Below are 72,089 nucleotides of genomic sequence, written 5' to 3' on the forward strand. Positions count from 1 at the left end.
CCCTTGGGCGTTGCACCAACAGATTGAATAGTTATGGCCTTAGGAGTCAACGCCCGTAGCATAAAATACAAAATAAATAGAACAGTTTTTCCATCGTATAAAACGAATAATTGCTACCAGTGTGAAAGTTAAGGTCATTTCTACGTTCCGCGCAACCTAGGATACACCCAAGGGCGTTGTTCCACCAGATGGAATAGTTAGGGCCTACGAAGTCAACGCGAGAAGCATAAAATACGATATATATACAACAGCTTTTCCATCGTATAAGACGAATAATTGCAACCAGTGTGAATGTAATTGTCATTTCTACGTTCCGGGCAACCTAGGCTTCTCTCTCGGGCGTTGCTCCACCAAATCGAATAGCTAGGGCCTTAGCAGTCAACGCCAGAAGCATAAAATGCAATAAAGATGCAAAAGTCTTTCCATCGTATAACAGGAATAACTGCAAACAGTGTGAAAGTAATAGTCATTTCTACGTTCCGGGCAACGTAGGTTTCACTCTAGGGCGTTGATCCTCCAGAGGGAATAGTTAGGGCATAAGAAGTCAACGCCAGAAGCATAAAATACAAAATAAATAAAACAGTTTTTCCATCGTATAACACGAATAATTGCTACCAGTGTGAAAGTTATGGTCATTGCTACGTTCCGCGCAACCTAGGCTTCACCCAAGGGCGTTGTTCCACCAGATGGAATAGTTAGGGCCTAAGAAGTCAACGCCAGAAGCATAGAACACTATATAAATACAACAGTTGTTCCATCATATAAAACGAATAATTGCAACCAGGATTAAAGTTATGGTCATTTCTACTTTCCGGGCAACATAGGCTTCGCCCTAGGTCGTTGCTCGAACAGATTGAGTAGTTAGGGCCTTAGAGGTCAATGCCCGAAGCATAAAATACAATATAAATGCAACAGTTTTTCCATCGTGTAAAACGAATAATTGCAACCAGTATGAAAGTTAACGTCATTTCTACTTTCCGGGCAACCTAGGCTTCACCCTAGGGCGTTGCACCAACAGATTGAACAGTTAGGGCCTTAGAAGTCAACGCCCGAAGCATAAAATACAAAATAAACAAAACAGTTTTACCATCGTATAAAACGAATAATTGCTACCGGTGTGAAAGTTATGGTCATTTCTCCGTTCCGGGCAACCTAGACTTCACTCTAGGGCGGTGCTCCACCAGATCAAATAGTTAGGGCCTTAGAAGTCAACGCCGGAAGCATAAAATCCCAAATAAATAAAACAGTTTTACCATCGTATAAAACGAATAATTGCTACCAGTGTGAAAGTTATGGTCATTTCTACGTTCCGCGCAACCTAGGCTTCACCCGACGGCGTTGTTCCACCAGATGGAATAGTTAGGGCCTAAGAGGTCAACGCCAGAAGCATAAAATACGATATAAATACAACAGCTTTTCCATCGTATAAAGCGAATAATTGCAACCAGTGTGGAAGTTATGGTCATTTCTACGTTCCGGGCAACCTAGGCTTCACTCTAGGGCGTTGCTCGACCAGATCGAATAGCTAGGGCCTTAGAAGTCAACGCGTGAAGTATAAAATACAATAAAAATACAACAGTCTTTCCATCCTATAACAGGAATAATTGCAACCCGTGTGAAAGTGATGGTCATTTCTACGTTCCAGGCAACCTAGGCTTCACCCTAGGGCGTTGTTCCACCAGATGGAATAGTTAGGGCCTTAGAAGTCAACGCCCGGAGCATAAAATACAAAATAGATGGAACAGCTTTTCCATCGTATAAAACGAATAATTGCAACCCGTGTGAAAGTAATAGTCATTTCTACGTTCCGGTCAACGTAGGTTTCACTCTAGGGCGTTGATCCGCCAGAGGGAATAGTTAGGGCATAAGAAGTCAACGCCAGAAGCATAAAATACAAAATAAATAAAACAGTTTTTCCATCGTATAAAACGAATAATTGTTACCAGTGTGAAACTTATGGTCATTTCTACGTTCCGCGCAACCTAGGCTTGACCCTAGGACGTTGTTCCACCAGATCGAATAGTTAGGGCCTTAGGATTCAACGTCAGAAGCATAAAATACAAAATAAATAAAACAGTTTTTCCATCGTATAAAACGAATAATTGCTACCAGTGTGAAAGTTATGGTCATTTCTTCGTTCCGCGCAACCTATGCTTCACCCAAGGGCGTTGTTCCACCAGATGGAATAGTTAGGGCCTACGAAGTCTTCGCGAGAAGCATAAAATACGATATAAATACAACAGCTTTTCCATCGTATAAGACGAATAATTGCAACCAGTGTGAATGTAATGGTCATTTCTACGTTCCGGGCAACCTAGGCTTCTCTGTCGGGCGTTGCTCCACCAAATCGAATAGCTAGGGCCTTAGAAGTCAACGCCAGAAGCATAAAATACAATAAACATGCAAAAGTCTTTCCATCGTATAACAGGAATAACTGCAAACAGTGTGAAAGTAATGGCCATTTCCATGTTCCGGGAAACCAAGTCTTCACTCTAGGGCGTTGTTCCACTAGATCGAATTGTTAGGGCCTAAGAAGTCGACTCCAGAGAATAAAATACAATATAAGTACAAAAGCTTTTCCATCGTATAAAATGAATAATTGCAAACATTGTGAAAGTAATGGTCATTTCTACGTCCCGGGCAACCTAGGCGTCACTCTAGGGCGCTGCTCCACCACATCTAATAGCTACGGCCTTAGCAGTCAACCCCAGATGAATAAAATACAATAAAGGTGCAACAGCTTTTCCATCGTATAAATCGAATAATTGCAACCAGTGTGAAAGTTATGGTCATTTCTACTTTCCGGACACCCTAAGCTTCACCCTAGGACGTTGTTCCACCAGATCGAACAGTTAGGGCCTAAGAAGTCAACGCCAGAAGCATAAAATACAAAATAAATAGATCAGTTTTTCCATCGTATAAAGCGAATAATTGCAACCAGTGTGAAGGTAATGGTCTTTTCTACGTTCCGGGCAACCTAGGCTTCACTCTAGGGCGGTGCTCCACCAGATCAAATAGTTAGGGCCTTAGAAGTCAACGCCGGAAGCATAAAATCCCAAATAAATAAAACAGTTTTACCATCGTATAAAACGAATAATTGCTACCAGTGTGAAAGTTATGGTCATTTCTTCGTTCCGCGCAACCTATGCTTCACCCAAGGGCGTTGTTCCACCAGATGGAATAGTTAGGGCCTACGAAGTCTTCGCGAGAAGCATAAAATACGATATAAATACAACAGCTTTTCCATCGTATAAGACGAATAATTGCAACCAGTGTGAATGTAATGGTCATTTCTACGTTCCGGGCAACCTAGGCTTCTCTGTCGGGCGTTGCTCCACCAAATCGAATAGCTAGGGCCTTAGAAGTCAACGCCAGAAGCATAAAATACAATAAACATGCAAAAGTCTTTCCATCGTATAACAGGAATAACTGCAAACAGTGTGAAAGTAATGGCCATTTCCATGTTCCGGGAAACCAAGTCTTCACTCTAGGGCGTTGTTCCACTAGATCGAATAGTTAGGGCCTAAGAAGTCGACTCCAGAGAATAAAATACAATATAAGTACAAAAGCTTTTCCATCGTATAAAATGAATAATTGCAAACATTGTGAAAGTAATGGTCATTTCTACGTCCCGGGCAACCTAGGCGTCACTCTAGGGCTCTGTTCCACCACATCTAATAGCTACGGCCTTAGCAGTCAACCCCAGATGAATAAAATACAATAAAGGTGCAACAGCTTTTCCACCGTATAAATCGAATAATTGCAACCAGTGTGAAAGTTATGGTCATTTCTACTTTCCGGACACCCTAGGCTTCACCCTAGGACGTTGTTCCACCAGATCGAACAGTTAGGGCCTAAGAAGTCAACGCCAGAAGCATAAAATACAAAATAAATAGGTCAGTTTTTCCATCGTATAAAGCGAATAATTGCAACCAATGTGAAGGTAATGGTCTTTTCTACGTTCCGGGCAACCTAGGCTTCACTCTAGGGCGGTGCTCCACCAGATCAAATAGTTAGGGCCTTAGAAGTCAACGCCGGAAGCATAAAATCCCAAATAAATAAAACAGTTTTACCATCGTATAAAACGAATAATTGCTACCAGTGTGAAAGTAATGGTCATTTCTACGTTCCGCGCAACCTAGGCTTCACCCGACGGCGTTGTTCCACCAGATGGAATAGTTAGGGCCTAAGAGGTCAACGCCAGAAGCATAAAATACGATATAAATACAACAGCTTTTCCATCGTATAAAACGAATAATTGCAACCAGTGTGGAAGTTATGGTCATTTCTACGTTCCGGGCAACGTAGGTTTCACTCTAGGGCGTTGATCCGCCAGAGGGAATAGTTAGGGCATAAGAAGTCAACGCCAGAAGCATAAAATACAAAATAAATAAAACAGTTTTTCCATCGTATAAAACGAATAATTGTTACCATTGTGAAACTTATGGTCATTTCTACGTTCCGCGCAACCTAGGCTTCACCCTAGGGCGTTGTTCCAACAGATGGAATAGTTAGGGACTAAGAAGTCAACGCCAGAAGCTTAACTTGCGATATAAATACAACAGCTTTTCCACCGTATAAAACGAATAATTGTAACCAGTGTGGAAGTTATCGTCATTTCTACGCTCCGGGCAACCTAGGCTTCACACTAGGGCGTTGCTCGACCAGATCGAATAGCTAGGGCCTTAGAAGTCAACGCCCGAAGCATAAAATACAAAATAAATAGAACAGTTTTTCCATCGTATAAAACGAATAATTGCTACCAGTGTGAAAGTTATGGTCATTGCTACGTTCCGCGCAACCTAGGCTTCACCCAAGGGCGTTGTTCCACCAGATGGAATAGTTAGGGCCTAAGAAGTCAACGCCAGAAGCATAGAACACTATATAAATACAACAGTTGTTCCATCATATAAAACGAATAATTGCAACCAGGATTAAAGTTATGGTCATTTCTACTTTCCGGGCAACATAGGCTTCGCCCTAGGTCGTTGCTCGAACAGATTGAGTAGTTAGGGCCTTAGAGGTCAATGCCCGAAGCATAAAATACAATATAAATGCAACAGTTTTTCCATCGTGTAAAACGAATAATTGCAACCAGTATGAAAGTTAACGTCATTTCTACTTTCCGGGCAACCTAGGCTTCACCCTAGGGCGTTGCACCAACAGATTGAACAGTTAGGGCCTTAGAAGTCAACGCCCGAAGCATAAAATACAAAATAAACAAAACAGTTTTACCATCGTATAAAACGAATAATTGCTACCGGTGTGAAAGTTATGGTCATTTCTCCGTTCCGGGCAACCTAGACTTCACTCTAGGGCGGTGCTCCACCAGATCAAATAGTTAGGGCCTTAGAAGTCAACGCCGGAAGCATAAAATCCCAAATAAATAAAACAGTTTTACCATCGTATAAAACGAATAATTGCTACCAGTGTGAAAGTTATGGTCATTTCTACGTTCCGCGCAACCTAGGCTTCACCCGACGGCGTTGTTCCACCAGATGGAATAGTTAGGGCCTAAGAGGTCAACGCCAGAAGCATAAAATACGATATAAATACAACAGCTTTTCCATCGTATAAAGCGAATAATTGCAACCAGTGTGGAAGTTATGGTCATTTCTACGTTCCGGGCAACCTAGGCTTCACTCTAGGGCGTTGCTCGACCAGATCGAATAGCTAGGGCCTTAGAAGTCAACGCGTGAAGTATAAAATACAATAAAAATACAACAGTCTTTCCATCCTATAACAGGAATAATTGCAACCCGTGTGAAAGTGATGGTCATTTCTACGTTCCAGGCAACCTAGGCTTCACCCTAGGGCGTTGTTCCACCAGATGGAATAGTTAGGGCCTTAGAAGTCAACGCCCGGAGCATAAAATACAAAATAGATGGAACAGCTTTTCCATCGTATAAAACGAATAATTGCAACCCGTGTGAAAGTAATAGTCATTTCTACGTTCCGGTCAACGTAGGTTTCACTCTAGGGCGTTGATCCGCCAGAGGGAATAGTTAGGGCATAAGAAGTCAACGCCAGAAGCATAAAATACAAAATAAATAAAACAGTTTTTCCATCGTATAAAACGAATAATTGTTACCAGTGTGAAACTTATGGTCATTTCTACGTTCCGCGCAACCTAGGCTTGACCCTAGGACGTTGTTCCACCAGATCGAATAGTTAGGGCCTTAGGATTCAACGTCAGAAGCATAAAATACAAAATAAATAAAACAGTTTTTCCATCGTATAAAACGAATAATTGCTACCAGTGTGAAAGTTATGGTCATTTCTTCGTTCCGCGCAACCTATGCTTCACCCAAGGGCGTTGTTCCACCAGATGGAATAGTTAGGGCCTACGAAGTCTTCGCGAGAAGCATAAAATACGATACAAATACAACAGCTTTTCCATCGTATAAGACGAATAATTGCAACCAGTGTGAATGTAATGGTCATTTCTACGTTCCGGGCAACCTAGGCTTCTCTGTCGGGCGTTGCTCCACCAAATCGAATAGCTAGGGCCTTAGAAGTCAACGCCAGAAGCATAAAATACAATAAACATGCAAAAGTCTTTCCATCGTATAACAGGAATAACTGCAAACAGTGTGAAAGTAATGGCCATTTCCATGTTCCGGGAAACCAAGTCTTCACTCTAGGGCGTTGTTCCACTAGATCGAATTGTTAGGGCCTAAGAAGTCGACTCCAGAGAATAAAATACAATATAAGTACAAAAGCTTTTCCATCGTATAAAATGAATAATTGCAAACATTGTGAAAGTAATGGTCATTTCTACGTCCCGGGCAACCTAGGCGTCACTCTAGGGCGCTGCTCCACCACATCTAATAGCTACGGCCTTAGCAGTCAACCCCAGATGAATAAAATACAATAAAGGTGCAACAGCTTTTCCATCGTATAAATCGAATAATTGCAACCAGTGTGAAAGTTATGGTCATTTCTACTTTCCGGACACCCTAAGCTTCACCCTAGGACGTTGTTCCACCAGATCGAACAGTTAGGGCCTAAGAAGTCAACGCCAGAAGCATAAAATACAAAATAAATAGATCAGTTTTTCCATCGTATAAAGCGAATAATTGCAACCAGTGTGAAGGTAAAGGTCTTTTCTACGTTCCGGGCAACCTAGGCTTCACTCTAGGGCGGTGCTCCACCAGATCAAATAGTTAGGGCCTTAGAAGTCAACGCCGGAAGCATAAAATCCCAAATAAATAAAACAGTTTTACCATCGTATAAAACGAATAATTGCTACCAGTGTGAAAGTTATGGTCATTTCTTCGTTCCGCGCAACCTATGCTTCACCCAAGGGCGTTGTTCCACCAGATGGAATAGTTAGGGCCTACGAAGTCTTCGCGAGAAGCATAAAATACGATATAAATACAACAGCTTTTCCATCGTATAAGACGAATAATTGCAACCAGTGTGAATGTAATGGTCATTTCTACGTTCCGGGCAACCTAGGCTTCTCTGTCGGGCGTTGCTCCACCAAATCGAATAGCTAGGGCCTTAGAAGTCAACGCCAGAAGCATAAAATACAATAAACATGCAAAAGTCTTTCCATCGTATAACAGGAATAACTGCAAACAGTGTGAAAGTAATGGCCATTTCCATGTTCCGGGAAACCAAGTCTTCACTCTAGGGCGTTGTTCCACTAGATCGAATAGTTAGGGCCTAAGAAGTCGACTCCAGAGAATAAAATACAATATAAGTACAAAAGCTTTTCCATCGTATAAAATGAATAATTGCAAACATTGTGAAAGTAATGGTCATTTCTACGTCCCGGGCAACCTAGGCGTCACTCTAGGGCTCTGTTCCACCACATCTAATAGCTACGGCCTTAGCAGTCAACCCCAGATGAATAAAATACAATAAAGGTGCAACAGCTTTTCCACCGTATAAATCGAATAATTGCAACCAGTGTGAAAGTTATGGTCATTTCTACTTTCCGGACACCCTAGGCTTCACCCTAGGACGTTGTTCCACCAGATCGAACAGTTAGGGCCTAAGAAGTCAACGCCAGAAGCATAAAATACAAAATAAATAGGTCAGTTTTTCCATCGTATAAAGCGAATAATTGCAACCAATGTGAAGGTAATGGTCTTTTCTACGTTCCGGGCAACCTAGGCTTCACTCTAGGGCGGTGCTCCACCAGATCAAATAGTTAGGGCCTTAGAAGTCAACGCCGGAAGCATAAAATCCCAAATAAATAAAACAGTTTTACCATCGTATAAAACGAATAATTGCTACCAGTGTGAAAGTAATGGTCATTTCTACGTTCCGCGCAACCTAGGCTTGACCCTAGGGCGTTGTTCCACCAGATCGAATAGTTAGGGCCTTAGGAGTCAACGCCCGAAGCATAAAATACGATATAAATACAACAGCTTTTCCATCGTATAAAACGAATAATTGCAACCAGTGTGGAAGTTATGGTCATTTCTACGTTCCGGGCAACCTAGGCTTCACTGTAGGGCGTTGCTCGACCAGATTGAATAGCTAGGGCCTTAGAAGCCAACGCCTGAAGTATAAAATACAATAAAAGTACAACAGTTTTTCCATCCTATAACAGGAATAATTGCAACCCGTGTGAAAGTGATGGTCATTTCTACGTTCCAGGCAACCTAGGGTTCACCCTAGGGCGTTGATCCTCAAGAGGGAATAGTTAGGGCACAAGAAGTCAACGCCAGAAGCATAAAATGCAAAATAAATAGAACAGTTTTTCCATCGTATAAAACGAATAATTGCTACCAGTATGAAAGTTATGGTCATTGCTACGTTCCGCGCAACCTAGGCTTCACCCAAGGGCGTTGTTCCACCAGATGGAATAGTTAGGGCCTAAGAAGTCAACGCCAGAAGCATAGAACACTATATAAATACAACAGTTTTTCCATCATATAAAACGAATAATTGCAACCAGGATTAAAGTTATGGTCATTTCTACTTTCCGGGCAACCTAGGCTTCACCCTAGGGCGTTGCTCCAACAGATTGAGTAGTTAGGGCCTAAGAGGTCAATGCCCGAAGCATAAAATACGATATAAATACAACAGTTTTTCCATCGTGTAAAACGAATAATTGCAACCTGTATGAAAGTTAACGTCATTTCTACTTTCCGGGCAACCTAGGCTTCACCCTAGGGCGTTGCACCAACAGATTGAATAGTTAGGGCCAAAGAAGTCAACGCCCGAAGCATAAAATACAAAATAAACAGAACAGTTTTACCATGGTATAAAACGAATAATTGCTACCGGTGTGAAAGTTATGGTCATTTCTCCGTTCCGGGCAACCTAGGCTTCACACTAGGGCGTTGCACCACCAGATCGAACAGTTAGGGCCCTAGAAGTCAACTTCAGAAGCATAAAATACAAAATAAATAAAACAGTTTTTCCATCGTATAATACGAATAATTGCTACCAGTGTGAAAGTTATGGTCATTTCTACGTTCCGCGCAACCTAGGCTTCACCCAAGGGCGTTGTTCCACCAGATCGAATAGTTAGGGCCTTAGAAGCCAACGCCTGAAGTATAAAATACAATAAAAGTACAACAGTCTTTCCATCCTATAACAGGAATAATTGCAACCCGTGTGATAGTGATGGTCATTTCTACGTTCCAGGCAACCTAGGCTTCACCCTAGGGCGTTATTCCACCAGATGGAATAGTTAGGGCCTTAGAAGTCAACGCCCGAAGCATAAAATACAAAATAAATGTAACAGCTTTTCCATCGTATAAAACGAATAATTGCAACCAGTGTGAAAGTAATAGTCATTTCTACGTTCCGTGCAACGTAGGTTTCACTCTAGGGCGTTGATCCTCCAGAGGGAATAGTTAGGGCATAAGAAGTCAACGCCAGAAGCATAAAATACAAAATAAATAAAACAGTTTTTCCATCGTATAAAACGAATAATTGCTACCAGTGTGAAAGTTATGGTCATTTCTACGTTCCGCGCAACCTAGGCTTCACCCTAGGGCGTTGTTCCACCAGATCGAATAGTTAAGGCCTTAGAAGTCAACGCCCGAAGCATAAAATACAAAATAAATGGAACAGCTTTTCCATCGTATAAAACGAATAATTGCAACCAGTGTGAAAGTAATAGTCATTTCTACGTTCCGGGCAACGTAGGTTTCACTCTAGGGCGTTAATCCGCCAGAGGGAATAGTTAGGGCATAAGAAGTCAACGCCAGAAGCATAAAATACAAAGTAAATAAAACAGATTTTCCATCGTATAAAACGAATAATTGCTACCAGTGTGAAAATTATGGTCATTTCTACGTTCCGCGCAACCTAGGCTTCACCCTAGGGCGTTGTTCCACCAGATCGAACAGTTAGGGCCTAAGAAGTCAACGCCAGAAGCATAAAATACAAAATAAATAAAACAGTTTTACCATCGTATAAAACGAATAATTGCTACCAGTGTGAAAGTTATGGTCATTTCTTCGTTCCGCGCAACCTATGCTTCACCCAAGGGCGTTGTTCCACCAGATGGAATAGTTAGGGCCTACGAAGTCTTCGCGAGAAGCATAAAATACGATATAAATACAACAGCTTTTCCATCGTATAAGACGAATAATTGCAACCAGTGTGAATGTAATGGTCATTTCTACGTTCCGGATAACCTAGGCTTCTCTGTCGGGCGTTGCTCCACCAAATCGAATAGCTAGGGCCTTAGAAGTCAACGCCAGAAGCATAAAATACAATAAACATGCAAAAGTCTTTCCATCGTATAACAGGAATAACTGCAAACAGTGTGAAAGTAATGGCCATTTCCATGTTCCGGGAAACCAAGGCTTCACTCTAGGGCGTTGTTCCACTAGATCGAATAGTTAGGGCCTAAGAAGTCGACTCCAGAGAATAAAATACAATATAAGTACAAAAGCTTTTCCATCGTATAAAATGAATAATTGCAAACATTGTGAAAGTAATGGTCATTTCTACGTCCCGGGCAACCTAGGCGTCACTCTAGGGTGCTGCTCCACCACATCTAATAGCTACGGCCTTAGCAGTCAACCCCAGATGAATAAAATACAATAAACGTGCAACAGCTTTTCCATCGTATAAATCGAATAATTGCAACCAGTGTGAAAGTTATGGTCATTTCTACTTTTCGGACACCCTAGGCTTCACCCTAGGACGTTGTTCCACCAGATCGAACAGTTAGGGCCTAAGAAGTCAACGCCAGAATCATAAAATACAAAATAAATAGATCAGTTTTTCCATCGTATAAAGCGAATAATTGCAACCAGTGTGAAGGTAATGGTCTTTTCTACGTTCCGGGCAACCTAGGCTTCACTCTAGGGCGTTGTTCCACCAGATGGAATAGTTAGGGCCTAAGAGGTCAACGCCAGAAGCATAAAATACGATATAAATACAACAGCTTTTCCATCGTATAAAACGAATAATTGCAACCAGTGTGGAAGTTATGGTCATTTCTACGTTCCGGGCAACGTAGGTTTCACTCTAGGGCGTTGATCCGCCAGAGGGAATAGTTAGGGCATAAGAAGTCAACGCCAGAAGCATAAAATACAAAATAAGTAAAACAGTTTTTCCATCGTATAAAACGAATAATTGTTACCATTGTGAAACTTATGGTCATTTCTACGTTCCGCGCAACCTAGGCTTGACCCTAGGGCGTTGTTCCACCTGATCGAATAGTTAGGGCCTTAGGAGTCAACGCCCGAAGCATAATATACGATATAAATACAACAGCTTTTCCATCGTATAAAACGAATAATTGCAACCAGTGTGGAAGTTATGGTCATTTCTACGTTCCGGGCAACCTAGGCTTCACTGTAGGGCGTTGCTCGACCAGATTGAATAGCTAGGGCCTTAGAAGCCAACGCCTGAAGTATAAAATACAATAAAAGTACAACAGTTTTTCCATCCTATAACAGGAATAATTGCAACCCGTGTGAAAGTGATGGTCATTTCTACGTTCCAGGCAACCTAGGGTTCACCCTAGGGCGTTGTTCCACAAGATGGAATAGTTAGGGCCTTAGAAGTCAACGCCCGAAGCATAAAATACAAAATAAATGGAACAGCTTTTCCATCGTATAAAACGTATAATTGCAACCAGTGTGAAAGTAATAGTCATTTCTACGTTCCGGGCAACGTAGGTTTCACTCTAGGGCGTTGATCCTCAAGAGGGAATAGTTAGGGCATAAGAAGTCAACGCCAGAAGCATAAAATACAAAATAAATAGAACAGTTTTTCCATCGTATAAAACGAATAATTGCTACCAGTATGAAAGTTATGGTCATTGCTACGTTCCGCGCAACCTAGGCTTCACCCAAGGGCGTTGTTCCACCAGATGGAATAGTTAGGGCCTAAGAAGTCAACGCCAGAAGCATAGAACACTATATAAATACAACAGTTTTTCCATCATATAAAACGAATAATTGCAACCAGGATTAAAGTTATGGTCATTTCTACTTTCCGGGCAACGTAGGCTTCACCCTAGGGCGTTGCTCCAACAGATTGAGTAGTTAGGGCCTAAGAGGCCAATGCCCGAAGCATAAAATACGATATAAATACAACAGTTTTTCCATCGTGTAAAACGAATAATTGCAACCTGTATGAAAGTTAACGTCATTTCTACTTTCCGGGCAACCTAGGCTTCACCCTAGGGCGTTGCACCAACAGATTGAATAGTTAGGGCCTAAGAAGTCAACGCCCGAAGCATAAAATACAAAATAAATGTAACAGCTTTTCCATCGTATAAAACGAATAATTGCAACCAGTGTGAAAGTAATAGTCATTTCTACGTTCCGTGCAACGTAGGTTTCACTCTAGGGCGTTGATCCTCCAGAGGGAATAGTTAGGGCATAAGAAGTCAACGCCAGAAGCATAAAATACAAAATAAATAAAACAGTTTTTCCATCGTATAAAACGAATAATTGCTACCAGTGTGAAAGTTATGGTCATTTCTACGTTCCGCGCAACCTAGGCTTCACCCTAGGGCGTTGTTCCACCAGATCGAATAGTTAAGGCCTTAGAAGTCAACGCCCGAAGCATAAAATACAAAATAAATGGAACAGCTTTTCCATCGTATAAAACGAATAATTGCAACCAGTGTGAAAGTAATAGTCATTTCTACGTTCCGGGCAACGTAGGTTTCACTCTAGGGCGTTGATCCGCCAGAGGGAATAGTGAGGGCATAAGAAGTCAACGCCAGAAGCATAAAATACAAAGTAAATAAAACAGATTTTCCATCGTATAAAACGAATAATTGCTACCAGTGTGAAAATTATGGTCATTTCTACGTTCCGCGCAACCTAGGCTTCACCCTAGGGCGTTGTTCTACCAGATGGAATAGTTAGGGACTAAGAAGTCAACGCCAGAAGCATAAAATACAAAATAAATAAAACAGTTTTACCATCGTATAAAACGAATAATTGCTACCAGTGTGAAAGTTATGGTCATTTCTTCGTTCCGCGCAACCTATGCTTCCCCAAGGGCGTTGTTCCACCAGATGGAATAGTTAGGGCCTGCGAAGTCTTCGCGAGAAGCATAAAATACGATATAAATACAACAGCTTTTCCATCGTATAAGACGAATAATTGCAACCAGTGTGAATGTAATGGTCATTTCTACGTTCCGGGCAACCTAGGCTTCTCTGTCGGGTGTTGCTCCACCAAATCGAATAGCTAGGGCCTTAGAAGTCAACGCCAGAAGCATAAAATACAATAAAGATGCCAAAGTCTTTCCATCGTATAACAGGAATAACTGCAAACCGTGTGAAAGTAATGGTCATTTCCATGTTCCGGGAAACCAAGTCTTCACTCTAGGGCGTTGTTCCACTAGATCGAATAGTTAGGGCCTAAGAAGTCGACGCCAGAAGAATAAAATACAATATAAGTACAAAAGCTTTTCCATCGTATAAAATGAATAATTGCAAACATTGTGAAAGTAACGGTCATTTCTACGTCCCGGGCAACCTAGGCTTCACTCTAGGGCGTTGCTCGACCAGATCGAATAGCTAGGGTCTTAGAAGTCAACGCCTGAAGTATAAAATACAATAAAAATACAACAGTCTTTCCATCCTATAACAGGAATAATTGCAACCCGTGTGAAAGTGATGGCCATTTCTACGTTCCAGGAAACCTAGGCTTCACCCTCGGGCGTTGTTCCACCAGATGGAATAGTTAGGGCCTTAGAAGTCAACGCCCGAAGCATAAAATACAAAATAAATGGAACAGCTTTTCCATCGTATAAAACGAATAATTGCAACCAGTGTGAAAGTAATAGTCATTTCTACGTTCCGGGCAACGTAGGTTTCACTCTAGGGCGTTGATCCGCCAGAGGGAGTAGTTAGGGCATAAGAAGTCAACGCCAGAAGCATAAAATGCAAAATAAATGAAACAGTTTTTCCATCGTATAAAACGAATAATTGCTACCAGTGTGAAACTTATGGTCATTTCTACCTTCCGCGCAACCTAGGCTTGACCCTAGGGCGTTGTTCCACCAGGTCGAATAGTTAGGGCCTTAGGAGTCAACGCCCGAAGCATAAAATACAAAATAAATGGAACAGCTTTTCCATCGTATAAAACGAGTAATTGCAACCAGTGTGAAAGTAACAGTCATTTCTACGTTCCGGGCAACGTAGGTTTCACTCTAGGGCGTTCATCCGCCAGAGGGAATTGTTAGGGCATAAGAAGTCAACGCCAGAAGCATAAAATACAAAATAAATAAAACAGCTTTTCCATCGTATAAAACGAATAATTGGAACCAGTATGAAAGTTAACGTCATTTCGACATTCCGGGCAACATAGGCTTCACCCTTGGGCGTTGCACCAACAGATTGAATAGTTATGGCCTTAGGAGTCAACGCCCGTAGCATAAAATACAAAATAAATAGAACAGTTTTTCCATCGTATAAAACGAATAATTGCTACCAGTGTGAAAGTTAAGGTCATTTCTACGTTCCGCGCAACCTAGGATACACCCAAGGGCGTTGTTCCACCAGATGGAATAGTTAGGGCCTACGAAGTCAACGCGAGAAGCATAAAATACGATATATATACAACAGCTTTTCCATCGTATAAAACGAATAATTGCTACCAGTGTGAAAGTTATGGTCATTTCTACGTTCCGCGCAACCTAGGCTTAACCCTAGGGCGTTGTTCCAACAGATGGAATAGTTAGGGACTAAGAAGTCAACGCCAGAAGCTTAACTTGCGATATAAATACAACAGCTTTTCCACCGTATAAAACGAATAATTGTAACCAGTGTGGAAGTTATCGTCATTTCTACGCTCCGGGCAACCTAGGCTTCACACTAGGGCGTTGCTCGACCAGATCGAATAGCTAGGGCCTTAGAAGTCAACGCCCGAAGCATAAAATACAAAATAAATAGAACAGATTTTCCATCGTATAAAACGAATAATTGCTACCAGTGTGAAAGTTATGGTCATTGCTACGTTCCGCGCAACCTAGGCTTCACCCAAGGGCGTTGTTCCACCAGATGGAATAGTTAGGGCCTAAGAAGTCAACGCCAGAAGCATAGAACACTATATAAATACAACAGTTGTTCCATCATATAAAACGAATAATTGCAACCAGGATTAAAGTTATGGTCATTTCTACTTTCCGGGCAACATAGGCTTCGCCCTAGGTCGTTGCTCGAACAGATTGAGTAGTTAGGGCCTTAGAGGTCAATGCCCGAAGCATAAAATACAATATAAATGCAATAGTTTTTCCATCGTGTAAAACGAATAATTGCAACCAGTATGAAAGTTAACGTCATTTCTACTTTCCGGGCAACCTAGGCTTCACCCTAGGGCGTTGCACCAACAGATTGAATAGTTAGGGCCTTAGAAGTCAACGCCCGAAGCATAAAATACAAATTAAACAAAACAGTTTTACCATCGTATAAAACGAATAATTGCTACCGGTGTGAAAGTTATGGTCATTTCTCCGTTCCGGGCAACCTAGGCTCCACTCTAGGGCGTTGCTCTTCCAGATCGAATAGTTAGGGCCCTAGAAGTCAACGCCCGAAGCATAAAATACAAAATAAACAGAACAGTTTTACCATCGTATAAAACGAATAATTGCTACCGGTGTGAAAGTTATGGTCATTTCTCCGTTCCGGGCAACCTAGGCTTCACTCTAGGGCGTTGCTCTTACAGATCGAATAGTTAGGGCCCTAGAAGTCAACGCCAGAAGCATAAAATACAAAATAAATAAAACAGTTTTTCCATCGTATAAAACGAATAATTGCTACCAGTGTGAAAGTTATGGTCATTTCTTCGTTCCGCGCAACCTAGGCTTCACCCAAGGGCGTTGTTCCACCAGATGGAATAGTTAGGGTCTACGAAGTCATCGCGAGAAGCATAAAATACGATATAAATACAACAGCTTTTCCATCGTATAAGACGAATAATTGCAACCAGTGTGAATGTAATGGTCATTTCTACGTTCCGGGCAACCTAGGCTTCTCTGTCGGGCGTTGCTCCACCAAATCGAATAGCTAGGGCCTTAGAAGTCAACGCCTGAAGTATAAAATACAATAAAAATACAACAGTCTTTCCATCCTATAACAGGAATAATTGCAACCCGTGTGAAAGTGATGGTCATTTCTACGTTCCAGGCAACCTAGGCTTCACCCTAGGGCGTTGATCCTCCAGAGGGAATAGTTAGGGCATAAGAAGTCAACGCCAGAAGCATAAAATACAAAATAAATAAAACAGTTTTTCCATCGTATAAAACGAATAATTGCTACCAGTGTGAAAGTTATGGTCATTTCTACGTTCCGCGCAACCTAGGCTTGACCCTAGGGCGTTGTTCCACCAGATCGAATAGTTAGGGCCTTAGGAGTCAACGCCCGAAGCATAAAATACGATATAAATACAACAGCTTTTCCATCGTATAAAACGAATAATTGCAACCAGTGTGGAAGTTATGGTCATTTCTACGTTCCGGGCAACCTAGGCTTCACTGTAGGGCGTTGCTCGACCAGATTGAATAGCTAGGGCCTTAGAAGCCAACGCCTGAAGTATAAAATACAATAAAAGTACAACAGTTTTTCCATCCTATAACAGGAATAATTGCAACCCGTGTGAAAGTGATGGTCATTTCTACGTTCCAGGCAACCTAGGGTTCACCCTAGGGCGTTGTTCCACAAGATGGAATAGTTAGGGCCTTAGGAGTCAACGCCCGAAGCATAAAATACAAAATAAATGGAACAGCTTTTCCATCGTATAAAACGTATAATTGCAACCAGTGTGAAAGTAATAGTCATTTCTACGTTCCGGGCAACGTAGGTTTCACTCTAGGGCGTTGATCCTCAAGAGGGAATAGTTAGGTCATAAGAAGTCAACGCCAGGAGCATAAAATACAAAATAAATAGAACAGTTTTTCCATCGTATAAAACGAATAATTGCTACCAGTATGAAAGTTATGGTCATTGCTACGTTCCGCGCAACCTAGGCTTCACCCAAGGGCGTTGTTCCACCAGATGGAATAGTTAGGGCCTAAGAAGTCAACGCCAGAAGCATAGAACACTATATAAATACAACAGTTTTTCCATCATATAAAACGAATAATTGCAACCAGGATTAAAGTTATGGTCATTTCTACTTTCCGGGCAACCTAGGCTTCACCCTAGGGCGTTGCTCCAACAGATTGAGTAGTTTGGGCCTAAGAGGTCAATGCCCGAAGCATAAAATACGATATAAATACAACAGTTTTTCCATCGTGTAAAACGAATAATTGCAACCTGTATGAAAGTTAACGTCATTTCTACTTTCCGGGCAACCTAGGCTTCACCCTAGGGCGTTGCACCAACAGATTGAATAGTTAGGGCCTAAGAAGTCAACGCCCGAAGCATAAAATACAAAATAAACAGAACAGTTTTACCATGGTATAAAACGAATAATTGCTACCGGTGTGAAAGTTATGGTCATTTCTCCGTTCCGGGCAACCTAGGCTTCACACTAGGGCGTTGCTCCACCAGATCGAATAGTTAGGGCCCTAGAAGTCAACTTCAGAAGCATAAAATACAAAATAAATAAAACAGTTTTTCCATCGTATAATACGAATAAATGCTACCAGTGTGAAAGTTATGGTCATTTCTACGTTCCGCGCAACCTAGGCTTCACCCAAGGGCGTTGTTCCACCAGATGGAATAGTTAGGGCCTAAGAAGTCAACGCCAGAAGCATAGAACACTATATAAATACAACAGTTGTTCCATCATATAAAACGAATAATTGCAACCAGGATTAAAGTTATGGTCATTTCTACTTTCCGGGCAACATAGGCTTCGCCCTAGGTCGTTGCTCGAACAGATTGAGTAGTTAGGGCCTTAGAGGTCAATGCCCGAAGCATAAAATACAATATAAATACAACAGTTTTTCCATCGTGTAAAACGAATAATTGCAACCTGTATGAAAGTTAACGTCATTTCTACTTTCCGGGCAACCTAGGCTTCACCCTAGGGCGTTGCACCAACAGATTGAATAGTTAGGGCCTAAGAAGTCAACGCCCGAAGCATAAAATACAAAATAAACAGAACAGTTTTACCATGGTATAAAACGAATAATTGCTACCGGTGTGAAAGTTATGGTCATTTCTCCGTTCCGGGCAACCTAGGCTTCACACTAGGGCGTTGCTCCACCACATCGAATAGTTAGGGCCCTAGAAGTCAACTTCAGAAGCATAAAATACAAAATAAATAAAACAGTTTTTCCATCGTATAATACGAATAAATGCTACCAGTGTGAAAGTTATGGTCATTTCTACGTTCCGCGCAACCTAGGCTTCACCCAAGGGCGTTGTTCCACCAGATCGAATAGTTAGGGCCTAAGAAGTCAAAGCAAGAAGCATAAAATACGATATAAATACAACAGCTTTTCCATCGTATAAGACAAATAATTGCAACCAGTGTGAATGTAATGGTCATTTCTACGTTCCGGGCAACCTAGGCTTAACCCTAGGGCGTTGTTCCAACAGATGGAATAGTTAGGGACTAAGAAGTCAACGCCAGAAGCTTAACTTGCGATATAAATACAACAGCTTTTCCACCGTATAAAACGAATAATTGTAACCAGTGTGGAAGTTATCGTCATTTCTACGCTCCGGGCAACCTAGGCTTCACACTAGGGCGTTGCTCGACCAGATCGAATAGCTAGGGCCTTAGAAGTCAACGCCCGAAGCATAAAATACAAAATAAATAGAACAGTTTTTCCATCGTATAAAACGAATAATTGCTACCAGTGTGAAAGTTATGGTCATTGCTACGTTCCGCGCAACCTAGGCTTCACCCAAGGGCGTTGTTCCACCAGATGGAATAGTTAGGGCCTAAGAAGTCAACGCCAGAAGCATAGAACACTATATAAATACAACAGTTGTTCCATCATATAAAACGAATAATTGCAACCAGGATTAAAGTTATGGTCATTTCTACTTTCCGGGCAACATAGGCTTCGCCCTAGGTCGTTGCTCGAACAGATTGAGTAGTTAGGGCCTTAGAGGTCAATGCCCGAAGCATAAAATACAATATAAATGCAATAGTTTTTCCATCGTGTAAAACGAATAATTGCAACCAGTATGAAAGTTAACGTCATTTCTACTTTCCGGGCAACCTAGGCTTCACCCTAGGGCGTTGCACCAACAGATTGAATAGTTAGGGCCTTAGAAGTCAACGCCCGAAGCATAAAATACAAATTAAACAAAACAGTTTTACCATCGTATAAAACGAATAATTGCTACCGGTGTGAAAGTTATGGTCATTTCTCCGTTCCGGGCAACCTAGGCTCCACTCTAGGGCGTTGCTCTTCCAGATCGAATAGTTAGGGCCCTAGAAGTCAACGCCCGAAGCATAAAATACAAAATAAACAGAACAGTTTTACCATCGTATAAAACGAATAATTGCTACCGGTGTGAAAGTTATGGTCATTTCTCCGTTCCGGGCAACCTAGGCTTCACTCTAGGGCGTTGCTCTTACAGATCGAATAGTTAGGGCCCTAGAAGTCAACGCCAGAAGCATAAAATACAAAATAAATAAAACAGTTTTTCCATCGTATAAAACGAATAATTGCTACCAGTGTGGAAGTTATGGTCATTTCTACGTTCCGGGCAACCTAGGCTTCACTGTAGGGCGTTGCTCGACCAGATTGAATAGCTAGGGCCTTAGAAGCCAACGCCTGAAGTATAAAATACAATAAAAGTACAACAGTTTTTCCATCCTATAACAGGAATAATTGCAACCCGTGTGAAAGTGATGGTCATTTCTACGTTCCAGGCAACCTAGGGTTCACCCTAGGGCGTTGTTCCACAAGATGGAATAGTTAGGGCCTTAGGAGTCAACGCCCGAAGCATAAAATACAAAATAAATGGAACAGCTTTTCCATCGTATAAAACGTATAATTGCAACCAGTGTGAAAGTAATAGTCATTTCTACGTTCCGGGCAACGTAGGTTTCACTCTAGGGCGTTGATCCTCAAGAGGGAATAGTTAGGGCATAAGAAGTCAACGCCAGGAGCATAAAATACAAAATAAATAGAACAGTTTTTCCATCGTATAAAACGAATAATTGCTACCAGTATGAAAGTTATGGTCATTGCTACGTTCCGCGCAACCTAGGCTTCACCCAAGGGCGTTGTTCCACCAGATGGAATAGTTAGGGCCTAAGAAGTCAACGCCAGAAGCATAGAACACTATATAAATACAACAGTTTTTCCATCATATAAAACGAATAATTGCAACCAGGATTAAAGTTATGGTCATTTCTACTTTCCGGGCAACCTAGGCTTCACCCTAGGGCGTTGCTCCAACAGATTGAGTAGTTTGGGCCTAAGAGGTCAATGCCCGAAGCATAAAATACGATATAAATACAACAGTTTTTCCATCGTGTAAAACGAATAATTGCAACCTGTATGAAAGTTAACGTCATTTCTACTTTCCGGGCAACCTAGGCTTCACCCTAGGGCGTTGCACCAACAGATTGAATAGTTAGGGCCTAAGAAGTCAACGCCCGAAGCATAAAATACAAAATAAACAGAACAGTTTTACCATGGTATAAAACGAATAATTGCTACCGGTGTGAAAGTTATGGTCATTTCTCCGTTCCGGGCAACCTAGGCTTCACACTAGGGCGTTGCTCCACCAGATCGAATAGTTAGGGCCCTAGAAGTCAACTTCAGAAGCATAAAATACAAAATAAATAAAACAGTTTTTCCATCGTATAATACGAATAATTGCTACCAGTGTGAAAGTTATGGTCATTTCTACGTTCCGCGCAACCTAGGCTTCACCCAAGGGCGTTGTTCCACCAGATCGAATAGTTAGGGCCTAAGAAGTCAAAGCAAGAAGCATAAAATACGATATAAATACAACAGCTTTTCCATCGTATAAGACAAATAATTGCAACCAGTGTGAATGTAATGGTCATTTCTACGTTCCGGGCAACCTAGGCTTCACTCTCGGGCGTTGCTCCACCAAATCGAATAGCTAGGGCCTTAGAAGTCAACGCCAGAAGCATAAAATACAATAAAGATGCAAAAGTCTTTCCATCGTATAACAGGAATAACTGCAAACAGTGTGAAAGTAATGGCCATTTCCATGTTCCGGGAAACCAAGTCTTCACTCTAGGGCGTTGTTCCACTAGATCGAATAGTTAGGGCCTAAGAAGTCGACTCCAGAAGAATAAAATACAATATAAGTACAAAAGCTTTTCCATCGTATAAAATGAATAATTGCAAACATTGTGGAAGTAATGGTCATTTCTACGTCCCGGGCAACCTAGGCGTCACTCTAGGGCGTTGCTCCACCACATCGAATAGCTACGGCCTTAGCAGTCAACCCCAGATGAATAAAATACGATATAAATACAACAGCTTTTCCATCGTATAAAACGAATAATTGCAACCAGTGTGGAAGTTATGGTCATTTCTACGTTCCGGGCAACCTAGGCTTCACTCTAGGGCGTTGCTCGACCAGATCGAATAGCTAGGGCCTTAGAAGTCAACGCCTGAAGTATAAAATACAATAAAAATACAACAGTCTTTCCGTCCTATAACAGGAATAATTGCAACCCGTGTGAAAGTGATGGTCATTTCTACGTTCCAGGCAACCTATGCTTCACCTTAGAGCGTTGTTCCACCAGATGGAATAGTTAGGGCCTTAGAAGTCAACGCCCGAAGCATAAAATACAAAATAAATGGAACAGCTTTTTCATCGTATAAAACGAATAATTGCAACCAGTGTGAAGGTAATGGTCATTTCTACGTTCCGGGCAACTTGGGCGTCACTCTAGGGCGTTGCTCCACCACATCTAATAGCTACGGCCTTAGAAGTCAACCCCAGTTGAATAAAATACAATAAAGATGCCACAGCTTTTCCATCGTATAAGACGAATAATTGCTACCATTGTGGAAGTTATGGTCATTTCTACGTTCCGGGCAACCTAGGCTTCACTCTAGAGCGTTGCCCGACCAGATCGAATAGCTAGGGCCTTAGAAGCCAACGCCTGAAGTATAAAATACAATAAAAGTACAACAGTCTTTCCATCCTATAACAGGAATAATTGCAACCCGTGTGATAGTGATGGTCATTTCTACGTTCCAGGCAACCTAGGCTTCACCCTAGGGCGTTGTTCCACCAGATGGAATAGTTAGGGCCTTAGAAGTCAACGCCCGAAGCATAAAATACAAAATAAATGAAACAGCTTTTCCATCGTATAAAACGAATAATTGCAACCAGTGTGAAAGTAATAGTCATTTCTACGTTCCGCGCAACCTAGGCTTCACGCTAGGGCGTTGTTCCACCAGATCGAATAGTTAAGGCCTTAGACGTCAACGCCCGAAGCATAAAATACAAAATAAATGGAACAGCTTTTCCATCGTATAAAACGAATAATTGCAACCAGTGTGAAAGTAATAGTCATTTCTACGTTCCGGGCAACGTAGGTTTCACTCTAGGGCGTTGATCCGCCAGAGGGAATAGTTAGGGCATAAGAAGTCAACGCCAGAAGCATAAAATACAAAGTAAATAAAACAGATTTTCCATCGTATAAAACGAATAATTGCTACCAGTGTGAAAGTTAAGGTCATTTCTACGTTCCGCGCAACCTAGGATACACCCAAGGGCGTTGTTCCACCAGATGGAATAGTTACGGCCTACGAAGTCAACGCGAGAAGCATAAAATACGATATATATACAACAGCTTTTCCATCGTATAAGACGAATAATTGCAACCAGTGTGAATGTAATGGTCATTTCTACGTTCCGGGCAACTTGGGCGTCACTCTAGGGCGTTGCTCCACCACATCTAATAGCTACGGCCTTAGAAGTCAACCCCAGTTGAATAAAATACAATAAAGATGCCACAGCTTTTCCATCGTATAAGACGAATAATTGCTACCATTGTGGAAGTTATGGTCATTTCTACGTTCCGGGCAACCTAGGCTTCACTCTAGAGCGTTGCCCGACCAGATCGAATAGCTAGGGCCTTAGAAGCCAACGCCTGAAGTATAAAATACAATAAAAGTACAACAGTCTTTCCATCCTATAACAGGAATAATTGCAACCCGTGTGATAGTGATGGTCATTTCTACGTTCCAGGCAACCTAGGCTTCACCCTAGGGCGTTGTTCCACCAGATGGAATAGTTAGGGCCTTAGAAGTCAACGCCCGAAGCATAAAATACAAAATAAATGAAACAGCTTTTCCATCGTATAAAACGAATAATTGCAACCAGTGTGAAAGTAATAGTCATTTCTACGTTCCGCGCAACCTAGGCTTCACGCTAGGGCGTTGTTCCACCAGATCGAATAGTTAAGGCCTTAGACGTCAACGCCCGAAGCATAAAATACAAAATAAATGGAACAGCTTTTCCATCGTATAAAACGAATAATTGCAACCAGTGTGAAAGTAATAGTCATTTCTACGTTCCGGGCAACGTAGGTTTCACTCTAGGGCGTTGATCCGCCAGAGGGAATAGTTAGGGCATAAGAAGTCAACGCCAGAAGCATAAAATACAAAGTAAATAAAACAGATTTTCCATCGTATAAAACGAATAATTGCTACCAGTGTGAAAGTTAAGGTCATTTCTACGTTCCGCGCAACCTAGGATACACCCAAGGGCGTTGTTCCACCAGATGGAATAGTTACGGCCTACGAAGTCAACGCGAGAAGCATAAAATACGATATATATACAACAGCTTTTCCATCGTATAAGACGAATAATTGCAACCAGTGTGAATGTAATTGTCATTTCTACGTTCCGGGCAACCTAGGCTTCTCTCTCGGGCGTTGCTCCACCAAATCGAATAGCTAGGGCCTTAGCAGTCAACGCCAGAAGCATAAAATGCAATAAAGATGCAAAAGTCTTTCCATCGTATAACAGGAATAACTGCAAACAGTGTGAAAGTAATAGTCATTTCTACGTTCCGGGCAACGTAGGTTTCACTCTAGGGCGTTGATCCTCCAGAGGGAATAGTTAGGGCATAAGAAGTCAACGCCAGAAGCATAAAATACAAAATAAATAAAACAGTTTTTCCATCGTATAAAACGAATAATTGCTACCAGTGTGAAAGTTATGGTCATTTCTACGTTCCGCGCAACCTAGGCTTCACCCTAGGGCGTTGTTCCAACAGATGGAATAGTTAGGGACTAAGAAGTCAACGCCAGAAGCTTAACTTGCGATATAAATACAACAGCTTTTCCACCGTATAAAACGAATAATTGTAACCAGTGTGGAAGTTATCGTCATTTCTACGCTCCGGGCAACCTAGGCTTCACACTAGGGCGTTGCTCGACCAGATCGAATAGCTAGGGCCTTAGAAGTCAACGCCCGAAGCATAAAATACAAAATAAATAGAACAGTTTTTCCATCGTATAAAACGAATAATTGCTGCCAGTGTGAAAGTTATGCTCACTGCTACGTTCCGCGCAACCTAGGCTTCACCCAAGGGCGTTGTTCCACCAGATGGAATAGTTAGGGCCTATGAAGTCAACGCCAGAAGCATAGAACACTATATAAATACAACAGTTGTTCCATCATATAAAACGAATAATTGCAACCAGGATTAAAGTTATGGTCATTTCTACTTTCCGGGCAACATAGGCTTCGCCCTAGGTCGTTGCTCGAACAGATTGAGTAGTTAGGGCCTTAGAGGTCAATGCCCGAAGCATAAAATACAATATAAATGCAACAGTTTTTCCATCCTGTAAAACGAATAATTGCAACCAGTATGAAAGTTAACGTCATTTCTACTTTCCGGGCAACGTAGGCTTCACCCTAGGGCGTTGCACCAACAGATTGAATAGTTAGGGCCTTAGAAGTCAACGCCCGAAGCATAAAATACAAAATAAACAGAACAGTTTTACCATCGTATAAAACGAATAATTGCTACCGGTGTGAAAGTTATGGTCATTTCTCCGTTCCGGGCAACCTAGGCTCCACTCTAGGGCGTTGCTCTTCCAGATCGAATAGTTAGGGCCCTAGAAGTCAACGTCAGAAGCATAAAATACAAAATAAATAAAACAGTTTTTCCATCGTATAAAACGAATAATTGCTACCAGTGTGAAAGTTATGGTCATTTCTTCGTTCCGCGCAACCTAGGCTTCACCCAAGGGCGTTGTTCCACCAGATGGAATAGTTAGGGCCTACGAAGTCATCGCGAGAAGCATAAAATACGATATAAATACAACAGCTTTTTCCATCGTATAAGACGAATAATTGCAACCAGTGTGAATGTAATGGTCATTTCTACGTTCCGGGCAACCTAGGCTTCTCTATCGGAAGTTGCTCCACCAAATCGAATAGCTAGGGCCTTAGAAGTCAACGCCAGAAGCATAAAATATAATAAAGATGCAAAAGTCTTTCCATCGTATAACAGGAATAACTGCAAACAGTGTGAAAGTAATGGCCATTTCCATGTTCCGGGAAACCAAGTCTTCACTCTAGGGCGTTGTTCCACTAGATCGATTAGTTAGGGCCTAAGAAGTCGACTCCAGAGAATAAAATACAATATAAGTACAAAAGCTTTTCCATCTTATAAAATGAATAATTGCAAACATTGTGAAAGTAATGGTCATTTCTATGTCCCGGGCAACCTAGGCGTCACTCTAGGGCGTTGCTCCACCACATCTAATAGCTACGGCCTTAGCAGTCAACCCCAGATGAATAAAATACAATAAAGGTGCAACAGCTTTTCCATCGTATAAATCGAATAATTGCAACCAGTGTGAAAGTTATGGTCATTTCTACTTTCCGGGCACCCTAAGCTTCACCCTAGGACGTTGTTCCGCCAGATCGAACAGTTAGGGCCTAAGAAGTCAACGCCAGAAGCATAAAATACAAAATAAATAGATCAGTTTTTCCATCGTATAAAGCGAATAATTGCAACCAGTGTGAAGGTAATGGTCTTTTCTACGTTCCGGGCAACCTAGGCTTCACTCTAGGGCGGTGCTCCACCAGATCAAATAGTTAGGGCCTTAGAAGTCAACGCCGGAAGCATAAAATCCCAAATAAATAAAACAGTTTTACCATCGTATAAAACGAATAATTGCTACCAGTGTGAAAGTTATGGTCATTTCTACGTTCCGCGCAACCTAGGCTTCACCCGACGGCGTTGTTCCACCAGATGGAATAGTTAGGGCCTAAGAGGTCAACGCCAGAAGCATAAAATACGATATAAATACAACAGCTTTTCCATCGTATAAAACGAATAATTGAAACCAGTGTGGAAGTTATGGTCATTTCTACTTTCCGGGCAACATAGGCTTCGCCCTAGGTCGTTGCTCCAACAGATTGAGTAGTTAGGGCCTTAGAGGTCAATGCCCGAAGCATAAAATACAATATAAATGCAACAGTTTTTCCATCGTGTAAAACGAATAATTGCAACCAGTATGAAAGTTAACGTCATTTCTACTTTCCGGGCAACCTAGGCTTCACCCTAGGGCGTTGCACCAACAGATTGAATAGTTAGGGCCTTAGAAGTCAACGCCCGAAGCATAAAATACAAAATAAACAGAACAGTTTTACCATCGTATAAAACGAATAATTGCTACCGGTGTGAAAGTTATGGTCATTTCTCCGTTCCGGGCAACCTAGGCTTCACTCTAGGGCGTTGCTCTTCCAGATCGAATAGTTAGGGCCCTAGAAGTCAACGCCAGAAGCATAAAATACAAAATAAATAAAACAGTTTTTCCATCGCATAAAACGAATAATTGCTACCAGTGTGAAAGTTATGGTCATTTCTTCGTTCCGCGCAACCTAGGCTTCACCCAAGGGCGTTGTTCCACCAGATGGAATAGTTAGGGCCTACGAAGTCATCGCGAGAAGCATAAAATACGATATAAATACAACAGCTTTTCCATCGTATAAGACGAATAATTGCAACCAGTGTGAATGTAATGGTCATTTCTACGTTCCGGGCAACCTAGGCTTCTCTGTTGGGCGTTGCTCCACCAAATCGAATAGCTAGGGCCTTAGAAGTCAACGCCAGAAGCATAAAATTGAATAAAGATGCAAAAGTCTTTCCATCGTATAACAGGAATAACTGCAAACAGTGTGAAAGTAATGGCCATTTCCATGTTCCGGGAAACCAAGTCTTCACTCTAGGGCGTTGTTCCACTAGATCGAATAGTTAGGGCCTAAGAACTCGACTCCAGAGAATAAAATACAATATAAGTACAAAAGCTTTTCCATCGTATAAAATGAATAATTGCAAACATTGTGAAAGTAATGGTCATTTCTACGTCCCGGGCAACCTAGGCGTCACTCTAGGGCGTTGCTCCACCACATCTAATAGCTACGGCCTTAGCAGTCAACCCCAGATGAATAAAATACAATAAAGTTGCAACAGCTTTTCCATCGTATAAATCGAATAATTGCAAGCAGTGCGAAAGTTATGGTCATTTCTACTTTCCGGGCACCCTAGGCTTCACCCTAGGACGTTGTTCCACCAGATCGAACAGTTAGGGCCTAAGAAGTCAACGCCAGAAGCATAAAATACAAAATAAATAGATCAGTTTTTCCATCGTATAAAGCGAATAATTACAACCAGTGTGAAGGTAATGGTCTTTTATACGTTCCGGGCAACCTAGGCTTCACTCTAGGGCGGTGCTCCACCAGATCAAATAGTTAGGGCCTTAGAAGTCAACGCCGGAAGCATAAAATCCCAAATAAATAAAACAGTTTTACCATCGTATAAAACGAATAATTGCTACCAGTGTGAAAGTTATGGTCATTTCTACGTTCCGCGCAACCTAGGCTTCACCCGACGGCGTTGTTCCACCAGATGGAATAGTTAGGGCCTAAGAGGTCAACGCCAGAAGCATAAAATACGATATAAATACAACAGCTTTTCCATCGTATAAAGCGAATAATTGCAACCAGTGTGGAAATTATGGTCATTTCTACGTTCCGGGCAACCTAGGCTTCACTCTAGGGCGTTGCTCGACCAGATCGAATAGCTAGGGCCTTAGAAGTCAACGCCTGAAGTATAAAATACAATAAAAATACAACAGTCTTTCCATCCTATAACAGGAATAATTGCAACCCGTGTGAAAGTGATGGTCATTTCTACGTTCCAGGCAACCTAGGCTTCACCCTAGGGCGTTGTTCCACCAGATGGAATAGTTAGGGCCTTAGAAGTCAACGCCCGAAGCATTAAATACAAAATAAATGGAACAGCTTTTCCATCGTATAAAACGAATAATTGCAACCAGTGTGAAAGTAATAGTCATTTCTACGTTCCGGTCAACGTAGGTTTCACACTAGGGCGTTGATCCGCCAGAGGGAATAGTTAGGGCATAAGAAGTCAACGCCAGAAGCATAAAATACAAAATAAATAAAACAGTTTTTCCATCGTATAAAACGAATAATTGGAACCAGTATGAAAGTTAACGTCATTTCGACATTCCGGGCAACATGGGCTTCACCCTTGGGCGTTGCACCAACAGATCGAATAGTTAGGGCCTTAGGAGTCAACGCCCGAAGCACAAAATACAAAATAACTAAAACAGTTTTTCCATCGTATAAAGCGAATAATTGCAACCAGTATGAAAGTTAACGTCATTTCTACTTTCCGGGCAACATAGGCTTCACCCTTGGGCGTTGCACCAACAGATTGAATAGTTAGGGCCTTAGAAGTCAACGCCCGAAGCATAAAATACAAAATAAATAAAACAGTTTTTCCATCGTATAAAACGAATAATTGCAACCAGTGTGAAGGTAATGGTCTTTTCTACGTTCCGGGCAACCTAGGCTTCACCCTAGGGCGGTGCTCCACCAGATCAAATAGTTAGGGCCTAAGAAGTTAACGCCAGAAGCATAAAATACAACATAAATACAACAGATTTTCCATCGTATATAATGTATATTTGCAAACAGTGTGAAAGTAATGGTCATTCCTATGTACCGCGCAACCTAGGCGCCACTCTCGGGTGTTGCTCCACCACATCTGATAGCTACGGCCTTAGAAGTCAACCCCAGATGAATAAAATACAATAAAGATGCAACAGCTTTTCCATCGTATAAAACGAGTAATTGCTACCAGTGTGAAAGTTATGGTCATTGCTACGTTCCGCGCAACCTAGGCTTCACCCAAGGGCGTTGTTCCACCAGATGGAATAGTTAGGGCCTAAGAAGTCAACGCCAGAAGCATAGAACACTATATAAATACAACAGTTGTTCCATCATATAAAACGAATAATTGCAACCAGGAATAAAGTTATGGTCATTTCTACTTTCCGGGCAACATAGGCTTCGCCCTAGGTCGTTGCTCGAACAGATTGAGTAGTTAGGGCCTTAGAGGTCAATGCCCGAAGCATAAAATACAATATAAATGCAACAGTTTTTCCATCGTGTAAAACGAATAATTGCAACCAGTATGAAAGTTAACGTCATTTCTACTTTCCGGGCAACCTAGGCTTCACCCTAGGGCGTTGCACCAACAGATTGAATAGTTAGGGCCTTAGAAGTCAACGCCCGAAGCATAAAATACAAAATAAACAAAACAGTTTTACCATCGTATAAAACGAATAATTGCTACCGGTGTGAAAGTTATGGTCATTTCTCCGTTCCGGGCAACCTAGGCTCCACTCTAGGGCGTTGCTCTTCCAGATCGAATAGTTAGGGCCCTAGAAGTCAACGTCAGAAGCATAAAATACAAAATAAATAAAACAGTTTTTCCATCGTATAAAACGAATAATTGCTACCAGTGTGAAAGTTATGGTCATTTCTTCGTTCCGCGCAACCTAGGCTTCACCCAAGGGCGTTGTTCCACCAGATGGAATAGTTAGGGCCTACGAAGTCATCGCGAGAAGCATAAAATACGATATAAATACAACAGCTTTTTCCATCGTATAAGACGAATAATTGCAACCAGTGTGAATGTAATGGTCATTTCTACGTTCCGGGCAACCTAGGCTTCTCTATCGGGCGTTGCTCCACCAAATCGAATAGCTAGGGCCTTAGAAGTCAACGCCAGAAGCATAAAATATAATAAAGATGCAAAAGTCTTTCCATCGTATAACAGGAATAACTGCAAACAGTGTGAAAGTAATGGCCATTTCCATGTTCCGGGAAACCAAGTCTTCACTCTAGGGCGTTGTTCCACTAGATCGAATAGTTAGGGCCTAAGAAGTCGACTCCAGAGAATAAAATACAATATAAGTACAAAAGCTTTTCCATCGTATAAAATGAATAATTGCAAACATTGTGGAAGTAATGGACATTTCTATGTCCCGGGCAACCTAGGCGTCACTCTAGGGCGTTGCTCCACCACATCTAATAGCTACGGCCTTAGCAGTCAACCCCAGATGAATAAAATACAATAAAGGTGCAACAGCTTTTCCATCGTATAAATCGAATAATTGCAACCAGTGTGAAAGTTATGGTCATTTCTACTTTCCGGGCACCCTAAGCTTCACCCTAGGACGTTGTTCCGCCAGATCGAACAGTTAGGGCCTAAGAAGTCAACGCCAGAAGCATAAAATACAAAATAAATAGATCAGTTTTTCCATCGTATAAAGCGAATAATTGCAACCAGTGTGAAGGTAATGGTCCTTTCTACGTTCCGGGCAACCTAGGCTTCACTCTAGGGCGGTGCTCCACCAGATCAAATAGTTAGGGCCTTAGAAGTCAACGCCGGAAGCATAAAATCCCAGATAAATAAAACAGTTTTACCATCGTATAAAACGAATAATTGCTACCAGTGTGAAAGTTATGGTCATTTCTACGTTCCGCGCAACCTAGGCTTCACCCGACGGCGTTATTCCGCCAGATGGAATAGTTAGGGCCTAAGAGGTCAACGCCAGAAGCATAAAATCCCAAATAAATAAAACAGTTTTACCATCGTATAAAACGAATAATTGCTACCAGTGTGAAAGTTATGGTCATTTCTACGTTCCGCGCAACCTAGGCTTCACCCGACGGCGTTGTTCCACCAGATGGAATAGTTAGGGCCTAAGAGGTCAACGCCAGAAGCATAAAATACGATATAAATACAACAGCTTTTCCATCGTATAAAGCGAATAATTGCAACCAGTGTGGAAATTATGGTCATTTCTACGTTCCGGGCAACCTAGGCTTCACTCTAGGGCGTTGCTCGACCAGATCGAATAGCTAGGGCCTTAGAAGTCAACGCCTGAAGTATAAAATACAATAAAAATACAACAGTCTTTCCATCCTATAACAGGAATAATTGCAACCCGTGTGAAAGTGATGGTCATTTCTACGTTCCAGGCAACCTAGGCTTCACCCTAGGGCGTTGTTCCACCAGATGGAATAGTTAGGGCCTTAGAAGTCAACGCCCGAAGCATTAAATACAAAATAAATGGAACAGCTTTTCCATCGTATAAAACGAATAATTGCAACCAGTGTGAAAGTAATAGTCATTTCTACGTTCCGGTCAACGTAGGTTTCACTCTAGGGCGTTGATCCGCCAGAGGGAATAGTTAGGGCATAAGAAGTCAACGCCAGAAGCATAAAATACAAAATAAATAAAACAGTTTTTCCATCGTATAAAACGAATAATTGGAACCAGTATGAAAGTTAACGTCATTTCGACATTCCGGGCAACATGGGCTTCACCCTTGGGCGTTGCACCAACAGATCGAATAGTTAGGGCCTTAGGAGTCAACGCCCGAAGCACAAAATACAAAATAACTAAAACAGTTTTTCCATCGTATAAAACGAATAATTGCAACCAGTATGAAAGTTAACGTCATTTCTACTTTCCGGGCAACATAGGCTTCACCCTTGGGCGTTGCACCAACAGATTGAATAGTTAGGGCCTTAGAAGTCAACGCCCGAAGCATAAAATACAAAATAAATAAAACAGTTTTTCCATCGTATAAAACGAATAATTGCAACCAGTGTGAAGGTAATGGTCTTTTCTACGTTCCGGGCAACCTAGGCTTCACCCTAGGGCGGTGCTCCACCAGATCAAATAGTTAGGGCCTAAGAAGTTAACGCCAGAAGCATAAAATACAACATAAATACAACAGATTTTCCATCGTATATAATGTATATTTGCAAACAGTGTGAAAGTAATGGTCATTCCTATGTACCGCGCAACCTAGGCGCCACTCTCGGGTGTTGCTCCACCACATCTGATAGCTACGGCCTTAGAAGTCAACCCCAGATGAATAAAATACAATAAAGATGCAACAGCTTTTCCATCGTATAAAACGAGTAATTGCTACCAGTGTGAAAGTTATGGTCATTGCTACGTTCCGCGCAACCTAGGCTTCACCCAAGGGCGTTGTTCCACCAGATGGAATAGTTAGGGCCTAAGAAGTCAACGCCAGAAGCATAGAACACTATATAAATACAACAGTTGTTCCATCATATAAAACGAATAATTGCAACCAGGAATAAAGTTATGGTCATTTCTACTTTCCGGGCAACATAGGCTTCGCCCTAGGTCGTTGCTCGAACAGATTGAGTAGTTAGGGCCTTAGAGGTCAATGCCCGAAGCATAAAATACAATATAAATGCAACAGTTTTTCCATCGTGTAAAACGAATAATTGCAACCAGTATGAAAGTTAACGTCATTTCTACTTTCCGGGCAACCTAGGCTTCACCCTAGGGCGTTGCACCAACAGATTGAATAGTTAGGGCCTTAGAAGTCAACGCCCGAAGCATAAAATACAAAATAAACAAAACAGTTTTACCATCGTATAAAACGAATAATTGCTACCGGTGTGAAAGTTATGGTCATTTCTCCGTTCCGAGCAACCTAGGCTCCACTCTAGGGCGTTGCTCTTCCAGATCGAATAGTTAGGGCCCTAGAAGTCAACGTCAGAAGCATAAAATACAAAATAAATAAAACAGTTTTTCCATCGTATAAAACGAATAATTGCTACCAGTGTGAAAGTTATGGTCATTTCTTCGTTCCGCGCAACCTAGGCTTCACCCAAGGGCGTTGTTCCACCAGATGGAATAGTTAGGGCCTACGAAGTCATCGCGAGAAGCATAAAATACGATATAAATACAACAGCTTTTTCCATCGTATAAGACGAATAATTGCAACCAGTGTGAATGTAATGGTCATTTCTACGTTCCGGGCAACCTAGGCTTCTCTATCGGGCGTTGCTCCACCAAATCGAATAGCTAGGGCCTTAGAAGTCAACGCCAGAAGCATAAAATATAATAAAGATGCAAAAGTCTTTCCATCGTATAACAGGAATAACTGCAAACAGTGTGAAAGTAATGGCCATTTCCATGTTCCGGGAAACCAAGTCTTCACTCTAGGGCGTTGTTCCACTAGATCGAATAGTTAGGGCCTAAGAAGTCGACTCCAGAGAATAAAATACAATATAAGTACAAAAGCTTTTCCATCGTATAAAATGAATAATTGCAAACATTGTGGAAGTAATGGACATTTCTATGTCCCGGGCAACCTAGGCGTCACTCTAGGGCGTTGCTCCACCACATCTAATAGCTACGGCCTTAGCAGTCAACCCCAGATGAATAAAATACAATAAAGGTGCAACAGCTTTTCCATCGTATAAATCGAATAATTGCAACCAGTGTGAAAGTTATGGTCATTTCTACTTTCCGGGCACCCTAAGCTTCACCCTAGGACGTTGTTCCGCAAGATCGAACAGTTAGGGCCTAAGAAGTCAACGCCAGAAGCATAAAATACAAAATAAATAGATCAGTTTTTCCATCGTATAAAGCGAATAATTGCAACCAGTGTGAAGGTAATGGTCCTTTCTACGTTCCGGGCAACCTAGGCTTCACTCTAGGGCGGTGCTCCACCAGATCAAATAGTTAGGGCCTTAGAAGTCAACGCCGGAAGCATAAAATCCCAGATAAATAAAACAGTTTTACCATCGTATAAAACGAATAATTGCTACCAGTGTGAAAGTTATGGTCATTTCTACGTTCCGCGCAACCTAGGCTTCACCCGACGGCGTTGTTCCGCCAGATGGAATAGTTAGGGCCTAAGAGGTCAACGCCAGAAGCATAAAATCCCAAATAAATAAAACAGTTTTACCATCGTATAAAACGAATAATTGCTACCAGTGTGAAAGTTATGGTCATTTCTACGTTCCGCGCAACCTAGGCTTCACCCGACGGCGTTGTTCCACCAGATGGAATAGTTAGGGCCTAAGAGGTCAACGCCAGAAGCATAAAATACGATATAAATACAACAGCTTTTCCATCGTATAAAGCGAATAATTGCAACCAGTGTGGAAATTATGGTCATTTCTACGTTCCGGGCAACCTAGGCTTCACTCTAGGGCGTTGCTCGACCAGATCGAATAGCTAGGGCCTTAGAAGTCAACGCCTGAAGTATAAAATACAATAAAAATACAACAGTCTTTCCATCCTATAACAGGAATAATTGCAACCCGTGTGAAAGTGATGGTCATTTCTACGTTCCAGGCAACCTAGGCTTCACCCTAGGGCGTTGTTCCACCAGATGGAATAGTTAGGGCCTTAGAAGTCAACGCCCGAAGCATTAAATACAAAATAAATGGAACAGCTTTTCCATCGTATAAAACGAATAATTGCAACCAGTGTGAAAGTAATAGTCATTTCTACGTTCCGGTCAACGTAGGTTTCACTCTAGGGCGTTGATCCGCCAGAGGGAATAGTTAGGGCATAAGAAGTCAACGCCAGAAGCATAAAATACAAAATAAATAAAACAGTTTTTCCATCGTATAAAACGAATAATTGGAACCAGTATGAAAGTTAACGTCATTTCGACATTCCGGGCAACATGGGCTTCACCCTTGGGCGTTGCACCAACAGATCGAATAGTTAGGGCCTTAGGAGTCAACGCCCGAAGCACAAAATACAAAATAACTAAAACAGTTTTTCCATCGTATAAAACGAATAATTGCAACCAGTATGAAAGTTAACGTCATTTCTACTTTCCGGGCAACATAGGCTTCACCCTTGGGCGTTGCACCAACAGATTGAATAGTTAGGGCCTTAGAAGTCAACGCCCGAAGCATAAAATACAAAATAAATAAAACAGTTTTTCCATCGTATAAAACGAATAATTGCAACCAGTGTGAAGGTAATGGTCTTTTCTACGTTCCGGGCAACCTAGGCTTCACCCTAGGGCGGTGCTCCACCAGATCAAATAGTTAGGGCCTAAGAAGTTAACGCCAGAAGCATAAAATACAACATAAATACAACAGATTTTCCATCGTATATAATGTATATTTGCAAACAGTGTGAAAGTAATGGTCATTCCTATGTACCGCGCAACCTAGGCGCCACTCTCGGGTGTTGCTCCACCACATCTGATAGCTACGGCCTTAGAAGTCAACCCCAGATGAATAAAATACAATAAAGATGCAACAGCTTTTCCATCGTATAAAACGAGTAATTGCTACCAGTGTGAAAGTTATGGTCATTGCTACGTTCCGCGCAACCTAGGCTTCACCCAAGGGCGTTGTTCCACCAGATGGAATAGTTAGGGCCTAAGAAGTCAACGCCAGAAGCATAGAACACTATATAAATACAACAGTTGTTCCATCATATAAAACGAATAATTGCAACCAGGATTAAAGTTATGGTCATTTCTACTTTCCGGGCAACATAGGCTTCGCCCTAGGTCGTTGCTCGAACAGATTGAGTAGTTAGGGCCTTAGAGGTCAATGCCCGAAGCATAAAATACAATATAAATGCAACAGTTTTTCCATCGTGTAAAACGAATAATTGCAACCAGTATGAAAGTTAACGTCATTTCTACTTTCCGGGCAACCTAGGCTTCACCCTAGGGCGTTGCACCAACAGATTGAATAGTTAGGGCCTTAGAAGTCAACGCCCGAAGCATAAAATACAAAATAAACAAAACAGTTTTACCATCGTATAAAACGAATAATTGCTACCGGTGTGAAAGTTATGGTCATTTCTCCGTTCCGGGCAACCTAGGCTCCACTCTAGGGCGTTGCTCTTCCAGATCGAATAGTTAGGGCCCTAGAAGTCAACGTCAGAAGCATAAAATACAAAATAAATAAAACAGTTTTTCCATCGTATAAAACGAATAATTGCTACCAGTGTGAAAGTTATGGTCATTTCTTCGTTCCGCGCAACCTAGGCTTCACCCAAGGGCGTTGTTCCACCAGATGGAATAGTTAGGGCCTACGAAGTCATCGCGAGAAGCATAAAATACGATATAAATACAACAGCTTTTTCCATCGTATAAGACGAATAATTGCAACCAGTGTGAATGTAATGGTCATTTCTACGTTGCGGGCAACCTAGGCTTCTCTATCGGGCGTTGCTCCACCAAATCGAATAGCTAGGGCCTTAGAAGTCAACGCCAGAAGCATAAAATGTAATAAAGATGCAAAAGTCTTTCCATCGTATAACAGGAATAACTGCAAACAGTGTGAAAGTAATGGCCATTTCCATGTTCCGGGAAACCAGGTCTTCACTCTAGGGCGTTGTTCCACTAGATCGAATAGTTAGGGCCTAAGAAGTCGACTCCAGAGAATAAAATACAATATAAGTACAAAAGCTTTTCAATCGTATAAAATGAATAATTGCAAACATTGTGGAAGTAATGGACATTTCTATGTCCCGGGCAACCTAGGCGTCACTCTAGGGCGTTGCTCCACCACATCTAATAGCTACGGCCTTAGCAGTCAACCCCAGATGAATAAAATACAATAAAGGTGCAACAGCTTTTCCATCGTATAAATCGAATAATTGCAACCAGTGTGAAAGTTATGGTCATTTCTACTTTCCGGGCACCCTAAGCTTCACCCTAGGACGTTGTTCCGCCAGATCGAACAGTTAGGGCCTAAGAAGTCAACGCCAGAAGCATAAAATACAAAATAAATAGATCAGTTTTTCCATCGTATAAAGCGAATAATTGCAACCAGTGTGAAGGTAATGGTCCTTTCTACGTTCCGGGCAACCTAGGCTTCACTCTAGGGCGGTGCTCCACCAGATCAAATAGTTAGGGCCTTAGAAGTCAACGCCGGAAGCATAAAATCCCAGATAAATAAAACAGTTTTACCATCGTATAAAACCAATAATTGCTACCAGTGTGAAAGTTATGGTCATTTCTACGTTCCGCGCAACCTAGGCTTCACCCGACGGCGTTGTTCCGCCAGATGGAATAGTTAGGGCCTAAGAGGTCAACGCCAGAAGCATAAAATACGATATAAATACAACAGCTTTTCCATCGTATAAAACGAATAATTGAAACCAGTGTGGAAGTTATCGTCATTTCTACGTTCCGGGCAACCTAGGCTTCACACTAGGTCGTTGCTCGACCAGATCGAATAGCTAGGGCCTTAGAAGTCAACGCCCGAAGCATAAAATACAAAATAAATAGAACAGTTTTTCCATCGTATAAAACGAATAATTGCTACCAGTGTGAAAGTTATGGTCATTGCTACGTTCCGCGCAACCTAGGCTTCACCCAAGGGCGTTGTTCCACCAGATGGAATAGTTAGGGCCTAAGAAGTCAACGCCAGAAGCATAGAACACTATATAAATACAACAGTTTTTCCATCATATAAAACGAATAATTTCAACCAGGATTAAAGTTATGGTCATTTCTACATTCCGGGCAACATAGGCTTCGCCCTAGGTCGTTGCTCCAACAGATTGAGTAGTTAGGGCCTTAGAGGTCAATGCCCGAAGCATAAAATACAATATAAATGCAACAGTTTTTCCATCGTGTAAAACGAATAATTGCAACCAGTATGAAAGTTAACGTCATTTCTACTTTCCGGGCAACCTAGGCTTCACCATAGGGCGTTGCACCAACAGATTGAATAGTTAGGGCCTTAGAAGTCAACGCCCGAAGCATAAAATACAAAATAAACAGAACAGTTTTACCATCGTATAAAACGAATAATTGCTACCGGTGTGAAAGTTATGGTCATTTCTCCGTTCCGGGCAACCTAGGCTTCACTCTAGGGCGTTGCTCTTCCAGATCGAATAGTTAGGGCCCTAGAAGTCAACGCCAGAAGCATAAAATACAAAATAAATAAAACAGTTTTTCCATCGTATAAAACGAATAATTGCTACCAGTGTGAAAGTTATGGTCATTTCTTCGTTCCGCGCAACCTAGGCTTCACCCAAGGGCGTTGTTCCACCAGATGGAATAGTTAGGGCCTACGAAGTCATCGCGAGAAACATAAAATACGATATAAATACAACAGCTTTTCCATCGTATAAGACGAATAATTGCAACCAGTGTGAATGTAATGGTCATTTCTACGTTCCGGGCAACCTAGGCTTCTCTGTCGGGCGTTGCTCCACCAAATCGAATAGCTAGGGCCTTAGAAGTCAACGCCTGAAGTATAAAATACAATAAAAATACAACAGTCTTTCCATCCTATAACAGGAATAATTGCAACCCGTGTGAAAGTGATGGTCATTTCTACGTTCCAGGCAACCTAGGCTTCACCCTAGGGCGTTGTTCCACCAGATGGAATAGTTAGGGCCTTAGAAGTCAACGCCCGAAGCATTAAATACAAAATAAATGGAACAGCTTTTCCATCGTATAAAACGAATAATTGCAACCAGTGTGAAAGTAATAGTCATTTCTACGTTCCGGTCAACGTAGGTTTCACTCTAGGGCGTTGATCCGCCAGAGGGAATAGTTAGGGCATAAGAAGTCAACGCCAGAAGCATAAAATACAAAATAAATAAAACAGTTTTTCCATCGTATAAAACGAATAATTGGAACCAGTATGAAAGTTAACGTCATTTCGACATTCCGGGCAACATGGGCTTCACCCTTGGGCGTTGCACCAACAGATCGAATAGTTAGGGCCTTAGGAGTCAACGCCCGAAGCACAAAATACAAAATAACTAAAACAGTTTTTCCATCGTATAAAACGAATAATTGCAACCAGTATGAATGTTAACGTCATTTCTACTTTCCGGGCAACATAGGCTTCACCCTTGGGCGTTGCACCAACAGATTGAATAGTTAGGGCCTTAGAAGTCAACGCCCGAAGCATAAAATACAAAATAAATAAAACAGTTTTTCCATCGTATAAAACGAATAATTGCAACCAGTGTGAAGGTAATGGTCTTTTCTACGTTCCGGGCAACCTAGGCTTCACCCTAGGGCGGTGCTCCACCAGATCAAATAGTTAGGGCCTAAGAAGTTAACGCCAGAAGCATAAAATACAACATAAATACAACAGATTTCCCATCGTATATAATGTATATTTGCAAACAGTGTGAAAGTAATGGTCATTTCTATGTACCGCGCAACCTAGGCGCCACTCTCGGGTGTTGCTCCACCACATCTGATAGCTACGGCCTTAGAAGTCAACCCCAGATGAATAAAATACAATAAAGATGCAACAGCTTTTCCATCGTATAAAACGAGTAATTGCTACCAGTGTGAAAGTTATGGTCATTTCTACGTTCCGCGCAACCTAGGCTTCACCCTAGGGCGTTGTTCCACCAGATGGAATAGTTAGGGCCTTAGAAGTCAACGCCCGAAGCATAAAATACAAAATAAATGTAACAGCTTTTCCATCGTATAAAACGAATAATTGCAACCAGTGTGAAAGTAATAGTCATTTCTACGTTCCGGGCAACGTAGGTTTCACTCTAGGGCGTTGATCCTCCAGAGGGAATAGTTAGGGCATAAGAAGTCAACGCCAGAAGCATAAAATACAAAATAAATAAAACAGTTTTTCCATCGTATAAAACGAATAATTGCTACCAGTGTGAAAGTTATGGTCATTTCTACGTTCCGCGCAACCTAGGCTTGACCCTAGGGCGTTGTTCCACTAGATCGAATACTTAGGGCCTTAGGAGTCAACGCCCGAAGCATAAAATACGATATAAATACAACAGCTTTTCCATCGTATAAAACGAATAATTGCAACCAGTGTGGAAGTTATGGTCATTTCTACGTTCCGGTTAACCTAGGCTTCACTGTAGGGCGTTGCTCGACCAGATTGAATAGCTAGGGCCTTAGAAGCCAACGCCTGAAGTATAAAATACAATAAAAGTACAACAGTTTTTCCATCCTATAACAGGAATAATTGCAACCCGTGTGAAAGTGATGGTCATTTCTACGTTCCAGGCAACCTAGGGTTCACCCTAGGGCGTTGTTCCACAAGATGGAATAGATAGGGCCTTAGAAGTCAACGCCCGAAGCATAAAATACAAAATAAATGGAACAGCTTTTCCATCGTATAAAACGTATAATTGCAACCAGTGTGAAAGTAATAGTCATTTCTACGTTCCGGGCAACGTAGGTTTCACCCTAGGGCGTTGATCCTCAAGAGGGAATAGTTAGGGCATAAGAAGTCAACGCCAGAAGCATAAAATACAAAATAAATAGAACAGTTTTTCCATCGTATAAAACGAATAATTGCTACCAGTATGAAAGTTATGGTCATTGCTACGTTCCGCGCAACCTAGGCTTCACCCAAGGGCGTTGTTCCACCAGATGGAATAGTTAGGGCCTAAGAAGTCAACGCCAGAAGCATAGAACACTATATAAATACAACAGTTTTTCCATCATATAAAACGAATAATTGCAACCAGGATTAAAGTTATGGTCATTTCTACTTTCCGGGCAACCTAGGCTTCACCCTAGGGCGTTGCTCCAACAGATTGAGTAGTTAGGGCCTAAGAGGTCAATGCCCGAAGCATAAAATACGATATAAATACAACAGCTTTCCATCGTGTAAAACGAATAATTGCAACCTGTATGAAAGTTAACGTCATTTCTACTTTCCGGGCAACCTAGGCTTCACCCTAGGGCGTTGCACCAACAGATTGAATAGTTAGGGCCTAAGAAGTCAACGCCCGAAGCATAAAATACAAAATAAACAGAACAGTTTTACCATGGTATAAAACGCATAATTGCTACCGGTGTGAAAGTTATGGTCATTTCTCCGTTCCGGGCAACCTAGGCTTCACACTAGGGCGTTGCTCCACCAGATCGAATAGTTAGGGCCCTAGAAGTCAACTTCAGAAGCATAAAATACAAAATAAATAAAACAGTTTTTCCATCGTATAATACGAATAATTGCTACCAGTGTGAAAGTTATGGTCATTTCTACGTTCCGCGCAACCTAGGCTTCACCCAAGGGCGTTGTTCCACCAGATCGAATAGTTAGGGCCTAAGAAGTCAACGCGAGAAGCATAAAATACGATATAAATACAACAGCTTTTCCATCGTATAAGACAAATAATTGCAACCAGTGTGAATGTAATGGTCATTTCTACGTTCCGGGCAACCTAGGCTTCACTCTCGGGCGTTGCTCCACCAAATCGAATAGCTAGGGCCTTAGAAGTCAACGCCAGAAGCATAAAATACAATAAAGATGCAAAAGTCTTTCCATCGTATAACAGGAATAACTGCAAACAGTGTGAAGGTAATGGCCATTTCCATGTTCCGGGAAACCAAGTCTTCACTCTAGGGCGTTGTTCCACTAGATCGAATAGTTAGGGCCTAAGAAGTCGACTGCAGAAGAATAAAATACAATATAAGTACAAAAGCTTTTCCATCGTATAAAATGAATAATTGCAAACATTGTGGAAGTAATGGTCATTTCTACGTCCCGGGCAACCTAGGCGTCACTCTAGGGCGTTGCTCCACCACATCTAATAGCTACGGCCTTAGCAGTCAACCCCAGATGAATAAAATACGATATAAATACAACAGCTTTTCCATCGTATAAAACGAATAATTGCAACCAGTGTGGAAGTTATGGTCATTTCTACGTTCCGGGCAACCTAGGCTTCACTTTAGGGCGTTGCTCGACCAGATCGAATAGCTAGGGCCTTAGAAGTCAACGCCTGAAGTATAAAATACAATAAAAATACAACAGTCTTTCCGTCCTATAGCAGGAATAATTGCAACCCGTGTGAAAGTGATGGTCATTTCTACGTTCCAGGCAACCTATGCTTCACCTTAGGGCGTTGTTCCACCAGATGGAATAGTTAGGGCCTTAGAAGTCAACGCCCGAAGCATAAAATACAAAATAAATGGAACAGCTTTTTCATCGTATAAAACGAATAATTGCAACCAGTGTGAAGGTAATGGTCATTTCTACGTTCCGGGCAACTTGGGCGTCACTCTAGGGCGTTGCTCCACCACATCTAATAGCTACGGCCTTAGAAGTCAACCCCAGATGAATAAAATACAATAAAGATGCCACAGCTTTTCCATCGTATAAGACGAATAATTGCTACCAGTGTGGAAGTTATGGTCATTTCTACGTTCCGGGCAACCTAGGCTTCACTCTAGAGCGTTGCCCGACCAGATCGAATAGCTAGGGCCTTAGAAGCCAACGCCTGAAGTATAAAATACAATAAAAGTACAACAGTCTTTCCATCCTATAACAGGAATAATTGCAACCCGTGTGATAGTGATGGTCATTTCTACGTTCCAGGCAACCTAGGCTTCACCCTAGGGCGTTGTTCCACCAGATGGAATAGTTAGGGCCTTAGAAGTCAACGCCCGAAGCATAAAATACAAAATAAATGTAACAGCTTTTCCATCGTATAAAACGAATAATTGCAACCAGTGTGAAAGTAATAGTCATTTCTACGTTCCGTGCAACGTAGGTTTCACTCTAGGGCGTTGATCCTCCAGAGGGAATAGTTAGGGCATAAGAAGTCAACGCCAGAAGCATAAAATACAAAATAAATAAAACAGTTTTTCCATCGTATAAAACGAATAATTGCTACCAGTGTGAAAGTTATGGTCATTTCTACGTTCCGCGCAACCTAGGCTTCACCCTAGGGCGTTGTTCCACCACATCGAATAGTTAAGGCCTTAGAAGTCAACGCCCGAAGCATAAAATACAAAATAAATGGAACAGCTTTTCCATCGTATAAAACGAATAATTGCAACCAGTGTGAAAGTAATAGTCATTTCTACGTTCCGGGCAACGTAGGTTTCACTCTAGGGCGTTGATCCGCCAGAGGGAATAGTTAGGGCATAAGAAGTCAACGCCAGAAGCATAAAATACAAAGTAAATAAAACAGCTTTTCCATCGTATAAAACGAATAATTGCTACCAGTGTGAAAGTTATGGTCATTTCTACGTTCCGGGCAACCTAGGCTTCACACTAGGGCGTTGCTCGACCAGATCGAATAGCTAGGGCCTTAGAAGTCAACGCCCGAAGCATAAAATACAAAATAAATAGAACAGTTTTTCCATCGTATAAAACGAATAATTGCTACCAGTGTGAAAGTTATGGTCATTGCTACGTTCCGCGCAACCTAGGCTTCACCCAAGGGCGTTGTTCCACCAGATGGAATAGTTAGGGCCTAAGAAGTCAACGCCAGAAGCATAGAACACTATATAAATACAACAGTTTTTCCATCATATAAAACGAATAATTGCAACCAGGATTGAAGTTATGGTCATTTCTACTTTCCGGGCAACATAGGCTTCGCCCTAGGTCGTTGCTCCAGCAGATTGAGTAGTTAGGGCCTTAGAGGTCAATGCCCGAAGCATAAAATACAATATAAATGCAACAGTTTTTCCATCGTGTAAAACGAATAATTGCAACCAGTATGAAAGTTAACATCATTTCTACTTTCCGGGCAACCTAGGCTTCACCCTAGGGCGTTGCACCAACAGATTGAATAGTTAGGGCCTTAGAAGTCAACGCCCGAAGCATAAAATACAAAATAAACAGAACAGTTTTACCATCGTATAAAACGAATAATAGCAACCAGTTGTCTAGGTTATGGTCATTTCAGCGTTCCTGGCAATCTAGGCTTCACTCTAGGGCGTTGCTCCACCAGATCAATCAGTTAGGGCGTTAGAAGTCAACGCCCGAAGCATAAAATGCAAAATAAATAGAACAGCTTTTCCATTGTATAAAACGAATAATAGCTACCAGTGTAAAAGTTATGGTCATTTCTACGTTCCGGGCAACCTAGGCTTCACTCTAGGGCGTTGCTCCACCAGATCGAATAGTGAGGGCCTTAGAAGTCCACACCAGAAGCATAAAATACGATAAAGATGCAACAGTTTTTCCATCGTATAAAATGGGTAATTATAACCAGTGTGAAATTTATGGTCATTCCGACATTCCGAGCAACCTAGACTTCACTCTAGAGCGTTGCTCCACCAGATCGAATAGTTAGGTCATTAGAAGTCAACGCCAGAAGCATAAAATACGATATAAATACAACAGTTTGTCCATCGTAGAACAGGAATAATTGCAACCAGTGTGAAAGTTATGGTCATTTCTGCGTTCCGGGCAACCTAGGCATCACTCTAGGTCGTTGCTCCACCGGAACAAACAGTTAGGGCCTTAGAAGCAAACGCCCGAAGCATAAAATACAAAATAAATGGAACAGTTTCTCCATTGTATAAAACGAATAATTGCTACCAGTATGAAAGTTATGGTCATTTCTACGTTCCGGGCAACCTAGGTTTCACCCTAGGGCGTTGCTCCAACAGATTGAATAGTTAGGGCCTTAGAAGTCAATGCCCGACGCATAAAATGCAATATAAATACAACAGTTTTTCCATCGTATAAAACGAATAATTGCTACCAGTGTGAAAGTTATGGTCATTTCTACGTTCCGCGCAACCTAGGCTTCACAATAGGGCGTTGTTCCACCAGATGGAATAGTTAGGGCCTACGAAGTCATCGCGAGAAGCATAAAATACGATATAAATACAACAGCTTTTCCATCGTATAAGACGAATAATTGCAACCAGTGTGAATGTAATTGTCATTTCTACGTTCCGGGCAACCTAGGCTTCTCTGTCGGGCGTTGCTCCACCAAATCGAATAGCTAGGGCCTTAGAAGTCAACGCCAGAAGCATAAAATACAATAAAGATGCAAAAGTCTTTCCATCGCATAACAGGAATAACTGCAAACCGTGTGAAAGTGATGGTCATTTCTACGTTCCAGGAAACCAAGGCTTCACCCTAGGGCGTTGTTCCACCAGATGGAATAGTTAGGGCCTTAGAAGTCAACGCCCGAAGCATAAAATACAAAATAAATGGAACAGCTTTTCCATCGTATAAAACGAATAATTGCAACCAGTGTGAAAGTAATAATCATTTCTACGTTCCGGGCAACGTAGGTTTCACTCTAGGGCGTTGATCCGCCAGAGGGAGTAGTTAGGGCATAAGAAGTCAACGCCAGAAGCATAAAATACAAAATAAATAAAACAGTTTTTCTATCGTATAAAACGAATAATTGCTACCAGTGTGAAACTTATGGTCATTTCTACGTTCCGCGCAACCTAGGCTTGACCCTAGGGCGTTGTTCCAACAGATGGAATAGTTAGGGACTAAGAAGTCAACGCCAGAAGCTTAACTTGCGATATAAATACAACAGCTTTTCCATCGTATAAAACGAATAATTGCAACCACTGTGGAAGTTATCGTCATTTCTACGTTCCGGGCAACCTAGGCTTCACACTAGGGCGTTGCTCGACCAGATCGAATAGCTATGGCCTTAGAAGTCAACGCCCGAAGCATAAAATACAAAATAAATAGAACAGTTTTTCCATCGTATAAAACGAATAATTGCTACCAGTGTGAAAGTTATGGTCATTGCTACGTTCCGCGCAACCTAGGCTTGACCCTAGGGCGTTGTTCCACCAGATCGAATAGTTATGGCCTTAGGAGTCAACGCCCGAAGCATAAAATACAAAATAAATGGAACAGCTTTTCCATCGTATAAAACGTGTAATTGCAACCAGTGTGAAAGTAACAGTCATTTCTACGTTCCGGCAACGTAGGTTTCACTCTAGGGCGTTGATCCGCCAGAGGGAGTTGTTAGGGCATAAGAAGTCAACGCCAGAAGCATAAAATACAAAATAAATAAAACAGCTTTTCCATCGTATAAAACGAATAATTGGAACCAGTATGAAAGTTAACGTCATTTCGACATTCCGGGCAACATAGGCTTCACCCTTGGGCGTTGCACCAACAGATTGAATAGTTATGGCCTTAGGAGTCAACGCCCGTAGCATAAAATACAAAATAAATAGAACAGTTTTTCCATCGTATAAAACGAATAATTGCTACCAGTGTGAAAGTTAAGGTTATTTCTACGTTCCCCGCAACCTAGGATACACCCAAGGGCGTTGTTCCACCAGATGGAATAGTTAGGGCCTACGAAGTCAACGCGAGAAGCATAAAATACGATATAAATACAACAGCTTTTCCATCCTATAAGACGAATAATTGCAACCAGTGTGAATGTAATTGTCATTTCTACGTTCCGGGCAACCTAGGCTTCTCTCTCGGGCGTTGCTCCACCAAATCGAATAGCTAGGGCCTTAGCAGTCACCGCCAGAAGCATAAAATGCAATAAAGATGCAAAAGTCTTTCCATCGTATAACAGGAATAACTGCAAACAGTGTGAAAGTAATAGTCAGTTCTACGTTCCGGGCAACGTAGGTTTCACTCTAGGGCGTTGATCCTCCAGAGGGAATAGTTAGGGCATAAGAAGTCAACGCCAGAAGCATAAAATACAAAATAAATAAAACTGTTTTTCCATCGTATAAAACGAATAATTGCTACCAGTGTGAAAGTTATGGTCATTTCTACGTTCCGCGCAACCTAGGCTTCACCCTAGGGCGTTGTTCCACCAGATCGAATAGTTAGGGCCTTAGAAGTCAACGCCCGAAGCATAAAATACAAAATAAATGGAACAGCTTTTCCATCGTATAAAACGAATAATTGCTACCAGTGTGAAAGTTATGGTCATTTCTACGTTCCGCGCAACCTAGGCTTCACCCTAGGGCGTTGTTCCAACAGATGGAATAGTTAGGGACTAAGAAGTCAACGCCAGAAGCTTAACTTGCGATATAAATACAACAGCTTTTCCATCGTATAAAACGAATAATTGCAACCACTGTGGAAGTTATCGTCATTTCTACGTTCCGGGCAACCTAGGCTTCACACTAGGGCGTTGCTCGACCAGATCGAATAGCTAGGGCCTTAGAAGTCAACGCCCGAAGCATAAAATACAAAATAAATAGAACAGTTTTTCCATCGTATAAAACGAATAATTGCTACCAGTGTGAAAGTTATGGTCATTGCTACGTTCCGCGCAACCTAGGCTTCACCCAAGGGCGTTGTACTACCAGATGGAATGGTTAGGGCCTAAGAAGTCAACGCCAGAAGCATAGAACACTATATAAATACAACAGTTTTTCCATCGTATAAAACGAATAATTGCTACCAGTGTGAAAGTTATGGTCATTTCTACGTTCCGCGCAACCTAGGCTTCACCCGACGGCGTTGTTCCACCAGATGGAATAGTTAGGGCCTAAGAGGTTAACGCCAGAAGCATAAAATACGATATAAATACAACAGCTTTTCCATCGTATAAAACGAATAATTGCAACCAGTGTGGAATTTATGGTCATTTCTACGTTCCGGGCAACCTAGGTTTCACTCTAGGGCGTTGCTCGACCAGATCGAATAGCTAGGGCCTTAGAAGCCAACGCCTGAAGTATAAAATACAATAAAAGTACAACAGTCTTTCCATCCTATAACAGGAATAATTGCAACCCGTGTGAAAGTGATGGTCATTTCTACGTTCCAGGCAACCTAGGCTTCACCCTAGGGCGTTGTTCCACCAGAAGGAATAGCTAGGGCCTTAGAAGTCAACGCCCGAAGCATAAAATACAAAATAAATGTAACAGCTTTTCCATCGTATAAAACGAATAATTGCAACCAGTGTGAAAGTAATAGTCATTTCTACGTTCCGGGCAACGTAGGTTTCACTCTAGGGCGTTGATCCTCCAGAGGGAATAGTTAGGGCATAAGAAGTCAACGCCAGAAGCATAAAATACAAAATAAATAAAACAGTTTTTCCATCGTATAAAACGAATAATTGCTACCAGTGTGAAAGTTATGGTCATTTCTACGTTCCGCGCAACCTAGGCTTCACCCTAGGGCGTTGTTCCACCAGATCGAATAGTTAGGGCCTCAGAAGTCAACGCCCGAAGCATAAAATACAAAATAAATGGAACAGCTTTTCCATCGTATAAAACGAATAATTGCAACCAGTGTGAAAGTAATAGTCACTTCTACGTTCCGGGCAACGTAGGTTTCACTCTAGGGCGTTGATCCGCCAGAGGGAATAGTTAGGGCATAAGAAGTCAACGCCAGAAGCATAAAATACAAAGTAAATAAAACAGCTTTTCCATCGTATAAAACGAATAATTGCTACCAGTGTGAAAGTTATGGTCATTTCTACGTTCCGCGCAACCTAGGCTTCACCCAAGGGCGTTGTTCCACCTGATGGAATAGTTAGGGCCTAAGAAGTCAACGCCAGAAGCATAGAACACTATATAAATACAACAGTTTTTCCATCATATAAAACGAATAATTGCAACCAGGGTTAAAGTTATGGTCATTTCTACTTTCCGGGCAACATAGGCTTCGCCCTAGGTCGTTGCTCCAACAGATTGAGTAGTTAGGGCCTTAGAGGTCAATGCCCGAAGCATAAAATACAATATAAATGCAACAGTTTTTCCATCGTGTAAAACGAATAATTGCAACCAGTATGAAAGTTAACGTCATTTCTACTTTCCGGGCAACCTAGGCTTCACCCTAGGGCGTTGCACCAACAGATTGAATAGTTAGGGCCTTAGAAGTCAACGCCCGAAGCATAAAATACAAAATAAACAGAACAGTTTTACCATCGTATAAAACGAATAATTGCTACCGGTGTGAAAGTTATGGTCATTTCTCCGTTCCGGGCAACCTAGGCTTCACTCTAGGGCGTTGCTCTTCCAGATCGAATAGTTAGGGCCCTAGAAGTCAACGTCAGAAGCATAAAATACAAAATAAATAAAACAGTTTTTCCATCGTATAAAACGAATAATTGCTACCAGTGTGAAAGTTATGGTCATTTCTTCGTTCCGCGCAACCTAGGCTTCACCCAAGGGCGTTGTTCCACCAGATGGAATAGTTAGGGCCTACGAAGTCATCGCGAGAAGCATAAAATACGATATAAATACAACAGCTTTTCCATCGTATAAGACGAATAATTGCTACCGCTGTGAAAGTTATGGTCATTTCTACGTTCCGGGCAACCTAGGCTTCTCTGTCGGGCGTTGCTCCACCAAATCGAATAGCTAGGGCCTTAGAAGTCAACGCCAGAAGCATAAAATACAATAAAGATGCAAAAGTCTTTCCATCGTATAACAGGAATAACTGCAAACAGTGTGAAAGTAATGGCCATTTCCATGTTCCGGGAAACCAAGTCTTCACTCTAGGGCGTTGTTCCACTAGATCGAATAGTTAGGGCCTAAGAAGTCGACTCCAGAGAATAAAATACAATATAAGTACAAAAGCTTTTCCATCGTATAAAATGAATAATTGCAAACATTGTGAAAGTAATGGTCATTTCTACGTCCCGGGCTACCTAGGCGTCACTCTAGGGCGTTGCTCCACCACATCTAATAGCTACGGCCTTAGCAGTCAACCCCAGATGAATAAAATACAATAAAGGTGCAACAGCTTTTCCATCGTATAAATCGAATAATTGCAACCAGTGTGAAAGTTATGGTCATTTCTACTTTCCGGGCACCCTAGGCTTCACCCTAGGACGTTGTTCCACCAGATCGAACAGTTAGGGCCTAAGAAGTCAACGCCAGAAGCATAAAATACAAAATAAATAGATCAGTTTTTCCATCGTATAAAGCGAATAATTGCAACCAGTGTGAAGGTAATGGTCTTTTCTACGTTCCGGGCAACCTAGGCTTCACTCTAGGGCGGTGCTCCACCAGATCAAATAGTTAGGGCCTTAGAAGTCAACGCCGGAAGCATAAAATCCCAAATGAATAAAACAGTTTTACCATCGTATAAAACGAATAATTGCTACCAGTGTGAAAGTTATGGACATTTCTACGTTCCGCGCAAGCTAGGCTTCACCCGACGGCGTTGTTCCACCAGATGGAATAGTTAGGGCCTAAGAGGTCAACGCCAGAAGCATAAAATACGATATAAATACAACAGCTTTTCCATCGTATAAAGCGAATAATTGCAACCAGTGTGGAAGTTATGGTCATTTCTACGTTCCGGGCAACCTAGGCTTCACTCTAGGGCGTTGCTCGACCAGATCGAATAGCTAGGGCCTTAGAAGTCAACGCCCGAAGCATAAAATACAAAATAAATGGAACAGCTTTTCCATCGTATAAAACGTATAATTGCAACCAGTGTGAAAGTAATAGTCATTTCTACGTTCCGGTCAACGTAGGTTTCACTCTAGGGCGTTGATCCGCCAGAGGGAATAGTTAGGGCATAAGAAGTCAACGCAAGAGGCATAAAATACAAAATAAATAAAACAGTATTTCCATCGTATAAAACGAATAATTGTTACCAGTGTGAAACTTATGGTCATTTCTACGTTCCGCGCAACCTAGGCTTGACTCTAGGACGTTGTTCCACCAGATCGAATAGTTAGGGCCTTAGGATTCAACGTCAGAAGCATAAAATACAAAATAAATAAAACAGTTTTTCCATCGTATAAAACGAATAATTGCTACCAGTGTGAAAGTTATGGTCATTTCTTCGTTTCGCGCAACCTAGGCTTCACCCAAGGGCGTTGTTCCACCAGATGGAATAGTTAGGGCCTACGAAGTCATCGCGAGAAGCATAAAATACGATATAAATACAACAGCTTTTCCATCGTATAAGACGAATAATTGCAACCAGTGTGAATGTAATGGTCATTTCTACGTTCCGGGCAACCTAGGCTTCACTATAGGGCGGTGCTCCACCAGATCAAATAGTTAGGGCCTTAGGAGTCAACGCCCGAAGCATAAAATACAAAATAAATAGATCAGTTTTTCCATTGTATAAAACGAATAATTGCAACCAGTGTGAAGGTAATGGTCTTTTCTACGTTCCGGGCAACCTAGGCTTCACTCTAGGGCGGTGCTCCACCAGATCAAATAGTTAGGGCCTTAGAAGTCAACGCCGGAAGCATAAAATCCCAAATAAATAAGACAGTTTTACCATCGTATAAAACGAATAATTGCTACCAATGTGAAAGTTATGGTCATTTCTACGTTCCGCGCCACCTAGGCTTCACCCGACGGCGTTGTTCCACCAGATGGAATAGTTAGGGCCTAAGAGGTCAACGCCAGAAGCATAAAATACGATATAAATACAACAGCTTTTCCATCGTATAAAACGAATAATTGCAACCAGTGTGGAAGTTATGGTCATTTCTACGTTCAGGGCAACCTAGGGTTCACCCTAGGGCGTTGTTCCACAAGATGGAATAGTTAGGGCCTTAGAAGTCAACGCCCGAAGCATAAAATACAAAATAAATGGAACAGCTTTTCCATCGTATAAAACGAATAATTGCAACCAGTGTGAAAGTAATAGTCATTTCTACGTTCCGGGCAACGTAGGTTTCACTCTAGGGCGTTGATCCGCCAGAGGGAATAGTTAGGGCATAAGAAGTCAACGCCAGAAGCATAAAATACAAAGTAAATAAAACAGCTTTTCCATCGTATAAAACGAATAATTGCTACCAGTGTGAAAGTTATGGTCATTTCTACGTTCCGGGCAACCTAGGCTTCACACTAGGGCGTTGCTCGACCAGATCGAATAGCTAGGGCCTTAGAAGTCAACGCCCGAAGCATAAAATACAAAATAAATAGAACAGTTTTTCCATCGTATAAAACGAATAATTGCTACCAGTGTGAAAGTTATGGTCATTGCTACGTTCCGCGCAACCTAGGCTTCACCCAAGGGCGTTGTTCCACCAGATGGAATAGTTAGGGCCTAAGAAGTCAACGCCAGAAGCATAGAACACTATATAAATACAACAGTTTTTCCATCATATAAAACGAATAATTGCAACCAGGATTAAAGTTATGGTCGTTTCTACTTTCCGGGCAACATAGGCTTCGCCCTAGGTCGTTGCTCCAGCAGATTGAGTAGTTAGGGCCTTAGAGGTCAATGCCCGAAGCATAAAATACAATATAAATGCAACAGTTTTTCCATCGTGTAAAACGAATAATTGCAACCAGTATGAAAGTTAACATCATTTCTACTTTCCGGGCAACCTAGGCTTCACCCTAGGGCGTTGCACCAACACATTGAATAGTTAGGGCCTTAGAAGTCAACGCCCGAAGCATAAAATACAAAATAAACAGAACAGTTTTACCATCGTATAAAACGAATAATAGCAACCAGTTGTCTAGGTTATGGTCATTTCAGCGTTCCTGGCAATCTAGGCTTCACTCTAGGGCGTTGCTCCACCAGATCAATCAGTTAGGGCGTTAGAAGTCAACGCCCGAAGCATAAAATGCAAAATAAATAGAACAGCTTTTCCATTGTATAAAACGAATAATAGCTACCAGTGTAAAAGTTATGGTCATTTCTACGTTCCGGGCAACCTAGGCTTCACTCTAGGGCGTTGCTCCACCAGATCGAATAGTGAGGGCCTTAGAAGTCCACACCAGAAGCATAAAATACGATAAAGATGCAACAGTTTTTCCATCGTATAAAATGGATAATTGCAACCAGTGTGAAATTTATGGTCATTCCGACATTCCGAGCAACCTAGACTTCACTCTAGAGCGTTGCTCCACCAGATCGAATAGTTAGGTCATTAGAAGTCAACGCCAGAAGCATAAAATACGATATAAATACAACAGTTTGTCCATCGTAGAACAGGAATAATTGCAACCAGTGTGAAAGTTATGGTCATTTCTGCGTTCCGGGCAACCTAGGCTTCACTCTAGGTCGTTGCTCCACCGGAAGAAACAGTTAGGGCCTTAGAAGTAAACGCCCGAAGCATAAAATACAAAATAAATGGAACAGTTTTTCCATTGTATAAAACGAATACTTGCTACCACTGTGAAAGTTATGGTCATTTCTACGTTCCGGGCAACCTAGGCTTCACCCTAGGGCGTTGTTCCACCAGATCGAATAGTTAGGGCCTAAGAAGTGAACGCCAGAAGCATAAAATACAATATAAATACAACAGTTTTTTCACTCTATAAAACAAATAATTGCAACCAGTATGAAAGTTATGGTCATTTCTTCTTTCCGGGCAACCTAGGATTCACCCTAGGCTGTTGCTCCAACAGATTGAATAGTTAGGGCCCTAGAAGTTAATGCCCGAAGCATAAAATACAATATAAATACAACAGCTTTTCCACCGTATATAATCTATATTTGCAAACAGTGTGAAAGTAATGGTCATTTCCGTGTTCCGGGCAACCTAGGCTTCACTCTAGGGCGTTGTTCCACCAGATGGAATAGTTAGGGCCTAAGAAGTCAACGCCAGCAGAATAAATTCAATATAAGTACAATAGTTTTTCCATCGTATAAAATGAATAATTGCAAACATTGTGAAAGTAATGGTCATTTCTACGTTCCCGGCAACCTAGGTGTCACTCTAGGGCGTTGCTCCACCACATCTAGTAGCTACGGCCTTAGAAGTCAATGCCAGAAGAATAAAATACAATAAAGATGCAACAGCTTTTCCATCGTATAAAACGAATAATAGCAACCAGTGAAAAAGTTATGGTCATTTCTTCGTTCCGGGCAACGTAGGCTTCACACTAGGGCGTTGCACCACCAGATCGAATAGTTAGGGCCATAGAAGTCAACGCCCGAGGCATAAAATACAAAATAAATAAAACAGTTTTTCCATCGTATAAAACGAATAATCGCAACCAGTATGAAACTTATGGTCATTTCTACTTTCCGGGCTACCTAGGCTTCACCCTAGGGCGTTGCTCCAACCGGTGGAATAGCTAGGGCCTTAGAAGTCAATGCCCGACGCACAAAATGCAATAAAAATACAACAGTTTTTACATCCTATAACAGGAATAATTGCAACCAGTTTGAAAGTGATGGTCATTTCTACGTACCGGGCAACCTAGGCTTCACTCTAGGGCGTTGCTCCACCAGATCGAATAGTTAGGTCCTTAGAAGTCAACGCCCGAAGCATAAAATACAAAATAAATACAACAGTTTTTCCATCGTATAAAACGAATAATTGCTACCAGTGTGAAAGTTATGGTCATTTCTACTTTCCGGGCAACCTAGGCTTCACCCTAGGGCGTTGTTCCACCAGATGGAATAGTTAGGGCCTAAGAAGTCAACGCCAGAAGCATAAAATAGAATAAAGATGCAACAGTTTTTCCATCGTATAACAGGAATAACTGCAAACAGTATGAAAGTACTGGTCATTTCTACGTTCCGGGTAACCTAGGTTTCACTCTAGGGCGTTGCTCCACCAGATCGTATAGTTAGGGCCTAAGAAGTCAACGCCATAAGAATAAAATACAATATAAATATACCAGTTTTTCCATCGTATAAAACGAATAATAGCAACCAGTTGTCTAGGTTATGGTCATTTCAACGTTCCTGGCTATCTAGGATTCACTCTAGGGCGTTGCTCCACCAGATCAATCAGTTAGGGCGTTAGAACTCAACGCCCGAAGCATAAAATCCAAAATAAATAGAACAGCTTTTCCATTGTATAAAACGAATAATAGCTACCAGTGTAAAAGTTATGGTCATTTCTACGTTCCGGGCAACCTAGGCTTCACTCTAGGGCGTTGCTCCACCAGATCGAATAGTTAGGGCCTTAGAAGTCCACACCAGAAGCATAAAATACGATAAAGATGCAACAGTTTTTCCATCGTATAAAATGGATAATTGCAACCAGTGTGAAATTTATGGTCATTCCTACATTCCGAGCAACCTAGACTTCACTCTAGAGCGTTGCTCCACCAGATCGAATAGTTAGGTCATTAGAAGTCAACGCCAGAAGCATAAAATACGATATAAATACAACAGCTTGTCCATCGTAGAACAGGAATAATTGCAACCAGTGTGAAAGTTATGGACATTTCTGCGTTCCGGGCAACCGAGGCTTCACTCTAGGTCGTTGCTCCACCGGAAGAAACAGTTAGGGCCTTAGAAGTAAACGCCCGAAGCATAAAATGCAAAATAAATGGAACAGTTTTTCCATTGTATAAAACGAATACTTGCTACCAGTGTGAAAGTTATGTTCATTTCTACGTTCTGGGCAACCTAGGCTTCACCCTAGGGCGTTGTTCCACCAGGTCGAATAGTTAGGGCCTAAGAAGTGAACGCCAGAAGCATAAACTACAATATAAATATGACAGTTTTTCCATTGTATAAAACGAATAATTGCAACCAGTTTGAAAGTGATGGTCATTTCCATGTTCCGGGCCACCTAGGCTTCACTCTAGGGCGTTGTTCCACCAGATGGAATAGTTAGGGCCTAAGAAGTCAACGCCAGAAGAATAAAATCAATATAAGTACAATAGTTTTTCCATCGTATAAAATGAATAATTGCAAACATTGTGAAAGTAATGGTCATTTCTACGTTCCGGGCAACCTAGGTGTCACTCTAGGGCGTTGCTCCACCACATCTAGTAGCTACGGCCTTAGAAGTCAATGCCAGAAGAATAAAATACAATAAAGATGCAACAGCTTCTCCATCGTATAAAACGAATAATTGCAACCAGTGCGAAAGTTATGGTCATTTCTACGTTCCGGGCAACCTAGGCTTCACTGTAGGGCGTTGCTCCACCAGATCGAATAGTTGGGGCCTTACAAATCAACGCCAGAAGCATAAAATACAATAAAGATGCAACAGTTTTTCCATCATATAACAGGAATAACTGCAAACAGTGTGAAAGTAATTGTCATTTCTACGTTCGAGGCAACCTAGGCTTCACTCTAGGGCGTTGTTCCACCAGATCGAATAGTTAGGGCCTAAGCAGTCAACGTCAGAAGCATAAAATACAATATAAATATAACAGTTTTTCCATCGTTTTACAGGAATAACTGCAACCAGTGCGAATGTACTGGCCATTTCTACGTTCCGGAAAACCTAGGTTTCACCCTAGGGCGTTGCTCTACCAGATCGAATAGCTAGGGACTTAGAATTCAACGCCAGAAGGATAAAACGCAATATAAGTACAACAGTTATTCCATCGTATAAAATGAGTAGTTGCAAACATTGTGAAAGTAATGGTCATTTCTACGTTCCGGGCAAGCTAGGTGTCACTCTAGGGCGTTGCTCCACCACATCTAGTAGCTACGGCCTTAGAAGTCAATGCCAGAAGAATAAAATACAATAAAGATGCAACAGCTTTTCCATCGTATAAAACGAATAATTGCAAACATTGTGAAAGTAATGGTCATTTCTACGTTCCGGGCAACCTAGGTGTCACTCTAGGGCGTTGCTCCACCACATCTAGTAGCTACGGCCTTAGAAGTCAATGCCAGAAGAATAAAATACAATAAAGATGCAACAGCTTTTCCATCGTATAAAACGAATAATTGCAACCAGTGTGAAAGTTATGGTCATTTCTACTTTCCGGGCAACCTAGGCTTCACCCTAGGGCGTTGCTCCAACAGATTGAATAGATAGGACCTTAGAGGTCAATGCCCGAAGCATAAAGTGCAATAGAAATACAACAGTTTTTCCATCATATAACAGGAGTAATTGCAACCAGTTTAAAAGTGATGGTCATTTCTTCGTACCGGGCAACTTAGTCTTCACTCTAGGGCGTCGTTCCACCATATCGAACAGTTAGGACCAAAGAAGTTAACGCCAGAAGCATAAAATACAATATAAATATGACAGTTTTTCCATTGTATAAAACGAATAATAGCAACCAGTGTGAAAGTTATGGTCATTTCTTTGTTCCGTGCAACCTAGGCTTCACACTGGGGCGTTGCTCCACCAGATCGAATAGTTAGGGCCTTAGAAGTCAACGCCCGAAGCATAAAATACAAAATAAATAAAACAGCTTGTCGATCGTATAAAACGAGTAATTCCAACCAGTGTGAATGTAATGGTCATTTCTACGTGCCGGGCAACCTAGGCTTCACTCCAGGGCGTTGCTCCACCAGATCGAATAGTTAGGGCCTTAGAAATCAACGCCAGAAGCATAAAATACAATAAAGATGCAACAGTTTGACAATCATATAACAGGAATAACTGCAAACAGTGTGAAAGTAATGGTCATTTCTACGTTCCAGGCAACCTAGGCTTCACTCTAGGGCGTTGTTCCACCAGATCGAATAGTTAGGGCCTAAGAAGTCAACGTCAGAAGCATAAAATACAATATAAATATAACAGTTTTTCCATCGTATAAAACGAATAATAGCAACCAGTGTGAAAGTTATGGTCATTTCTACGTTCCGGGCAACCTAGGCTTCACCCTAGGGCGTTGTTCCACCAGATCGAATAGTTAGGGCCTAAGAAGTGAACGCCAGAAGCAAAAAATACAATATAAATACAACAGTTTTTCCATCATATAAAACGAATAATTGCAACCAGGATGAATTAATGGTCATTTCCACTTTCCGGGCAACCTAGGCTTCACCCTAGGGCGTTGCTCCAACAGATTGAATAGTCAGGGCCTTAGAAGTCAATGCCCGAAGCATAACATGCAATAGAAATACAACAGTTTTTCCATCATATAACAGGAATAATTGCAACCAGTTTGAAAGTGATGGTCATTTCTTCGTTCCAGGCAACTTAGGCTTCACTCTAGGGCGTTGTTCCACCATATCGAACAGTTAGGGCCAAAGAAGTCAACGCCAGAAGCATAAAATACAATATAAATATGACAGTTTTTCCTTTGTATAAAACGAATAATAGCAACCAGTGTGAAAGTTATGGTCATTTCTTCGTTCCGGGCAACCTAGGCTTCACACTAGGGTGTTGCTCCACCAGATCGAATAGTTAGGGCCATAGAAGTCAACGCCCGAGGCATAAAATACAAAATAAATAAAACAGTTTTTCCATCGTATAAAACGAATAATTGCAACCAGTATGAAAGTTATGGTCATTTCTACTTTCCGGGCGACCTAGGCTTCACCCTAGGACGTTGCTCCAACCGGTGGAATAGCTAGGGCCTTAGAAGTCAATGCCCGACGCATAAAATGCAATATAAATACAACAGTTTTTCCATCATATAAAACGAATAATTGCAACCAGTGTGAAGGTAATGGTCATTTCTACGTTCCGGGCAACGTAGGTTTCACTCTAGGGCGTTGATCCACCAGAGGGAATAGTTAGGGCCTAAGAAGTCAACGCCAGAAGCATATAATACAATATAAATACAACAGCTTTTCAATCGTATAAAACGAATAATTGCAACCAGTGTGAAAGTTATGGACATTTCTACCTTCCGGCCAACCTAGGCTTCACCCTAGGGCGTTGCTCCACCAGATCGAATAGTTAGGGCCTTAGAAGTCAACGCCAGAAGCATAAAATACAATATAAATATACCAGTTTTTCCATCGTATAAAACGAATAATAGCAACCAGTTGTCTAGATTATGGTCATTTCAGCGTTCCTGGCAATCTAGGCTTCACTCTAGGGCGTTCCTCCACCAGATGAATCAGTTAGGGCGTTAGAAGTCAACGCCCGAAGCATAAAATGCAAAATAAATAGAACAGCTTTTCCATTGTATAAAACGAATAATAGCCACCAGTGTAAAAGTTATGGTCATTTCTACGTTCCGGGCAACCTAGGCTTCACTCTAGGGCGTTGCTCCACCAGATCGAATAGTGAGGGCCTTAGAAGTCCACACCAGAAGCATAAAATACGATAAAGATGCAACAATTTTTCCATCGTATAAATTGGATAATTGCAACCAGTGTGAAATTTATGGTCATTCCGACATTCCGAGCAACCTAGACTTCACTCTAGAGCGTTGCTCCACCAGATCGAATAGTTAGGTCATTAGAAGTCAACGCCAGAAGCATAAAATACGATATAAATACAACAGTTTGTCCATCGTATAACAGGAATAATTGCAACCAGTGTGAATATAATGGTCATTTCTACGTTCCGGGCAACCTAGGCTGCACCCTAGGGCGTTGCTCCAACAGATCGAATAGTAAGGGCCTTAAAAGTCAATGCCCGAAGCATAAAATACAATATAAATACAACAGCTTTTCAATCGTATAAAACGAATAATTGCAACCAGTGTGAAAGTTATGGACATTTCTACATTGCGGCCAACCTAGGCTTCACCCTAGGGCGTTGCTCCACCTGATCGAATAGTTAGGGCCTTAGAAGTCAACGCCAAAAGCATAAAATGCAATAAAGATGCAACAGTTTTTCCATCGTATAACAGGAATAACTGCAAACAGTGTGAAAGTACTGGTCATTTCTTCGTTCCGGGCAACCTAGGCGTCACTCTAGGGCGTTGCTCCACCTGATCGAATAGTTATGGCCTTAGAAGTCAACGCCAGAAGCATAAAATGCAATAAAGATGCAACAGTTTTTCCATCGTATAACAGGAATAACTGCAAACAGTGTGAAAGTACTGGTCATTTCAACGTTCCGGGCAGTCTAGGCTTCACTCTAGGGCGTTGCTCCACCAGGTCAATCAGTAAGGGCCTTAGAAGTCAACGCCCGAAGCATAAAATGCAAAATAAATAGAACAGTTTTTCCATTGTATAAAACGAATAATTGCTACCAGTGTAAAAGTTATGGTCATTTCTACGTTCCGGGCAACCTGGGATTCACTCTAGAGAGTTGCTCCTCCAGATCGAATAGTTAGGGCCTAAGAAGTCCACGCCCGAAGCATAAAATACGATAAAGATGCAACAGTTTTTCCATCGTATAAAACGAATGATTGCAACCAGTGTGAAATTTATGGTCATTCCTACATTCCGAGCAACCTAGGCTTCACTCCAGAGCGTTGCCCCACAAGATCGAATAGTTAGGTCCTTAGACGTCAACGCCAGAAGCATAAAATACGATATAGATACGACAGTTTGTCCATCGTAGAACAGGAATAATTGCAACCAGTGTGAAAGTTATGGTCATTTCTACGTTCCGGGCAACGTAGGGTTCACTCTAGGGCGTTGCTCCACCAGATCAAACAGTTAGGGCCTTAGAAGTCATCGCCCGAAGCATAAAATACAAAATAAATGGAACAGTTTTTCCATTGTATAAAACGAATAATTGCTACCAGTGTGAAAGTTATGGTCATTTCTACGTTCCGGGCAACCTAGGCTTCACCCTAGGGCGTTGTTTCACCAGTTCGAATGGTTAGGGCCTTAGAAATCAACGCCAGAAGCATAAAATACAATAAAGATGCAACAGTTTGACAATCATATAACAGGAATAACTGCAAACAGTGTGAAAGTAATGGTCATTTCTACGTTCCAGGCAACCTAGGCTTCACTCTAGGGCGTTGTTCCACCAGATCGAATAGTTAGGGCCTAAGAAGTCAACGTCAGAAGCATAAAATACAATATAAATATAACAGTTTTTCCATCGTATAAAACGAATAATAGCAACCAGTGTGAAAGTTATGGTCATTTCTACGTTCCGGGCAACCTAGGCTTCACCCTAGGGCGTTGTTCCACCAGATCGAATAGTTAGGGCCTAAGAAGTGAACGCCAGAAGCAAAAAATACAATATAAATACAACAGTTTTTCCATCATATAAAACGAATAATTGCAACCAGGATGAATTAATGGTCATTTCCACTTTCCGGGCAACCTAGGCTTCACCCTAGGGCGTTGCTCCAACAGACTGAATAGTCAGGGCCTTAGAAGTCAATGCCCGAAGCATAAAATGCAATAGAAATACAACAGTTTTTCCATCATATAACAGGAATAATTGCAACCAGTTTGAAAGTGATTGTCATTTCTTCGTTCCAGGCAACTTAGGCTTCACTCTAGGGCGTTGTTCCACCATATCGAACAGTTAGGGCCAAAGAAGTCAACGCCAGAAGCATAAAATACAATATAAATATGACAGTTTTTCCATTGTATAAAACGAATAATAGCAACCAGTGTGAAAGTTATGGTCATTTCTTCGTTCCGGGCAACCTAGGCTTCACACTAGGGCGTTGCTCCACCAGATCGAATAGTTAGGGCCATAGAAGTCAACGCCCGAGGCATAAAATACAAAATAAATAAAACAGTTTTTCCATCGTATAAAACGAATAATTGCAACCAGTATGAAAGTTATGGTCATTTCTACTTTCCGGGCGACCTAGGCTTCACCCTAGGACGTTGCTCCAACCGGTGGAATAGCTAGGGCCTTAGAAGTCAATGCCCGACGCATAAAATGCAATATAAATACAACAGTTTTTCCATCATATAAAACGAATAATTGCAACCAGTGTGAAGGTAATGGTCATTTCTACGTTCCGGGCAACGTAGGTTTCACTCTAGGGCGTTGATCCACCAGAGGGAATAGTTAGGGCCTAAGAAGTCAACGCCAGAAGCATATAATACAATATAAATACAACAGCTTTTCAATCGTATAAAACGAATAATTGCAACCAGTGTGAAAGTTATGGACATTTCTACCTTCCGGCCAACCTAGGCTTCACCCTAGGGCGTTGCTCCACCAGATCAAACAGTTAGGGCCTTAGAAGTCATCGCCCGAAGCATAAAATACAAAATAAATGGAACAGTTTTTCCATTGTATAAAACGAATAATTGCTACCAGTGTGAAAGTTATGGTCATTTCTACGTTCCGGGCAACCTAGGCTTCACCCTAGGGCGTTGTTTCACCAGTTCGAATGGTTAGGGCCTTAGAAATCAACGCCAGAAGCATAAAATACAATAAAGATGCAACAGTTTGACAATCATATAACAGGAATAACTGCAAACAGTGTGAAAGTAATGGTCATTTCTACGTTCCAGGCAACCTAGGCTTCACTCTAGGGCGCTGTTCCACCAGATCGAATAGTTAGGGCCTAAGAAGTCAACGTCAGAAGCATAAAATACAATATAAATATAACAGTTTTTCCATCGTATAAAACGAATAATAGCAACCAGTGTGAAAGTTATGGTCATTTCTACGTTCCGGGCAACCTAGGCTTCACCCTAGGGCGTTGTTCCACCAGATCGAATAGTTAGGGCCTAAGAAGTGAACGCCAGAAGCAAAAAATACAATATAAATACAACAGTTTTTCCATCATATAAAACGAATAATTGCAACCAGGATGAATTAATGGTCATTTCCACTTTCCGGGCAACCTAGGCTTCACCCTAGGGCGTTGCTCCAACAGATTGAATAGTCAGGGCCTTAGAAGTCAATGTCCGAAGCATAAAATGCAATAGAAATACAACAGTTTTTCCATCATATAACAGGAATAATTGCAACCAGTTTGAAAGTGATTGTCATTTCTTCGTTCCAGGCAACTTAGGCTTCACTCTAGGGCGTTGTTCCACCATATCGAACAGTTAGGGCCAAAGAAGTCAACGCCAGAAGCATAAAATACAATATAAATATGACAGTTTTTCCATTGTATAAAACGAATAATAGCAACCAGTGTGAAAGTTATGGTCATTTCTTCGTTCCGGGCAACCTAGGCTTCACACTAGGGCGTTGCTCCACCAGATCGAATAGTTAGGGCCATAGAAGTCAACGCCCGAGGCATAAAATACAAAATAAATAAAACAGTTTTTCCATCGTATAAAACGAATAATTGCAACCAGTATGAAAGTTATGGTCATTTCTACTTTCCGGGCGACCTAGGCTTCACCCTAGGACGTTGCTCCAACCGGTGGAATAGCTAGGGCCTTAGAAGTCAATGCCCGACGCATAAAATGCAATATAAATACAACAGTTTTTCCATCATATAAAACGAATAATTGCAACCAGTGTGAAGGTAATGGTCATTTCTACGTTCCGGGCAACGTAGGTTTCACTCTAGGGCGTTGATCCACCAGAGGGAATAGTTAGGGCCTAAGAAGTCAACGCCAGAAGCATATAATACAATATAAATACAACAGCTTTTCAATCGTATAAAACGAATAATTGCAACCAGTGTGAAAGTTATGGACATTTCTACCTTCCGGCCAACCTAGGCTTCACCCTAGGGCGTTGCTCCACCAGATCGAATAGTTAGGGCCTTAGAAGTCAACGCCAGAAGCATAAAATACAATATAAATATACCAGTTTTTCCATCGTATAAAACGAATAATAGCAACCAGTTGTTTAGGTTATGGTCATTTCAGCGTTCCTGGCAATCTAGGCTTCACTCTAGGGCGTTGCTCCACCAGATCGAATAGTTAGGGCCTTACAAATCAACGCCAGAAGCATAAAATACAATAAAGATGCAACAGTTTTTCCATCATATAACAGGAATAACTGCAAACAGTGTGAAAGTAATTGTCATTTCTACGTTCGAGGCAACGTAGGCTTCACTCTAGGGCGTTGTTCCACCAGATCGAATAGTTAGGGCCTAAGAAGTCAACGTCAGAAGCATAAAATACAATATAAATATAACAGTTTTTCCATCGTATAAAACGAATAATAGCAACCAGTGTGAAAGTTATGGTCATTTCTACGTTCCGGGGAACCTAGGCTTCACTCTAGGGAGTTGCTCCACCAGATCGAATAGTTAGGGCCTAAGAAGTCCACGCCCGAAGCATAAAATATGATAAAGATGCAACAGTTTTTCCATCGTATAAAACGAATGATTGCTTCCAGTGTTAAATTTATGGTCATTCCTACATTCCGAGAAACCTAGGCTTCACTCTAGAGCGTTGCCCCACAAGATCGAATAGTTAGGTCCTTAGACGTCAACGCCAGAAGCATAAAATACGATATAAATACAACAGTTCGTCCATCGTAGAACAGGAATAATTGCAAGCAGTGTGAAAGTTATGGTCATTTCTACGTTCCGGGCAACGTAGGGTTCACTCTAGGGCGTTGCTCCACCAGATCAAACAGTTAGGGCCTTAGAAGTCATCGCCCGAAGCATAAAATACAATATAAATATGACAGTTTTTCCATTGTATAAAACGAATAATTGCTACCAGTGTGAAAGTTATGGTCATTTCTACGTTCCGGGCAACCTAGGCTTCACCCTAGGGCGTTGTTTCACCAGTTCGAATGGTTAGGGCCTTAGAAATCAACGCCAGAAGCATAAAATACAATAAAGATGCAACAGTTTGACAATCATATAACAGGAATAACTGCAAACAGTGTGAAAGTAATGGTCATTTCTACGTTCCAGGCAACCTAGGCTTCACTCTAGGGCGCTGTTCCACCAGATCGAATAGTTAGGGCCTAAGAAGTCAACGTCAGAAGCATAAAATACAATATAAATATAACAGTTTTTCCATCGTATAAAACGAATAATAGCAACCAGTGTGAAAGTTATGGTCATTTCTACGTTCCGGGCAACCTAGGCTTCACCCTAGGGCGTTGTTCCACCAGATCGAATAGTTAGGGCCTAAGAAGTGAACGCCAGAAGCAAAAAATACAATATAAATACAACAGTTTTTCCATCATATAAAACGAATAATTGCAACCAGGATGAATTAATGGTCATTTCCACTTTCCGGGCAACCTAGGCTTCACCCTAGGGCGTTGCTCCAACAGATTGAATAGTCAGGGCCTTAGAAGTCAATGTCCGAAGCATAAAATGCAATAGAAATACAACAGTTTTTCCATCATATAACAGGAATAATTGCAACCAGTTTGAAAGTGATTGTCATTTCTTCGTTCCAGGCAACTTAGGCTTCACTCTAGGGCGTTGTTCCACCATATCGAACAGTTAGGGCCAAAGAAGTCAACGCCAGAAGCATAAAATACAATATAAATATGACAGTTTTTCCATTGTATAAAACGAATAATAGCAACCAGTGTGAAAGTTATGGTCATTTCTTCGTTCCGGGCAACCTAGGCTTCACACTAGGGCGTTGCTCCACCAGATCGAATAGTTAGGGCCATAGAAGTCAACGCCCGAGGCATAAAATACAAAATAAATAAAACAGTTTTTCCATCGTATAAAACGAATAATTGCAACCAGTATGAAAGTTATGGTCATTTCTACTTTCCGGGCGACCTAGGCTTCACCCTAGGACGTTGCTCCAACCGGTGGAATAGCTAGGGCCTTAGAAGTCAATGCCCGACGCATAAAATGCAATATAAATACAACAGTTTTTCCATCATATAAAACGAATAATTGCAACCAGTGTGAAGGTAATGGTCATTTCTACGTTCCGGGCAACGTAGGTTTCACTCTAGGGCGTTGATCCACCAGAGGGAATAGTTAGGGCCTAAGAAGTCAACGCCAGAAGCATATAATACAATATAAATACAACAGCTTTTCAATCGTATAAAACGAATAATTGCAACCAGTGTGAAAGTTATGGACATTTCTACCTTCCGGCCAACCTAGGCTTCACCCTAGGGCGTTGCTCCACCAGATCGAATAGTTAGGGCCTTAGAAGTCAACGCCAGAAGCATAAAATACAATATAAATATACCAGTTTTTCCATCGTATAAAACGAATAATAGCAACCAGTTGTTTAGGTTATGGTCATTTCAGCGTTCCTGGCAATCTAGGCTTCACTCTAGGGCGTTGCTCCACCAGATCGAATAGTTAGGGCCTTACAAATCAACGCCAGAAGCATAAAATACAATAAAGATGCAACAGTTTTTCCATCATATAACAGGAATAACTGCAAACAGTGTGAAAGTAATTGTCATTTCTACGTTCGAGGCAACGTAGGCTTCACTCTAGGGCGTTGTTCCACCAGATCGAATAGTTAGGGCCTAAGAAGTCAACGTCAGAAGCATAAAATACAATATAAATATAACAGTTTTTCCATCGTATAAAACGAATAATAGCAACCAGTGTGAAAGTTATGGTCATTTCTACGTTCCGGGGAACCTAGGCTTCACTCTAGGGAGTTGCTCCACCAGATCGAATAGTTAGGGCCTAAGAAGTCCACGCCCGAAGCATAAAATATGATAAAGATGCAACAGTTTTTCCATCGTATAAAACGAATGATTGCTTCCAGTGTTAAATTTATGGTCATTCCTACATTCCGAGAAACCTAGGCTTCACTCTAGAGCGTTGCCCCACAAGATCGAATAGTTAGGTCCTTAGACGTCAACGCCAGAAGCATAAAATACGATATAAATACAACAGTTCGTCCATCGTAGAACAGGAATAATTGCAAGCAGTGTGAAAGTTATGGTCATTTCTACGTTCCGGGCAACGTAGGGTTCACTCTAGGGCGTTGCTCCACCAGATCAAACAGTTAGGGCCTTAGAAGTCATCGCCCGAAGCATAAAATACAAAATAAATGGAACAGTTTTTCCATTGTATAAAACGAATAATTGCTACCAGTGTGAAAGTTATGGTCATTTCTACGTTCCGGGCAACCTAGGCTTCACCCTAGGGCGTTGTTTCACCAGTTCGAATGGTTAGGGCCTTAGAAATCAACGCCAGAAGCATAAAATACAATAAAGATGCAACAGTTTGACAATCATATAACAGGAATAACTGCAAACAGTGTGAAAGTAATGGTCATTTCTACGTTCCAGGCAACCTAGGCTTCACTCTAGGGCGTTGTTCCACCAGATCGAATAGTTAGGGCCTAAGAAGTCAACGTCAGAAGCATAAAATACAATATAAATATAACAGTTTTTCCATCGTATAAAACGAATAATAGCAACCAGTGTGAAAGTTATGGTCATTTCTACGTTCCGGGCAACCTAGGCTTCACCCTAGGGCGTTGTTCCACCAGATCGAATAGTTAGGGCCTAAGAAGTGAACGCCAGAAGCAAAAAATACAATATAAATACAACAGTTTTTCCATCATATAAAACGAATAATTGCAACCAGGATGAATTAATGGTCATTTCCACTTTCCGGGCAACCTAGGCTTCACCCTAGGGCGTTGCTCCAACAGATTGAATAGTCAGGGCCTTAGAAGTCAATGCCCGAAGCATAAAATGCAATAGAAATACAACAGTTTTTCCATCATATAACAGGAATAATTGCAACCAGTTTGAAAGTGATTGTCATTTCTTCGTTCCAGGCAACTTAGGCTTCACTCTAGGGCGTTGTTCCACCATATCGAACAGTTAGGGCCAAAGAAGTCAACGCCAGAAGCATAAAATACAATATAAATATGACAGTTTTTCCATTGTATAAAACGAATAATAGCAACCAGTGTGAAAGTTATGGTCATTTCTTCGTTCCGGGCAACCTAGGCTTCACACTAGGGCGTTGCTCCACCAGATCGAATAGTTAGGGCCATAGAAGTCAACGCCCGAGGCATAAAATACAAAATAAATAAAACAGTTTTTCCATCGTATAAAACGAATAATTGCAACCAGTATGAAAGTTATGGTCATTTCTACTTTCCGGGCGACCTAGGCTTCACTCTAGGACGTTGCTCCAACCGGTGGAATAGCTAGGGCCTTAGAAGTCAATGCCCGACGCATAAAATGCAATATAAATACAACAGTTTTTCCATCATATAAAACGAATAATTGCAACCAGTGTGAAGGTAATGGTCATTTCTACGTTCCGGGCAACGTAGGTTTCACTCTAGGGCGTTGATCCACCAGAGGGAATAGTTAGGGCCTAAGAAGTCAACGCCAGAAGCATATAATACAATATAAATACAACAGCTTTTCAATCGTATAAAACGAATAATTGCAACCAGTGTGAAAGTTATGGACATTTCTACCTTCCGGCCAACCTAGGCTTCACCCTAGGGCGTTGCTCCACCAGATCAAACAGTTAGGGCCTTAGAAGTCATCGCCCGAAGCATAAAATACAAAATAAATGGAACAGTTTTTCCATTGTATAAAACGAATAATTGCTACCAGTGTGAAAGTTATGGTCATTTCTACGTTCCGGGCAACCTAGGCTTCACCCTAGGGCGTTGTTTCACCAGTTCGAATGGTTAGGGCCTTAGAAATCAACGCCAGAAGCATAAAATACAATAAAGATGCAACAGTTTGACAATCATATAACAGGAATAACTGCAAACAGTGTGAAAGTAATGGTCATTTCTACGTTCCAGGCAACCTAGGCTTCACTCTAGGGCGTTGTTCCACCAGATCGAATAGTTAGGGCCTAAGAAGTCAACGTCAGAAGCATAAAATACAATATAAATATAACAGTTTTTCCATCGTATAAAACGAATAATAGCAACCAGTGTGAAAGTTATGGTCATTTCTACGTTCCGGGCAACCTAGGCTTCACCCTAGGGCGTTGTTCCACCAGATCGAATAGTTAGGGCCTAAGAAGTGAACGCCAGAAGCAAAAAATACAATATAAATACAACAGTTTTTCCATCATATAAAACGAATAATTGCAACCAGGATGAATTAATGGTCATTTCCACTTTCCGGGCAACCTAGGCTTCACCCTAGGGCGTTGCTCCAACAGATTGAATAGTCAGGGCCTTAGAAGTCAATGTCCGAAGCATAAAATGCAATAGAAATACAACAGTTTTTCCATCATATAACAGGAATAATTGCAACCAGTTTGAAAGTGATTGTCATTTCTTCGTTCCAGGCAACTTAGGCTTCACTCTAGGGCGTTGTTCCACCATATCGAACAGTTAGGGCCAAAGAAGTCAACGCCAGAAGCATAAAATACAATATAAATATGACAGTTTTTCCATTGTATAAAACGAATAATAGCAACCAGTGTGAAAGTTATGGTCATTTCTTCGTTCCGGGCAACCTAGGCTTCACACTAGGGCGTTGCTCCACCAGATCGAATAGTTAGGGCCATAGAAGTCAACGCCCGAGGCATAAAATACAAAATAAATAAAACAGTTTTTCCATCGTATAAAACGAATAATTGCAACCAGTATGAAAGTTATGGTCATTTCTACTTTCCGGGCGACCTAGGCTTCACCCTAGGACGTTGCTCCAACCGGTGGAATAGCTAGGGCCTTAGAAGTCAATGCCCGACGCATAAAATGCAATATAAATACAACAGTTTTTCCATCATATAAAACGAATAATTGCAACCAGTGTGAAGGTAATGGTCATTTCTACGTTCCGGGCAACGTAGGTTTCACTCTAGGGCGTTGATCCACCAGAGGGAATAGTTAGGGCCTAAGAAGTCAACGCCAGAAGCATATAATACAATATAAATACAACAGCTTTTCAATCGTATAAAACGAATAATTGCAACCAGTGTGAAAGTTATGGACATTTCTACCTTCCGGCCAACCTAGGCTTCACCCTAGGGCGTTGCTCCACCAGATCGAATAGTTAGGGCCTTAGAAGTCAACGCCAGAAGCATAAAATACAATATAAATATACCAGTTTTTCCATCGTATAAAACGAATAATAGCAACCAGTTGTTTAGGTTATGGTCATTTCAGCGTTCCTGGCAATCTAGGCTTCACTCTAGGGCGTTGCTCCACCAGATCGAATAGTTAGGGCCTTACAAATCAACGCCAGAAGCATAAAATACAATAAAGATGCAACAGTTTTTCCATCATATAACAGGAATAACTGCAAACAGTGTGAAAGTAATTGTCATTTCTACGTTCGAGGCAACGTAGGCTTCACTCTAGGGCGTTGTTCCACCAGATCGAATAGTTAGGGCCTAAGAAGTCAACGTCAGAAGCATAAAATACAATATAAATATAACAGTTTTTCCATCGTATAAAACGAATAATAGCAACCAGTGTGAAAGTTATGGTCATTTCTACGTTCCGGGGAACCTAGGCTTCACTCTAGGGAGTTGCTCCACCAGATCGAATAGTTAGGGCCTAAGAAGTCCACGCCCGAAGCATAAAATATGATAAAGATGCAACAGTTTTTCCATCGTATAAAACGAATGATTGCTTCCAGTGTTAAATTTATGGTCATTCCTACATTCCGAGAAACCTAGGCTTCACTCTAGAGCGTTGCCCCACAAGATCGAATAGTTAGGTCCTTAGACGTCAACGCCAGAAGCATAAAATACGATATAAATACAACAGTTCGTCCATCGTAGAACAGGAATAATTGCAAGCAGTGTGAAAGTTATGGTCATTTCTACGTTCCGGGCAACGTAGGGTTCACTCTAGGGCGTTGCTCCACCAGATCAAACAGTTAGGGCCTTAGAAGTCATCGCCCGAAGCATAAAATACAAAATAAATGGAACAGTTTTTCCATTGTATAAAACGAATAATTGCTACCAGTGTGAAAGTTATGGTCATTCCTACATTCCGAGCAACCTAGGCTTCACTCTAGAGCGTTGCCCCACAAGATCGAATAGTTAGGTCCTTAGACGTCAACGCCAGAAGCATAAAATACGATATAAATACAACAGTTCGTCCATCGTAGAACAGGAATAATTGCAACCAGTATGAAAGTTATGGTCACTTCTACTTTCCGGGCAACCTAGGCTTCACTCTAGGGCGTTGCTCCACCAGATCAAACAGTTAGGGCCTTAGAAGTCAACGCCCGAAGCAAAAAATGCAATAAAAATACAACAGTTTTTCCATCATATAGCAGGAATAATTGCAACCAGTTTGAAAGTGATGGTCATTTCTACGTTCCGGGCAACCTAGGCTTCACTCTGGGGCGTTGCTCCACCAGATGGAATTGCTAGGGCCTTAGAAGTCAACGCCCGAAGCATAAAATACAAAATAAATAGTACAGTTCTTCCATCGTATAAAACGAATAATTGCTACCAGTGTGGAAGTTATGGTCATTTCTACTTTCCGGGCAACCTAGGCTTCACCCTAGGTCGTTTTTCCACCAGATGGAATAGTTAGGGCCTAAGAAGTCAACGCCAGAAGCATAAGACACGATATAAATACAACAGTTTTTCCATCGTATAAAACGAATAATTGCTACCAGTGTGGAAGTTATGGTCATTTCTACTTTCCGGGCAGCCTAGGCTTCACCCTAGCTCGTTTTTCCACCAGATGGAATAGTTAGGGCCTAAGAAGTCAATGCCCGAAGCATAAAATACAATATAAATACAACAGCTTTTCAATCGTATAAAACGAATAATTGCAACCAGTGTGAAAGTTATGGACATTTCTACATTGCGGGCAATCTAGGCTTCACCCTAGGGCGTTGCTCCACCTGATCGAATAGTTAGGGCCTTAGAAGTCAACGCCAAAAGCAGAAAATGCAATAAAGATGCAACAGTTTTTCCATCGTATAACAGGAATAACTGCAAACAGTGGGAAAGTACTGGTCATTTCTTCGTTCCGGGCAACCTAGGCGTCACTCTAGGGCGTTGCTCCACCTGATCGAATAGTTAGGGCCTTAGAAGTCAACGCCAGAAGCATAAAATGCAATAAAGATGCAACAGTTTTTCCATCGTATAACAGGAATAACTGCAAACAGTGTAAAAGTACTGGTCATTTCAACGTTCCGGGCAATCTAGGCTTCACTCTAGGGCGTTGCTCCACCAGATCAATCAGTTAGGGCCTTAGAAGTCAACGCCCGAAGCATAAAATGCAAAATAAATAGATCAGTTTTTCCATTGTATAAAACGAATAATTGCTACCAGTGCGAAAGTTATGGTCATTTCTACGTTCCGGGCAACCTAGGCTTCACTCTAGGGCGTTGCTCCACCAGATCGAATAGTTAGGGCCTTACAAATCAACGCCAGAAGCATAAAATCAATATAAGTACAATAGTTTTTCCATCGTATAAAATGAATAATTGCAAACATTGTGAAAGTAATGGTCATTTCTACGTTCCGGGCAACCTAGGTGTCACTCTAGGGCGTTGCTCCACCACATCTAGTAGCTACGGCCTTAGAAGTCAATGCCAGAAGAATAAAATACAATAAAGATGCAACAGCTTTTCCATCGTATAAAACGAATAATTGCAAACATTGTGAAAGTAATGGTCATTTCTACGTTCCGGGCAACCTAGGTGTCACTCTAGGGCGTTGTACCACCAGATTGAATAGCTAGGGCCTAAGAAGTCAACGCCAGA

Source organism: Calliopsis andreniformis, unplaced genomic scaffold (assembly GCF_051401765.1).
Source record: "Calliopsis andreniformis isolate RMS-2024a unplaced genomic scaffold, iyCalAndr_principal scaffold0026, whole genome shotgun sequence".
NCBI classification, from domain to species: domain Eukaryota; kingdom Metazoa; phylum Arthropoda; class Insecta; order Hymenoptera; family Andrenidae; genus Calliopsis; species Calliopsis andreniformis.